Source organism: Triticum aestivum, chromosome 6B, assembly GCF_018294505.1.
Source record: "Triticum aestivum cultivar Chinese Spring chromosome 6B, IWGSC CS RefSeq v2.1, whole genome shotgun sequence".
Taxonomy (NCBI): Eukaryota; Viridiplantae; Streptophyta; class Magnoliopsida; order Poales; family Poaceae; genus Triticum; species Triticum aestivum.
In genome coordinates this window covers 699,757,854-699,829,720 of record NC_057810.1, presented here as the reverse complement: position 1 = coordinate 699,829,720, position 71,867 = coordinate 699,757,854, and the positions used below count along the sequence as shown (strand labels likewise).

At 45.7% G+C, this 71,867-nt stretch overlaps 2 protein-coding genes and 1 long non-coding RNA gene across 4 annotated transcripts; 1 reads left to right on the top strand and 2 right to left on the bottom strand.

Annotated features, from left to right (window-relative positions):
* The first annotated feature begins 30,779 nt into the window (after positions 1-30,779).
* Positions 30,780-32,405, top strand: LOC123139513 (uncharacterized). Its single transcript, XR_006469594.1, has 2 exons — positions 30,780-30,970; positions 32,119-32,405. It is a non-coding gene; the product is annotated as an uncharacterized lncRNA (long non-coding RNA).
* On the bottom strand, positions 32,262-36,881 carry LOC123134964 (phosphate transporter PHO1-2-like). 2 transcript variants are annotated; one of them, XM_044554105.1, is made up of 15 exons: positions 36,503-36,877; positions 36,338-36,391; positions 35,999-36,245; positions 35,469-35,829; positions 35,305-35,353; positions 34,815-34,889; positions 34,589-34,718; positions 34,361-34,481; positions 33,978-34,221; positions 33,778-33,882; positions 33,652-33,696; positions 33,402-33,554; positions 33,035-33,313; positions 32,811-32,947; positions 32,262-32,727 (listed from the first exon to the last, which is right to left on the bottom strand). In XM_044554105.1, exons 1-15 carry the CDS (start codon positions 36,749-36,751, stop codon positions 32,640-32,642), a joined length of 2,337 nt encoding a protein of 778 aa, XP_044410040.1. In that variant the 5' UTR covers positions 36,752-36,877; the 3' UTR covers positions 32,262-32,639. The 2 variants fall into 2 exon arrangements, with proteins under 2 accessions (XP_044410040.1, XP_044410039.1); XM_044554104.1 differs by having other exon boundaries at positions 32,811-33,313; positions 36,503-36,881.
* Positions 36,882-40,598: 3,717 nt separating this feature from the next.
* LOC123134963 (phosphate transporter PHO1-2-like) lies at positions 40,599-46,697 on the bottom strand. The gene is made up of 15 exons (XM_044554103.1): positions 46,440-46,697; positions 46,284-46,328; positions 45,935-46,199; positions 45,444-45,795; positions 44,137-44,185; positions 43,257-43,331; positions 43,028-43,157; positions 42,620-42,740; positions 42,227-42,470; positions 42,022-42,126; positions 41,895-41,939; positions 41,651-41,803; positions 41,285-41,563; positions 41,061-41,197; positions 40,599-40,975 (listed from the first exon to the last, which is right to left on the bottom strand). Exons 1-15 carry the CDS (start codon positions 46,695-46,697, stop codon positions 40,888-40,890), a joined length of 2,346 nt encoding a protein of 781 aa, XP_044410038.1. The 3' UTR covers positions 40,599-40,887.
* Positions 46,698-71,867: the final 25,170 nt, after the last annotated feature.

Below are 71,867 nucleotides of genomic sequence, written 5' to 3'. Positions count from 1 at the left end.
CTTGTGAAAGTGTTCGGACTTTACCACACCATAATGCAGGGAACATAAGCCCCTGGTGTATTTGGCCGTACCAAAATGTACGGATGCAACATGTCGTAAATGAACATATATATATAAGGTAATGCAATTATGGGCAAAAAGTGCTGCATTTTATTCGAGAAGATATGCTATGAGTGCGGAATGATACAAATAGTGCGGAAAGCAAGGGATTGGACGAATTAGAGGCGTCTTCCTCCAGGGGTAGGCCGTGGAATGGTGTATTTAACAAATTTAATGCTCGTAATGGAGACCACCTGAGTGTTCGTCGCAGCCTTTGTCCCTCCCTGGCTGTTGCATCATGAGTTCGGCAGGTTCGCCGCCGGACAGAGTTCTGTATATATAAAAAAAGAGAAATAAAAGATAAAAAGAGCGACACACTTGGGAGCCCCTGGTGTGGTCGAACCGCACTCTGGGTCTATTGTGGTTGTGCCTCTCCCCCTATGCCCATGGTATCTCCAGGGCGTAATTATGTACGCGGAGAGTTTGTCTTACAATTGTGCGAGGGCTGGGGTTGAGGCTGCATTGCTACGCGTGCTCGGAACATGCCAGGTGGTCTTGGTGGATGTTGCTCCGGGCGCGTTTGGCCGTGTCCGGTCGATTAACGTCCGAACTCGAAAATTGCCTTAAAAGGCTGCTCTGTACTTCTGCCGCGAGCGCCGCTGTATGTTCCTCCGTTCAGAGGGAGCGTTCCGTGTTTCCATTGACCGTGATGACTCCACGAGGGCCTGGCATCTTGAGCTTAAGGTATGCATAATGTGGCACCGCGTTGAATTTTGCGAACGCGGTTCATCCGAGCAGAGCGTGATAGCCACTGCGGAATGGGACTATGTCGAAGATTAACTCCTCTCTTCGGAAATTATCCGGGGATCCGAAGACCACTTCCAGTGTAACTGAGCTTGTACAACTGGCCTCGACACCTGGTATGACGCCTTTGAAGGTTGTCTTTGTAGGTTTAATCCTTGAAGGGTCTATGCCCATCTTGCGCACCGTATCCTGATAAAGCGGGTTCAGGCTACTGCCGCCGTCCATCAGGACTCTCGTGAGGTGAAATCCATCGACGATTGGGTCTAAAACCAATGCGGCGAATCCGCCATGGCGGATACTGGTCGGATGGTCTCTTCGATCGAAAGTGATCGGGCAAGAGGACCATGGGTTGAATTTTGGGGCGACTGGCTCCATCGCGTATACATCCCTTAGTGCACGCTTCCGCTCCCTCTTGGGAATATGTGTTGCGTATATCATGTTTACCGTCCGAACTTGAGGGGGGAATCCCTTTTGTCCTCTGTTGTTCGGCGGCCGGGTCTCTTCCTCGTCATCGCTGTGTAGCCCCTTGTCATTATTTTCGGCGATTAATTTGCCTGCCTGCTTGAATACCCAACAATCTCTGTTGGTGTGGTTAGCTGACTTTTCGGGGGTTCCATGTATTTGACAAGAGCGGTCGAGTATTCGGTCCAAATGGGACGGGCCCGGAGTGGTTCTTTTAAATGGCTTCTTCCGTTGACCGGGCTTGGAGCCTCGGAATCCGGCATTGACTGTCGTATCCTCATTGTTGTCGCCGTTAATGCGGCGTTTGTTTTTGTTTTGACGCGACCTACCATTGCGGTCCTTGGTATCCGGACTGCCAGCGTTTCTGCTGAGGTTGTTGCTGCGAGCTAGCCAGCTATCCTCTCCCGCACAAAAGCGGGTCATGAGTGATGTGAGGGCTGCCATGGATTTCGGCTTTTCCTGTCCTAGGTGTCGGGCCAGCCACTCGTCGCGGATGTTATGTTTGAAGGCAGCGAGGGCCTCTGCATCCGGACAGTCGACGATTTGATTTTTCTTTGTTAAGAACCGTGTCCAGAATTGCCTGGCCGATTCGTCTGGCTGTTGGATTATGTGGCTTAGGTCATCTGCGTCCGGTGGTCACACATACGTGCCCTGGAAGTTGTCGAGGAATGCAGCTTCCAGGTCTTCCCAGCATCCAATTGACTCTGGGGCAGGTTGTTAAGCCAATGCCGAGCTGGTCCTTTAAGCTTGAGCGGGAGATATTTGATGGCGTGGAGATCATCGCCGCGGGCCATATGTATATGGAGGAGATAATCCTCAATCCAAACCGCGGGGTCTGTTGTGCCATCGTAGGATTCGATATTAACGGGTTTAAACCCTTCAGGGATTTGATAATCCATTACTTCGTCAGTGAAGCATAGTGGGTGTGCGGCGCCTCTGTATTGAGCAATATCGCGACGTAGCTCGAGAGAGCGTTGTCTACTGTGTTTGGCCCGGCCGGAGTAGTTGTATCCGGCGCGACGGTGTTCGTCGTGGGTCTTGGGGCGCCCACGTGATCCATAGATAGATCTGGATTGTCTTGCCTTGTCCTCCAATATATCCCGCAAGTCCGGCGCGTTCCCCCGTGGCTTCGTACTTTTTGAGCGATGCCGGGGTACGGTTTTGGTGGAGGGCTTGCACGCCTCTCTGTCGCGGCCACGAGGTGGTCGGTCTGCCGTATTGTGCGCTGGTGATGTAGGTTTGTACGCTTTCTCCTCTAGTCGGGGGAGCAACTTGCGTTTTCGGTAACTTTTGGAGGGGCGTTCGAGTTCATACTCTTCGGCCGCGAGGACCTCGGTCCATCTGTCGGCCAGTAGGTCTTGATCAGCTTGAAGCTGTTGCTGCTTTTTCTTTAGGCTGTTTGCCGTGGCCATTAGCCTGCGTCTGAAACACTCTTGTTCGATGGGATCCTCAGGCACGACGAATTCGTCGTCGTCGAGGCTTGCCTCATCTCCGGAGGGAGGTAAGTAATTATCATCCTCGACCTCTTCGTCTGCCGCCCTCTCGTGAGGGCTTGCTTCTGCCTCCTCCTGCGCTGGATTGTGCTGGAGGGGGTTGTCTTCGGCACTTTCTGGGGTGTTATTATCTCCTGTGCCGGAATCTCCATTCTTGTTGTGGCGGGATTTAGAGCGGCGCCGCTGACGTCGGCGCTTGGGTTGTTTCTTTAAGGAATCGGCCTCCGTTGCTTCTTCGCCATCCCCATCTTTTGGGGTGTCCACCATATATATGTCGTATGACGAGGTGGTCTTCCAGTGTCCTGTAGGCACTGGTTCTTGATAGTCTCCGGCATCGTCGTCCATACCGTCGATGTCTTCGGAGTCGTAGTCGAGTACGTCGGTTAGATCGTCGACGGTGGCTACGAAGTGGGTGGTGGGTGGGCTCTGAATTTCTTCGTCGTCCACGTCCCAACCATCCTGGCCGTAGTTCGGCCAGGGCTCTCCGGATAGCGAGAGATGCTTCAGCGAATTTAAGATATCGCCGAAGGGCGAGTGCTGAAAGATGTCCGCAGCGGTGAATTCCATGATCGGCGCCCAGTCGGATTCGACTGGCAAGGGCGCGGGAGGTTCGGAGTCCGGCAGAGAGTCCGGCACCTCGGAGTCATGAGCTTTATGCGGGTCAAGGTAAGTGTTCGGCTCCATCGCCGTAGAAGTTGCAGCTCCCGAGGCGGTGTCCAGCCATCTGTCCTCGATCTGAGCGATCGGCTCCGGACTATGGGTCAGAGCGGATTCGTGTGCGACCTCCAAGGTGCTGTCCGGCGGCAGAGTTAGGTCGTGCCCATCGTGACAGCGCGGCATGCTCGGCTGTGGCTCAGATCCATCGAAGATCAAGTCCCCGAAGATATCGGCCGTGAAGTTTAGGCTTCCAAACCTGACCTGACGGCCAGGGGCGTAGCTTTCGATCTGCTCCAGATGGCCAAGTGAGTTGGCCCGCAGTGCGAAGCCGCCGAATACGAAGATCTGTCCTGGGAGAAAAGTCTCACCCAGGACTGCGTCGTTGTAGATTGAAGAGGCCATCAAGCCTATCGGTGACGACACAGAGGAACTCTCAATGAAAGCACCAATGTCGGTGTCAAAACCGGCGGATCTCGGGTAGGGGGTCCCGAACTGTGCGTCTAGGCGGATGGTAACAGGAGTCAAGGGACACGATGTTTTACCCAGGTTCGGGCCCTCTTGATGGAGGTAAAACCCTACGTCCTGCTTGATTGATATTGATATTGTGGATGTTTACAAGAGTGGATCTACCACGAGATCAAGGAGGCTAAACCCTAGAAGCTAGCCTATGGTATGATTGTAATGGTTGTTGTCGTTGTTGTTCTACGGACTAGAGCCATCCGGTTTATATAGACACCGGAGAGGGCTAGGGTTACATAGAGTCGGTTACAATGGTAGGAGATCTACATATCCGTATCGCCAAGCTTGCCTTCCACGCCAAGGGAAGTCCCATCCGGACACGGGACGAAGTCTTCAATCTTGTATCTTCATAGTCTTGGAGTCCGGTCGATGATGATAGTCCGGCCGATGATAGTTCGGCTGATGATGGTAGTCCGGCTATCCGGACACCCCCTAATCCAGGACTCCCTCAGTGCCCCTACTGGTCTGGTTCCGAACACGGCCCAGGATGAAGATATGCCCAGCCGGTAGCACGACTCTCAAGCTCATCAGAGCCGGGTCTTGAACACGGAGGGCCAGTTGACCCAGCCCTGCCAGGTCTTGAACGCCTACAGCAGCAAAGGTGAATAATCCTCTCTGTTACTAAAAAATATGTGTTGAGGATTTGGGCAATAGTGTCATTCCTGCAGTAGAAAAGAAATCTCCAGCATATCTGCCACTACTTTTTCCTGAAGATGCCACTACCTATTGTGAAGTTTAATATCAATGGACCAATACTCATTTCAAACTAAGAAAATAGAATGCTGACAGAGACCAATCATATTCAACTATCTAACAATCTCATGAGTTAAAAAGAGGAAGGTAAGACTATGGAAACATCTGGGTGATTTGAGTACAGTTCAAACAAAACCTACATGGGTATACATAGGTTGCCATATGGAGCTGTAAACCAAGACAGAGGCTACCCAAGGCAGAACATGAAACAATGACAAATGAACATCAAAGCATTATATAGAACACTTGGCAATACATAGAGCAGAGAGCCTAATGCTTGAACTTTGATGAAGTTATCAATTTAAGCTTTAAACACTATTGTGAAGGAGCTTTACCTAGGCTGTAGCACCAGAGTACATGAATCCAAAAAAACTAACCATTAGAATTAAGTCCCATGAGCCTAGTATTTAGAAACCTATAACTCTGGGTGAACATAAGATCATTCAGAGCACAGTGTAGGAGAATCAAACACTATATGTAGTCCATCAAAATTCAATCTTGTTTGAAACAGGGAATATCATCTGTAGCTAACAAGATCAACCATCAATGAGTCTACAAACATTCAAGAACTCAAAATCAGATTGTCAAAGAACCTATGCAATCAAGAGGAAATAACTGGGAGGAAGATGGCACAAAAGTACAACTGCAGAAATTCTACAAATAGATGGCTAGGCAATAACTTGATAAACTATTCCTGCCTGCGATTGAAGCAGCAAGCAAGAGGCGGTGGAAGAGGACGAAGAACGCTTACCTGGCGGCCGGCAGATTCAGTGCTCGGCGAGGGCGGACATGGGAAAGGTGAGGCCGGGGCGGAGGGGCCGGGGCGCCAGAGGTCAGCGTATCTGTCCCGGAGGTCAGCGGTAGATACAGCACCAACCCATGAGCAAATCCAGCGCCGCCGCCGTCGCCAAGAAGCTCGCCTCCGACCTCGCAGGGAAGGAGATACTGGGAGTAAGTGCGGTTTATGATTCTATATGTGCCTATGTGTGTATTAATTTCTAGCAAGACACACAATGATCATAGTAACTAAATGATATGTGTTGTGTAGCTATTTCTAAATAGAATAGCACCTGAACTTGATTTGCTTGTACTATTTGTCAAACATCAAGAAAATAGGGGATCAACAGGTGTGTGTATTTATTAGGCAGTATGCATAGTGTCAGCAGAAAACAAATTTCGCTCTCTGCAGCCAGCAAAAAAGAAATTCTTAAAATAGAGAAGGGGGAAATACAGCGGACACATTACATGTATAATATACCATTATTCAACATTTCATGTCTATGATCGAACAATGAGCACTAATTCGGTAGTTAGAAGGTCATGTCACGCACAACAGATACAAGCAATGACAGTCCGTAAACAGTCAGAACTCTTGAGCAAAATTGAACACGACAAAGCATTTAAGGTGCCAGGTTTGAGAGATGCAATAGCGTCACCTCAGAAGAATGTGGGCCTTGACGTCCAGGATGGTGCAGTACATGAAGTGCTCTAGGTTGGACGTCTGCCACCCGCCCTCAACCCTCTGCGAGTGAAGTTTGGAGCAGGGCTAGAACGGCCCATGTTATTTTTTGTCCTCATCCAACAAATACCGGTAGGAACTCATCGCGTTCAGTGGATGAATCATTTTATCCTATTTCAAAATACTAATCAAAAGCCGATTCTTCTTACAATGACATGCCACATTTAAGTTATGCTTCAGTTAATCCTACCGCAATAAAACTAACCCAGTAGTATATATTCAAAAAATTCAGGTTTCAACACATGGACAATGGCAATCTGTGGTAAAACAGGAAAGAATGCTCATAACTATGTATATGCATCAAATGAAGTCTCTTTCCCTGCAGTATGATATTCCTATCTGCGAACCAAAGGAGGCCTAAACAATAACTCAATTTTGAGGCATCACTGCAGAGCGCCGGCGGCCAGAGATGGTGCCGTCTCTGCTGGCTAAATAAGCGTCCAATGCAAAAATGAGCTGATCACAAACACAGATAGTTTCAATACCCAAATATGTATGGCCATAACTCTAGTTCTCCAAACTGAGGAACCAACAAAGCCTATCTTTCATTTTAGGAATACTTCAAGGTGAATATGAAACTCCAAGGCTTACATTTGCAGTAAATTTCACAACTATATTCTTTCTGCTAAGATGTCATCTATAATCATAAAGGAAAACTGCATGAAAAGGTAAAAACAATGATAAGTTTACACGAGTTAGATAATGTGCCTCGTTGATTTGCATTCCTTAAATCCATTGCCATGGAATTAGCTGATGCACTCAACCTGTTTTTCAGGATGATCCATCACCTAAAGAAAAGTGAGACACATTAATAAATTGAAGGTGTTAAGCTACATCTGTGTAATAAAGTGTAGACTTAAACCAATGTTTTTCTTGGAAAGGGTACCAGGGATACGCCCCAAAGCTAATTATCCACAATACATTTATTCTGTAAAAACTAACAAATAAAGACCAGTGTATCAGCAAACAATATATCTTTGGTTAGGACCGTAATATAGAATGGTGCAGTTTACTGTCCGGACCTGATTCAGAAATCAAAGCATATGTGTGCGTGGAAAGGGTAACAGGGATATGCCCCAAAGCTAATTATCCGCAATACATTTATTCTGTAAAAACTAACAAATAAATACCAGTGTATCAGCAAACAATATATCTTTGGTTAGGACCATAATATAGAATGGTGCAGTTTACTATCCGGCCCTGATTCAGAAATCGAAGCATATGTGTGCGTGAAAAACAATAGCATGTTGATCTTGCAAGATGTGTGGGAATCCCACAAGAATCAAATGCCTAAAGGATCTCCTCCCACTAGATCCAATGCCAGCAAGCCCCTGAGATGATGAACACAGTGAAAACAAAATCGAGCACCATAAAAAAATTAGGAATAAAGCAACAGGGAAAAAGGCTAGACCGGAGCACTGGACCTAGGCGATGACTACGAACCTGACGGTTGTGCTGGATGACGAGGACCTCCTCCTCCTACTTGATGTGGTGATGTAGGACAAGGGCCACCCCTTCTCCTCCACAAGCACCAGAAGACCAGGCCACCCTGCTCTCCCGCGGCGGCGACCTGCGCCGATCCGGAACCACGACACACCTCTCCCACGGCGACGACCTGCGCCGATCCGGAACCATGCCCCACGGCGGTTGCAGCGGGCCGTACGCTCCTCTCGTCGATGCGGCCATGCCGCTCATCACCGTGGAGTGCCCTCTCCTCGCTCACCTCATGCCTCACGACCAGCGCGCTGGCGCTGACGGGGAGAGGAGAGGAGCCAACGGGGAGAGGAGAGGAGACGACAGCCGTGGCCTCCTCCTCCTCACGCGTCTGTCCTCTCCCTCTTCTCGCTCTCCACACGCCGCGACCCACGCACTCGCACCGACGGGGAGAGGAGAGGACCCAGCGGCGGCAAGAGGGGATGAGGGTAGCAGGAGGAAGAAGAGGCCAGGAGATAGGGTCCGGCACGGGGCAGAGGAGAGCGGTGGCGGCGGCGGCACGGGGCAGAGGGGAGAGGTGGCAGCGGCAATGGGGGCTCGGGGGGACGCGGGGGCGGGCGGCGGCTAGGTTTCTCCATTGCAGCGGACACAGTTTTATACACCTGTACTTGCATGTAGGTGAAATTACGAAAATGCCCTTAGCGGGGCACGAAAATTACAGGCGGTGGCATAGCGTTTATAGAGCGACGTGGAGGCAACGGTTCTGCCTAGGAGTCTAGCAGGGTTTATATGTTCAATAAGCTTAACAGATAGAAGAATGTCTGCAATGGTATCGTTTGTGAGGGAAGATTCTTGCAGGAATTCTCTGTGCTCCAATGTAGATGTAAGTACCTATTGTATATCACTATATTTTTACATCAGCATGTATTTTGTTAATCGGCGTGAATCCAACCTTTATCTGATCTAAATTTAGTTGTAGCAAAATGTATGATTAAAGGCCACAATGTCGTTTTTTGTAAGGAAAACTGCCTGGTAGTTTTGCATCCTGAGCTGCATGAGTGTACTATCTCATATCGGTGGGTTTGAATACTTTGGTTCTGCAGTGGGTTTTTTAGTGTTTTTTTACTGTGTTGTCCTGTCATATCCCTAGCTCTTACATCATACTCCCTCCGTCCGGATTAAATGTCGCAAAAATGGATAAAACTGGATGTATCTAGAACTGAAATACACCTAGACCCGTCCATTTATTTCCGGATGGAGGGAATACATGTCAATATGTCATGCCTTTCTATTCTTCAGTACCTATTCCATCTCTGTTGTAGCATGTTTTATAACTGAATCACCATTCTTCTATATAAGGCATGCAAGGGGAAGACGGCTCTGTTAGAATCTGAAGGGTTACAAACCAGGTCTTTGCAAAAGATCCAAACGCCATGAGATAATAAACCAACTCCATTTTTCATAGATACTGCTCCAGCACAGAGAAACCCAACTCCCACTGATAATAAGCAGATTCCAGTGGCCAAAGAACTAGTCCGCTCCAGTCCAGCAAAAGAATGTCAACTCCATTCTAAGAAGCGTGTGCGTATCCTCGCATCATGAAATTTATAGCGTTCTGATCATATTTTCTACATGTTTCTTACCCATCTCTCTTTTAGAAAATAAGGTTAAACGATAGAAGACTTCCTCCATTGGGATCGTATTCGAGGAAAATATCTTGCGGGAATTCTCTGTGCTCCAATGCTGATGTAAGTACCTGTTGTATATTACTATATTTTTACATCAACATGTATTTTTGTTAATTGGCGTGAATCTAACCTTTATCTGATCTAAAATTAGTTGTAGCAAAATGTTAAAGGCGCCAATGTTGATTTTTCTAAGGAAAACTGCCTGGTAGTTTTGCATACTGAGCTGCATGAATGTACTATCTCATATCACGCACATTACTGAATTGTAGTGCTTCTCTGGTTGCCCATTCATTCATTGTGTCAATGTTGCTTTCGTACTACCTTACCTGGCTGATGATAGATGTGCCATATGTGTTAATTTGGTGTAGGCTACTTGCCCAAACGTTCGTTGTGTCAATGTTGCTTTCCCATTATCTGACTTGGCCAATGATAGCAATGCTAGTGTGTTAACTTTGTGCGGGCTGCTGAAGATAAGAAGACAAACTCTGAAAACAGCAAGGCAACCCCATTGTTTCTTTCCAGTAAATCTAGGCCAGGTAATATGGCAATAACTCATGATTAATCTGTTTGGTTCCCGTCCTAATTTATGTTATGATGCAGTGGTCGAGACACTCTCCACTAGCAATAATACAAGCCTGCCAAAATCGCCATCTGAATCTGTTCAGTATCCTCTGTCTCGAATGCAACGGAATAAATGTATGTTTGTGAACCAATTAATGGCTGAAGCAATGATGGAAATGGTGGATGAATCAGAGGTGCAGAGTCGTGCGAGACAACAACTGATCAATGTTTTCAGAGACAGTGTAGCAAAGCAGAAAGAACTTGCCCACATGCTTATGGGCGTCACCTGTGCTGAGGTTGCAGATTGTGACGTTGTAGATGGTTAGGTTCTGCTCATTTATTTGCACTGGCATCAATCTTTGATTGCCCAATGGATGTAATTTCCTGTAATATATGTTGGATGTGCAACGTTATTCCCAGTATGCCGTACCTTTGCGTGATCGGTTTTGGTCCTGTGCATAATTGCTCATCGTAATGGGCTCAAATTATCTAATTTGGCCTAAAGACATGTATGAACTTTAGTGGGCCCATTAAGTTAATGGGCCGTTACTAGGCCGAAAGTTAATGGTCGGCCCTCTTACCTCCCAGGTCGTTAACAGGCCGACATCGAAGCGGGAAACAGGTGGCCCCAGTTTATTTCACGGGCCGTTGACAGGCCATTACTAAGTTTGGGCTACATATGGCCCAACTATACTGTAGGCCTTTAGCAGGCCGAAAGAGACAGCGGGCTTGTACTGGACCATGAAGACCATGGGCTGCTAAGAGGCCGAAAGTCAGGTCGTATTGTAAATGGCCCAACTGTGTTGTGGGCCTTTAGCAGGCCGAAAGAGAAATTGGGCTGGTATTGGACCATGAAGGGCATGGGCCGTTAAAGGGCCAAAACTAAGGTCCGACTACAAATGGCCCAACTCATTTATGGTCCGTTAACAGGCCGAAAGTCACACAGGGCCGGGAATTGGCCCAACACTTAAATGGGTCGCTAAAAGGCCAAAACTCGGGTCCGACTAAAAATGGCCCAACTGATTTATGGGCCGTCAATAGGCTGAAAGTGACACCGGGCCAGAAAATTGGCCCAACACTTAAAAGGGCCGCTAAAAGGCTGAAACTCAGGTCCGACAACAAATGGCCCATTAGATTTATGGGCCGTCAACAGGCTGAAAGACACACCGGGCCGGAAACTAGCCCAACATTTAAATGGGTCGCTAAAAGGCCGAAAGATGTACATCCTAAAAATTGGCCCATCCGTTAAATGGGTCGTTAACAGGCCGAAATCTCATCGGGCCCATATTGAGCCCAGATATATAGCGGGCTGTTAGTGGTCTCGAACTAACGATGGGCTGCAATGGTGTCAAATCTTTAACGGGCCGTTGACGGGCCGAATTGGCTCATCTCGTATGGGTCGTGGGCTTAAATGGACCTGCCACAAGTAGGCCTTATATGGGCTGGCCTGCTAATTTTTACTAGGCCGGCCTTTTCACAGGAATGGGCTTCTGTTGGGCCGTGCCACATGTCAACGTACCATAGGCGTCTTCCGTCCAATGAGTGGATGACATCTGTCCCAACGGTGAGCCGACACGTGTTTCCTCCAGCCAATGATGACTTTACACGTGGAAAATCCCCATTGGTCGGTGCTGTTAACAGGTTATCGGATCCAAAACCCGACCCGATAGCTTAACGGCGTTCCGTTATAGTGGATGTCACGTGTTAGTCATCCTTAACGAAAGCACTTCTGTGACGCGCGATTTATCGTCATGGAAGTAGACACTTCCGTGATGATAATTTTGGTAATGTCATGGAACATTTCTACGACAGCACAGGTATGACTATCTTGATTATGTCATAAATTTGTCATGGATGTACATGCATGACAAAAAACGCGACCTACTGTGACAAACACGTATCATCACGGAAGTGTATTTTTTTGTAGTGTAGAGGGATAAACTCATGCAATATGATATAAACCCCATCTTGTTATCCTCGATGGCAACAATACAATATGTGTCTTGCAACCCTTTCTATCACTAGGTAAGAACACCACAAGATTGAACCCAAAGCTAAGCACTTCTCACATGGCAAGAAAGATCAATCTAGTAGGCCAAACCAAACCGATAATTCGAAGAGACTTGCAAAGATAACTCAATCAAAATAAAAGAATTCAGAGATGATTCAATTAATAACCATAGATAAATCTAAACATAAACTCACAATTCATCGGATCTTGACAAACACACCGCAAAAAGAGATTACATCGAATAGATCTCCACAAGAGAGGGGGAGAACATTGTATTGAGATCCAAAAAGAGAGAAGAAGCCATCTAGCTAATAACTATGGACCCGTAGGTCTATGGTAAACTACTCACAACTCATAGGAGGGGCAAGGATGTTGATGTAGAGGCCCTCCGTGGTCGATTCCCCCTCCGGTAGAGTGCCGACAAAGGCTCCAAGATGGGATCTCGCGGATACAGAAGATTACGGTGGTGGAAATTGTGTTTGGTGGTGCCCCTGGATGTTTTCGGGGTCCGTAGATATATATAGGAGGAAGAAGTACGTCGGTGGACGCCCAAGGGGCCCACGAGACAGGGGGCCGCGCCCTACAGGGGGGGCGCCCTCCTATCTCGTGGGGCCCTCGGAGCTTTCTTGACTTGCACTCCAGGCTCTCCGGATCAGATTTGTTCCAAAAATAACGCTCCCGAAGGTTTCATTCCGTTTGGACTCCGTTTGATATTCCTTTTCTTCAAAATACTAAAATAGGCAAAAATAAACAACAATATGGGCTGGGCCTCCGGTTAGTAGGTTAGTCCCAAAAATTATATAAATATGTAGAATAAAGCCCATAAGCATCCAAAACAGGTAATATAATAGCATGGAACAATAAAAAATTATAGATACGTTGGAGACGTATCAAGCATCCCCAAGCTTAATTCCTGCTCATCCTCGAGTAGGTAAATGATAAAAAGAGAATTTTTGATGTGGAATGCTACCTAGCATAATTCATAATTTAATTTTCTTTCATTGTGGCATGAATGTTCAGATCCAAGTAATACAAAATAAAAGTTCATATTGATATAAGAAATAATAATACTTCAAGCATACTAAGCAAGTAATCATGTCTTCTCAAAATAGCATGGCCAAAAGAAAGTTACCCCTACAAAATCATATAGTCTGGCTAAGCTCTATCTTCATCACACAAAGTATTTAATCATGCACAACCCCGATGACGAGCCAAGCAATTGTTTCATACTTTAATAATCTCAAACTTTTTCAACTTTCATGCAATACATGAGCATGAGCCATGGACATAGCACTATATGTGGAATAGAACGGAGGTTGTGGAGAAGACAAAAAAAGGAGAAGATAGTCTCACATCAACTAGGCGTATCAACGGGCTATGGAGATGCCCGTTAATAGATATCAATGTAAGTGAGTAGGGATTGCCATGCAACGGATTCACTAGAGCTATAAATATATGAAAGCTCAACAAAAGAAAACTAGTGGGTGCATCCAACTTGCTTGCTCACGAAGACCTAGGGCATTTTGAGCAAGCCCATCATTGGAATATACAAGCCAAGTTCTATAATGAAAAATTCCCACTAGTAAATGGAAGTGATAACATATCAGACTCTCTATCATGAAGATCATGGTGCTACTTTGAAGCACAAGTGTGGTAAAAGGATAGTAGCATTGTCCCTTCTCTCTTTTTCTCTCATTTTTTTATATTGGGCCTTTTCTCTTTTTTTATGGCCTCTTATATATATATTTTTTTTTATTTTTTTATTTCGTCCGGAGTCTCATCCCGACTTATGGGGGAATCATAGTCTCCATCATTCTTTCCTCACTGGGACAATGCTCTAATAATGATGATCATCACACTTTTATTTTTTTACAACTCAACAATTACAACTCGATACTTAGAACAAAATATGACTCTATATGAATGCCTCCGACAGTGTACCGGGATATGCAATGAATCAAGAGTGACATGTATGAAAGAATTATGAATGGTGGCTTTGCCAGAAATACAATGTCAACTACATGTTCATGCAAAAAGCAATATGAAAAAAGTAATGTGTGTCATATGAACGGAACGGTGGAAAGTTGCATGGCAATATATCTCGGAATGTCTATGAAAATGCCATAATAGGTAGGTATGGTGGCTGTTTTGAGGAAGGAGTATGGTAGGTGTATGGTACCGGCGAAAGTTGCACGATACAAGAAAGGCTAGCAATAATGGAGGGGTGAAAGGAGTGCGTATAATCCATGGACTCAACATTAATCAAAAGAACTCATATACTTGTTGCAAAAATTTAGAAGTCATCAAAACCAAAGCACTACATGCATGCTCCTAGGGGGATAGATTGGTAGGAAAAGACCATCGCTCGTCCCCGACTGCCACTCATAAGGAAGACAATCAATAAATAAAATTATGCTCCAACTTCATCACAAAGCGGTTCACCATACGTGCATGCTACGGGAATCACAAACTTCAACTCAAGCATTCTTTTAAATCCATAATCAACCAACTAGCATGACTTTAATATTACTACCTCCATATCTCAAAACAATTATCAAGCATCAAATTGATCATAGCATCCAATTCACTTTCTATGATAGTTTTTATTATACCCAACTTGGATGCTCATCATTCTAGGACCAACTTTGTGACAATAGAAAATACCATGCTGTTCTAAGAGACTCTCAAAATAATATAAGTGAAGCATGAGAGACTAGCAATTTCTATAAAATTAATCCACCACCATGCTCTAAAAGATATAAGTGAAGCACTTAGAGCAAAAACTATCAAGCTCAAAAGATATAAGTGAAGCACATAGAGTATTCTAGCAAATTCTAATCAAATAGGCTTCTCCAAAAACTTGTGTTACAGCAAGGATGATTGTGGTAAACTAACAAGCAAAGACCAATATAATACACGACGCTCCAAGCAAAACACATATCATGTAGCGAATAAAAATATAGCTCCAAGTAAAGTTACCAATGAACGAAGACAAAAGAGGGGATGCCTTCCCGGGGCATCCCCAAGCTTAGGATTTTGGCTATTCTTGAATATCTTGGGGTGCCATAATCATCCCCAAGCTTAGTCTCTTTCCACTCTTTATTCCATAGTCCATAAAAGCTTTACCCAAAACTTGAAAACTTCACAACACAAAACTCAACAGGAAATCTTATAAGCTCCGTTAGTGAAAGAAAACAAAACCACCACATAAGGTACTGCAATGAACTAATTATTTATTTATTTTGGTGTTAAACCTACTGTATTCCAACTTCCTTATGTTTTATAAACTAATTTATTAGCCATAGATGCATTGAAATAAGCAAACAGCACACGAAAAACAGAATCTTTCAAAAACAGAACAGTCTGTAGAAATCTGTAACTAACGCAAACTTCTGGAACCCTAAAAATCCTACCAAAATAGGACGCACTGTACAATTTGTTTATTGATCAGCAGCAAAAAGAATCAACGCAAAATCTCTTTTCTGTGATTTATTGAATCTTTTCTCGTTAGCGCAAAGTTTCTGTTTTTCAGCAGAATCAAATCAACCATCATCATAGTTTATCCTATAGGTTCTACTTGGCACAAACACTAAACAAAGGATAAAAACACATCTAAACAGAAAGTAGAAACAAAATTTAACACAAAACAGGAACAAAAACAAAGAACATAAAGAAAATTGGGTTGCCTCCCAACTAGCGTTATCGTTTAACGCCCCTAGCTAGGCATAAAAGCAAGGATAGATCTAACGAGTGCCATCTTTGGCACTTGATTCATAAGTAGCATGCATGATAGATTCATAAGGTAATTTGACTTTCTTTCTTAGAAAGTGCTCCATGCCTTTCTTTAAAGGAAATTGGAATCTAATGTTCCCTTCCTTCATATCAATAATCGCACCAATCGTTCTAAGGAAAGGTCTACCAAGAATAATAGGGCAAGAAAGATTGCAATCTATATCAAGAACGATAAAATCTACGGGCACCAAATTTCTATTAGCAACAATAAGAACATCATTGATCCTTCCCATAGGCTTTTTAATGGTGGAATCCGCAGGGTGCAAATTTAAATAGCAATCATCAAGATCATGGAAGTCTAGAATATCACATAAAGTTTTTGGAATTGTGGAAACACTAGCACCCAAATCACACCAAGCAAAACACTCAAAATCTTTAATTCTAATCTTTATAGTAGGTTCCCACTCATCATTAAGTTTTCTAGGTATAGAAACTTCCAAATTAAGTTTTTCATCATAAGATTGCATCAAGGCATCAACAATATGTTTGGTAAAAACTTTGTTTTGACTATAAGCATGAGGAGAATTATCAACGGATTGCAACAAGGAAATACAACTTTTTAAAGAGCAATTATCATAATCAAATTCCTTGAAATCTGAGATAGTAGGTTCAATATTATTAGAAGTTGAGTATTCTCCAATCTCTCTTTTACCAAATTTAGCATTAAATCTAAAGACTCCGAATTTTTGGGACGCCTTCTAGGCAAAGTTGATTCATCATCAGTCCCATAATCATTAAAATTTATATTGCAAAACATAGATCTAATAGGAGACGCATCAATAACTTTAAGATCCTCATCATTAATTTCGTGTAATTTTTCTGGTTTAGCGGCCATCTTATTAACTAAGGTGGCTTGCTTGTCAGAAATTTTGGCTATAGCATTTTCAAGCCGGGTAAGTTGAGCGTTAACACCATAGAATTCTTTATTCATATCATCAGGCTCTTTGTTCATAAATCCCAAAAAACATTTTTGTTCCTTAAGCTCTTTTCTAAAGAAATTATTATGCTCAAATTGCAAATTCATAAAGCTTCTAATATTCGATTCAATCTCATCCATCCTTCTGAGAAGGTGTTCAGGTCCCTTAGGCGCAGCCATAAGGTCAAACAAGCAAACAAGCACACAAAAGGAGGCAAGCGAAAAAGAGAGGAGGAGATTGGGAAAGAGAGGGCGAATAAAACGGCAAGGGTGAAGTGGGGGAGAGGAAAACGAGAGGCAAATGACAAATAATGTAAATGCGAGTGAGATGAGTTTGTGATGGGTACTTGGTATGTCTTGACTTGAGTGAAGACCTCCCTGGCAACGGCGCCAGAAATCCTTCTTGCTACGTCTTGAGCTAGCGTTAGTTTTCCCCGAAGAGGAGAGGGTGATGCAGCAAGTGTAGCGTAAGTATTTCCCTTAGTTTTTGAGAACAAAGGTATCAATCCAGTAGGAGGCTCCTCAAAAGTCCCACGCACCTACAAAAACAAACTGAGAACTCGCAACCAACGCAATAAAGGGGTTGTCAATCCCTTCACGGCCACTTGTGAAAGTGAGATCTAATAGAGATAGTATGATAAGATAAATATATTTTTGGTATTTTATGATATAGATGCAAGAAAGTAAAGATGCAAATAAAAGTAGATTGAAAGCAAATATGATAAGAGATAGACCCGGGGGCCATAGCTTTCACTAGAGGCTTCTCTTGAGAGCATAAGTATTACGGTGGGTGAACAAATTACTGTCAAGCAATGATAGAAAAGCGAATAATTATGACGTTATCTAGGCATGATCATGTATATAGGCATCACATCCAAAACAAGTAGACCGACTCCTGCCTGCATCTACTACTATTACTCCACACATCGACCGCTATCCAGCATGCATCTAGAGTATTAAGTTCATAAGAACGGAGTAACACATTAAGCAAGATGATATGATGTAGAGGGATAAACTCATGCAATATAATATAAACTCCATCTTGTTATCCTCGATGGCAACAATACAATACGTGTCTTGCAACCCTTTCTGTCACTGGGTAAGAACACCGCAAGATTGAACCCAAAGCTAAGCACTTCTCCCACGGCAAGAAAGATCAATCTAGTAGGCCAAACCAAACCGATAGTTCGAAGAGACTTGCAAAGATAACTCAATCAACATAAAAGAATTCAGAGATGATTCAATTAATAACCATAGATAAATCTGAACATAAACTCACAATTCATCGGATCTTGACAAACACACTGCAAAAAGAGATTACATCAAATAGATCTCCACAAGAGAGGGGGAGAACATTGTATTGAGATCCAAAAAGAGAGAAGAAGCCATCTAGCTAATAACTATGGACCCGTAGGTCTGTGGTAAACTACTCACAACTCATAGGAGGGGCAAGGATGTTGATGTAGAGGCCCTCCGTGGTTGATTCCCCCTCCAGCAGAGTGCCGGTGAAGGCTCCAAGATGGGATCTCGTGGATACAGAAGATTACGGTGGTGGAAATTGTGTTTCGTGGTGCCCCTGGATGTTTTCGGGGTCCGTAGGTATATATAGGAGGAAGAAGTACGTCGGTGGATGCTTGAGGGGCCCACGAGACAGGGGGCACGCCCTACAGGGGAGGGGGGCGACCTCCTGTCTCGTGGGGCCCTCAGAGCTTTCTTGACTTGCACTCTAGGCTCTCCGGATCAGATTTGTTCCAAAAATAATGCTCCCGAAGGTTTCATTCCGTTTGGACTCCGTTTGATATTCCTTTTCTTCGAAATACTGAAATAGGCAAAAACAACAATATGGGCTGGGCCTCCGGTTAGTAGGTTAGTCCCAAAAATGATATAAATATGTAGAATAAAGCCCATAAGCATCCAAAATAGGTAATATAATAGCATGGAACAATCAAAAATTATAGATACGTTGGAGATGTATCAATCTATGAGGTTCAGTAGTAGCTTGATCTAAAGGTTCATGATCATCATCATTAGCTTCCTCTCTAGTTGGTGTAGGCATCACGGGAACGGATTTCTCGGATGAGCTACTTTCCAAATTGAGAGAAGGCACAATTACCTCATCAAGTTCTACTTTCCTCCCACTCACTTCTTTCGAGAGAAACTCCTTCTCTAGAAAGGTTCCATTCTTGGCAACAAAGATCTTGCCTTCGGATCTGTGGTAGAAGATGTAACCAATTGTTTCCTTAGGATATCCTATGAAGACGCACTTCTTAGGAATAATATTCTGTTATGCGAAACAGAATAGCCCATATATATATATATATATATATATATATATATATATATATATATATAATACTAAAATTTTATACTTACCATACTACAGTGTTAAGGATTATAATTTTTCATTACTTAGATGAAATAATTAACAACATAACAAAATTAAGTATTAGTTATATTATTTATTTATTATATATTTGTAATGTATGTCATTAAGAAATACTCACACATTGTGCTGAATTCAATTTGTATTTTCTAAGTAACATTATTTTTAAATTATTTTTTAATATTTGTGTAAATTATATAATTTATACATATGAACATATCTACGTTAGACATCTCTCAGACACATAGTTTAAAAAATATCGAAATAGTGGTTTTATTATATGAGTACAAATTTAACCATATGTGAGGGATTGCGAGAGTACATATGTTGTTTGTCCGTCGCATGGTTGGTCGTCATGCCCGTGCTAATCTGCTCACCAGTGAGCGACGCCATTCGGTGCTGAGGTGAAGCGGGGTCGGATGTCCGGGCATTCGGCGATGATGTTTTCCATAATCCTAGCGAGGCGGGGTAGTACAATGGCAGAGCCAACATTTGAAATTCTGATTTACATGAATTACATATATTCAATTTCAGTTTTCCCGTCATCAATTTAAGTCTTGCCTCCCGCTCCTCTTGATATATACATATTTTATACTAAAAATTTTTACTTACCGTATTACCATTGAGAAATATAATTTTTCATTACTTATTTGACATACTTAACAACGTAAATTTTTTAAATATTGGTTATATTTTTTATTATTATATATTTTAATGTATATCATTAAAAAATACTCATGTGTTGCGTTGGAGTCAATTTTTACTTTATAACAAAACATATCTTTTAATTAGTTTTTGATACTTGAATAAATTATACAATTTATACATATCTAAAACATATGTTTGACAAATATCGTAACAATGGTTGTACTATATGACTAGAAAAGTATATATATCTATAGAAAAATTCTAGAGTATAAATTTAACCACATGTGAGGGATTGTTTTAGATATACTCATTTTTGGAGAACTGATGCACAAATTTAATGGTTTAATTGGTGTAGCTATTATATAGTTTATATATATCTAAAACTATGATTTAACAAATATCATAACAATGGTTGTACTGTATGACTAGGAAAGCGTAAGTCTGTAGAAAATTCTAGAGTGCAATTTTAACCACATGTGAGGATTTGTTTTAAATATACTCATTTTTGGAGGACCCGTGTACAAATTTCATGGTTTAACTGGTGTACCTATATAAGTTTTTTAAACAAAAATAATGGACTTATATATGTGCACTCATTTACTCGTCTAGCTTCCTCCATGTCGGGGTCGGAGGGGGAATCGAGTGGTGGCACAAGGTGAGAATTCTCGTTTTTTACGGATTTACTAAATGTCAGATCTAAATTTTGAACCACGCGATCCATGGACTTTAAAATTCATGCAAACGTTTGTTTACCGCGTCGCTGGGGCTAAGGGAAACTCCAACGCGCCGATGTAAATGGTACGCGCGCGTCTTGTGTCGGAACGTGTTTTAAGGGTCGGATGTGGTGGATAATCTCTTTTACCGCTTGGGTTTGCGGGGTTTGTTTGGGCACAAGCACTTTCGACCCTTAAAACGCTCTTTTCTCGTCCCTTATCCCGGTTATATGTTTTTTCAATTCTTACGCAATACATGAGCGCAAGCCATGGATATAGAACTATGGTTGGAATAGAGTATGGTGATGGAGGTAATATAGAGAAGACAAAAAATGAGAAAGTCTCACATCGACGAGGCTAATCAACGGGTTATGGAGATACCCATCAATTGATGTCAATGCAAGGAGTAGGGATTTCCAAGGAATGGATGCACTATGAGCTATAAGTGTATGAAATCTCAAAAAGAAAACTAAGTGGGTGTGCATCCAACTTGCTTGCTCATGAAGACCTCGGGCATTTGAGGAAGCCCATCATTAGAATATACAAGCCAAGTTCTATAATGAAAAATATTCCCACTAGTTAAATGCAAGTGAGAGCATAGGAGACTCTCTATATGAAAATTATGATACTACTTTGAAGCACAAGTATGGAAAGGATAGTAACATTGCCCCTTCTCTCTTTTTCTCTCATTATTTTGGTTGAGCTTTTTTGGCCTTCTTTTTTGTGGGCTCTTTTTGGCCTCTCTTTTTTCTCTTTCTTTATTTTATCACTGGAACAATGCACTAATAATGAATAATGATGATCAACATACTTCTATTTACTTACAACTCAAAACTAGAATGAAATATGACTCTATATGAATGCCTCTAGCAGTATACCGGATGTGCAATTATCTAGCGTAACATATATAAAAAATGATGAACGGTGGCTGAGCCACAAATACTATGTCAGATATGTGATCATGCAAAGTGAAATGACAATGATGAGGTGTGTCATAATAAAACAGAACAGTGGAAGTTGCATGGCAATATATCTTGGAATGACTATGGAAATGCCATAATAGGTAGGTATAGTGGCTGTTTTGAGAAAGATATAAGGAGGCTTATGTGTGATAGAGCGTATTATATCACGGGGTATGGATGCACTAGCGAAGTTTGCACCACGTCTCAAGGTGAGAAAAGACAATGCACGATACCGAAGAGGCTAGCAAATTGCGGAAATGTGAGAGTGCATATAATCCATGGAATCACATTAGTCATAAAGAACTCACATACTTATTGCAATAGTTTATTAGCCCTCGAGGCAAAATACTATTACGCATGACCCTAGCAGGATAGTTTGGTAGGAAAATACCATCGCTCGTCCCCGACCGTCACCCATAAGAAAAACAATAAAAAATAAATCATGCTCCAACTTCATAGCATAACAAGAGACTATACATGCATGCTTCGGGAATCATAAACCTTAACACCATTATTCTTACTAAACCACAATTACTCACTAGCACAACCCACATATTACGAACTTTATATCGCAAAACTATTGCAAGAAATCAAACTTATCATATTCAATGATCTGCATGAAAGATTTTATTATATCCCTCTTCAATACCTATCATATTATGACCAAATTCATAACCCATACTAACTGTCATTACTATTATCAACTCTCAAAAAGATATAAGTGAAGCATGAGAGTGCAACTATTTCTTTAAATAAAACCACGACCGTGCTCTAAAAAACTAATATAAGTGAAACACTAGAACAACTACTTAACTCAAAAGATTTAAGTGAAGCACATAGAGTATTCTAACAAATCACGATAAATGTGTGTCCCTATTAAATATGTGTGTCCAGCAAAGATGATTGTGACAAACTAAAAAGAAAACAAAGCAAAGACTCATAAAATACACGATGCTCCAAACAAAACACATATCATGTGATAAATAAAAATATAGCTCCAAGTAAAATTACCGATGGTTGGTAGAAAAATGTTCGCTTATTCAACACAAATATTCACGGGTTTAAAAGATATTCACAATTCCCAAAACTGTATACGAATTTGTAAAAACTGTATACGAGTTAAAAATATTCATGGTTTCCAAAAATCCTTCACAATTTGAGAAAATATGTCCATAAGTTTGAAAGATGGCCGCAAAAAAGAAAAAGAAAAGAAAGAAAGAAAAAATAAGAAAAGAAAGATAAAAGAAAATAGGAAAAAAGAAAAAGAAATAAATAAATATTAAAAGCAAGAAAAATAAGGAAAAACCAAAGAAAAAAAAGAAAAAACGATGGGGAAGGAGTTTGAAGTGGTCTGACCCAAAAGAAAATCGGTCGCTTCACGGTATGAGCTAAGTCGATAATAAGTGACATACGCGCCAAATTGAAGATGCCCTATAAAACACATAGCGCCTTTCTTGTTTAGTTTTTCTTTTGTTTTAGGCAGTATTTTCTTTGGTTTTTACTTCTCGTTCCTTTTCTTTTTATTTTTTCCTCTGTTATAAGATCATGATTTTTTTTTGTTAAATTCATGATCCTTCCAAAGTGATGAACATTTTCTTAAATTTGTGAACTTCTTTAAAAATCCCTAAATTTTTTTTGAATGCGTAAACCATTTGCAAATGCATGAATTTTTTCAATCCATGAACTCTTTTTAACTTTATCAAAATCCGTGAACTTTTTTCAAATTCATGAACTTATTTCCAAATTCTATAAACGTTTTCAAATTCTTGATCTTTATTTTTCAATATCAATAAAACATTAGTTTTTTTAAATATGTGAAGTTTTTCAAATCTGTGTACATTTGTTTCAAAATTGATGGACTTTTTTTCAATTCCTTGAATGCTTGAGCTGGCCCATTAGACGCCCGATGGGCCACGCTGTCGCCTAGTTGGGCCAAGGCCTACGCGTTTGAATGAATTCCGACATCGTTTACACGTTGCGACATGGCCCGATCATTTTATTGGTCTTTTTGCACCGTGAAAACTCCAGAAAATGCCGGAACCAAAACAACTTGACATTGTACCTTGAATTGGTCATACAAGGCCATTAAAAAAGGGGGGTCGTTTCAAGGATGTCAAGAAAGAATGTGCTCTTAGACGGAGCCTTCTGGCTTACCCGAACACTCCCCGTTCAACATCTATTTTTGGACATGCTTCAAATGACCCCGACTTTTACAAGCAGGTGGGCATGCCTATGGTAGACATCATGTCTGGTTTAACGATTTCCAACACCGTATGCAAGTTGCGACATGTCCGACCATTTGTCGGTCTTTTTGATCGAGAAATCTTCAAAAAATGCAACATTTCTCGAAAACCAAAATAACTTGACATGGTCCCTTGAATTGGTCATACAAGGCCATGGAAAAAATTGAGATCATTTCAAGGTTGTCGAAAAACAACGAGATCTCAGACGGACGCTTCTGGCCTACCTAAACACTTTGGATTGAACATAGTTTATTTGTGGACATCCTTAAAATGACCCCAACTTTTGCAAGAAGGTGCATGCCCATGTTAGGTTTGAATGATTTCCATCAACGTATGCAAGTCGCGACAAGTTCGACCATTTATCAGCCTTTTTTGATTGAGGAAACTCTTGAAAATAAAAAATTTGTCGAAAACTCAAACAACTTGTCCTGGTGCCTTGAATTGGTCATATAGGCTGATGAAAAAAAATTGGGGTCATTTCACAGATGCCAAAAAAACTCGCTCTCAAGTGGACCCTTTCTGGCCTACGTGAACACTCTTCGTTGAACATGGTCTATTTCTGGACATGCATGAAATGACAACAAATTTTGTCAGCAGGTGTGCATGCCCGTGGTAGGTATCCATGCCAGGTTTGAACAAATTCCGACACCATATGCAAGTTACGTCACGTCGGGCCATTTATCGACCATTTTTCATCGAGAAAACTCCAGAAAATACTAGAATTGTCAAAAACTCAAACAGCTTAGCACGGTGCCAAAAGAAGTTCGCATTTTCCAATGTTGGTCTGGGTTTCTTAAAATGTTCTCATGTTTTCAAATTTCGTGTTTTTGATTTCTTTCCTATTTTACTTAAAATAATTGAAATTTTCTAAATTTTTTTGCATATTTAAAAGTTTTCATGCTTACAAAAATTGTTTACATTTTTTAGAAAATCTTCGGAATCCCAAAAGTTTCTCACGCTTTCGAAAAATGTTTTGGAATTTCGAAAATTGTTCAAATTTTTGAATGAAGTTTGGTGATTCATAAATTATTTTCTATTTATGAAAAATATTCGACATGTGCAAATTGCTTGCATATTTTTCAAGAAAGTTTCGGGTTTTTCATGAATTGTTTTATAGAATTATGTGAACGCTGTTGTGTTGTCCTTATATAAGTCGTGTTGTACCGAATCACAAACTGTGAGTTGGTCATGTGGTAAGCAGGCTTCGGCAATAGTTTGAGATCCCGAGTTTGAGTCCTTTTTCCGCAATATATTTTTCTAAAAAAACTGATGGACGTGATTTAATGGGCCGGCTCAGGAGCGCGAGAAAGACGCAGAAAGCCTCGTACAGGGCTCTTTGTACAGCGTATACATACAAAAGTGGGAGCAACTAATTAACGAGCGCTCCTTCCGGAGCCTCGCAACGATCAACGATCAGCGTATACCCCGCTTTTGCTTCTCTTGTGGTCGACTAGGCCATGCCGGTCTCTTCTGTCCCAATCCAGGGACGAGAGATGCGAATGGCGATCTCCCATTCAAGGCAAGCCTGCGGGCGCCTGAGGACAGGAAGAAGGGTTTTTGGTGAGAAATCAACGAAGGAGAAACCAGAGACGCAACGCAACATGAAAGAGTCACGCTCGTCAAGTTCTAAGCAGAAGGAGGGAGTTGAGGTGACCTCTCCTGTCAAGAATCCATCTCTGAACAAAAGAAAAGGAGCGCCGCCGGTTCAGGTGTATCGGAAAGTGGCGACAGCTCCCCTCGCCATCAAGGAGAAAGGAGAAGGACACGGTCAGGAGGATGATCTTCGGGGAGTGGCTCCAGAGGGAGAGTCGGAGGACTTGGGAACTGTGTTTGTTGAGAGAGAGCCTAAGAAGAAAAAGCCGACACCACCGTCGTCGGAAACATCGGCAGCGACTGCTAGTCAGCGCTGCCCGACGCAATGAGCACTATCAGTTGGAACTGTCGAGGGCTTGGGAACCCTCAGACAGTTCGAGAGCTTCGCAAGATTGTGAAGCAAGAAGGTCCCGCCCTTCTGTTCATAATGGAAACTAAGATAAAGGGCAAACGTGTGGAAGACCTGAAATTGAGTTTAGGCTTTTCTGGTTGTTTTGCCGTCGACAGCGACGGGCTTAGTGGTGGCATCGGACTATTTTGGTCTAGAGAGGTCGATGTTAGTCTGAAAAATTTCAGTCAATCTCATATTGATGTATCTGTCAAACAGGATAATAAAACTTGGCGTTTCACTGGTTTCTATGGAGCGCCTCGAGTGGAGAATAGGCACCACAGTTGGCGTTTTCTCCGCACGCTTTTTGCTGTCCCGCATGAGGCATGGATCTGCATGGGTGATTTTAATGAAACATTGCATGGGGATGAGCACTTCAGTGTTAACGCGCGGCCGGAATACCAGATGAGGGCGTTTCGTGACGCGGTTGACGACTGTTCTTTACAAGATTTGGGATGGAGAGAGATTCCCTATACATGGGATAACAGACAGCCGGGGTTGCAAATGTGAAAGCCCGGCTGGACCGCGCTCTTGCCAATGAGGGGTTTCTGAACTTATTTCAGTCCACCTCCGTCAAGCATGTGAGTAGTGTGGAGTCAGATCATTGCTTCGTAGTGGCCGAGCTCAGAACTAACATGAACAACAGTTGGCCTCGTGCGAAAAGAAACTTCAGATACGAAGAAGTGTGGCAATCCCACAGCCAATATGACAAGCTGGTGCATGACTTGTGGCAAACTGGCGCTGGTCAGAGAGGGCTGTAAGGTGTCGTGGAGGCACTGGGGACAGTGCAGAAAGATCTTGGTGCCTAGGGTGAGCGCGAATTCGGAAATCTTCAGAAGAAAGTCCGCTGCCTTCAGAAACGCCTAGATCGTTTGAGAAGCGTCTCGATGGGCCGAGGGCCTAATGAGGAGGAGAATGTTGTAGCATCGCAACTGTGAGAAGCCATGAGGCAAGAGGAAATCTGGCTTAAGCAAAGATCGCGAGTGCTTTGGTTACGGGTGGGTGATCGTAATACCGGCTACTTCCAAGCTCAAGCCGCCCACCGTAAGCGGATTAACCGTATTACCTCTTTGGAAAGCTCACAAGGTCAAATTCTGCAAGAACCAGAGGAGGTCAAGGCGGAAATCAGTAGCTTTTATCACGCCTTGTATCAGACACAAGGCTTTCACCCCATGGATGATTTACTGAACTGTGTACAGCCCACTGTTACCGACCAAATGAATGATCATCTCAACAGGCCTTATGTGGCGGCAGAAGTGAAAAAGGCTCTGTTCGATATGGCGCCATCTAAGGCCCCGGGGGTCGACGGGTTCACAGCGGGGTTTTACCAACGGCATTGGGAGGTTCTCGGTGAGGATATCATAGTGGCCGTGCTACAATTCCTGAATGGAGGAGAACTACCTCTGGGTCTGAACAACACTTCCATCACTTTAATCCCCAAGGTACGACATCCGCAAAAAATCTCTCAATTCAGGCCGATAGCTCTTTGCCCTGTTCTTTATAAGATTGCAGTCAAAGCAATTGCAAATAGAGTTTGAGGGATTTTGGACGAAGTGATTGGCGAGGAACAAAGCGCCTTTGTCCCGGGATGGTTGATCACAGATAATATACTGGTGGCGTACGAAAGTATCCATGGTATCAAGAGGCGAAAGAAGGGTAAAAATGAATGTTGCGCGGTGAAGCTCGACATGCTCAAAGCATATGATAGAGTGGAATGGCACTATCTCGAGGCAATGCTAGTCAGGTTGGGCTTCGGTGATAATTTTGTCCGCTTGATTATGAAGTGTGTGACTTCGGTCCGGTTCACGATCAAGGTAAATGGAGATCTTCTACCTTATTTCACTCCTTCAAGGGGGCTCCGACAGGGCTACCCTATGTCACCATATTTGTTCCTTATATGTGCTCAGGGCCTTACTTCACTCCTAAACAACTTTGGAGGCGCATACGTGGACAGAGGCATCAGGGTGAGCATCCATGCACCATGGGTTAACCACCTGTTATTTGCTGACGATAGCTTGATTTTCCTCAGTGCAAAAACTCAAAGCACAGAGAGGCTCAATGAGATTCTCCGGATCTACCCGGAATGCTCCGGACAGGCAGTGAACCGGGAGAAAAGCTCGATTTATTTCAGTGCCAATACGGGACAGCCCCTTCGACAGAGTTTGAAGCAATCTCTTGGTATTTTTGTGGAAGCGTTCTCTGAACGCTACTTGGGCCTCCCGACGGCGATTGGGAAAATTACTACTGGGACTTTCGAACACATGGTGTAAAGGTGTCGTGATAAAATGCGGGGTTGGTCAGAGCGAAACATGGCCTGCGCGGCCAGGGAGGTTCTTCTCAAGACGGTTGTCCAGTCAATTCCTACTTTCAGTATGAGCTGCTTCCTCTTGACGAAGAAAATTTGCAAATCTATTACCTCCTGCATGGCTAAGTACTGGTGGGGCAGCTCCATGGACAAGCGCTCGCTACACTGGCTCTCGTGGGACAAGCTCGAGGTGCCTAAAGTAAAAGGGGGCATGGGTTTTCGCAACATGCAGTCCTTCAACCTCGCTATGCTTGGGAAACATGGTTGGCGTCTTCTCACGCGACCGGACTCATTGTGTGCTAGGGTACTAAAAGGAAAATACTACCCTCATACAGACTTTCTCAATGCAACGGTTCCGGCCAAAGCATCGGCAACCTGGAAGGCAATAGTGGCAGGAAGAGAGGCATTACAGGTTGGTCTCATTCGTCGAGTTCGTGATGGCTCAACCATCTCAATTTGGAATGACAACTGGATTCCTAATATGACCACACTGAAACCTAGGGGGCGCATTGGCTCCATGCCGCTCAATAGGGTTTCGGATCTCATTGATGAGTATTCAGGAAATTGGAATGAACAGATTGTCCGTCAAAATTTCTTGCACCCGGATGCGGTAGCCATTCTTAATATACCACTGAATCCGGCGGGTGGCGAAGATACTCTAGCCTGGTCTTTGGATAAGTCGGGCATCTACACTGTAAAATCAGCGTATCGTTCTCTTGTGACTCGCAATGAGCTTGGCTCTCGAGAGGAAGGGGCGACTACAGAATCATCATCAGCTAATAAACAGTTGTGGACTGCTCTTTGGCGACTACGAGTCGTCCCCAAAGTACGGGTATTCTGGTGGAGAGTTCTCCGAGGGATTTTACCTGACTCTACTACTTTGAGTTATCGTCATATCAAGCCGTTGGGTTTATGTGATGTTTGCAAAGCGATGGACGAAGACATGTTACATGCACTCATCTATTGTTCCCATGCAAAGGCGTTTTGGATGGCTGCGAGGGATAGATTTCAGCTCTCTCTCCCACGTTTGCACCATGATACGTGGGCGCGGGACATTTTGATCGATCCCATGTTTTTGGATGAGGACAGATGCAAGATTATCACTATCATTTATAGCATCTGGACGTCACGGAACAACTGGACTCATGATCGCGAAGGGTACAACCCTGTACAAGCGTTGAAGTGGGTTCATGAGACTTTGGCGATCCTGGAACTTCCTTCTTTGGGAAGGAAAACGAGGGCGGGTCAGTGCTGGAAACCACGGGCTGGATTACTATCAACACTGATGGCGCTATTAATACCGAGGAAATGAGGGGGGGAGCGGGAGGTGTAGCTAGATCACACATCGCGTTCCTTGGTGCCTGGTGCAAACCTCTGTTTGGCATATCGGACCCCTTCATTGCGGAGTTGCTTGCTCTCCGGGACGGCATGATCTTTGCGCAACTCTGGGGTTTTTCACATGTGATCATGGAGATTGACTGCTTGGAGCTAGATCTATGGCATTTGCGCGGCAACACCAGATCAGTTGGAGCGCCTATCTTGAGTGAACTAGAGGAAATTGGTGCTTCTTTTGCTTCGTTATCTATTACACATGTCAGCAGGGAAGCTAATGTATCGGCGCATCAGTGTGCCCGCCTAGCTAGCACACTGGATGACACTGATAGTTGGCTTGATGTAAGCCCTGTTTTTTTAGTCTCTTGCCTGCGGGCGGATTGTAACACTATGATTCTAAATTAATAAAGTTCCTGAGTTCGATGCAAAAAAAAAAAAACGATCAGCGCCACTTGGCGCGCTCACAGCCATTCGCCACGTGTCGCGTTCTGGGCGCTCCCTCCGAATTTTATTTTTTTATTTTTACGCACGCGTTTTCGGCTTTTTAAAAGGGTTTCTTTCGGGTTTTTTACGTTTGGGTTTTCTACCGGTTTTCCCTAGCTTTTCGACCAATTTTTTTTCTTCGAAAAAAATAATTTTTTTGCGCAAAAAATGCATTTTTTTCGCGAGAGGCACGGTTTTGCTTCCGCCAGAGGCACGGTTGTGCTTTCGCGAGAGGCACGGGTGTGCCTCTTCCGGAAAGGGAAAAAACACATTTTTTGTTTTTTTTTCTTCTTTCGTGAGAGGCACGGTTTTGCTTCCGCCAAAGGCACGGTTGTGATTTCGCGAGAGGCACGGGCGTGCCTCTTTCGGACTATTTTGTTTTCTTCGCGAGAGGCACGGTTTTGTTTTCGCCAGAGGCACGGGTGTGCTTTCGCGAGAGGCACGGGCGTGCCTCTTTCGGAAAGGGAAAAACACGTTTTCTATTTATTTTTCTTTCTCGAGAGGCACGGGCGTGCCTCTTTTGGAAAGGGAAAAACGCGTTTTCTGTTTTTTTTCGCGAGAGGCACGGTTGTGTTTTCGCGAGAGGCATGGGCGTGCCTTTTCCGGAAAGGAAAAAAAGCGTTTTCTATTTTTTTTCTTTCGCGAGAGGTACGGTTTTGCTTCTGCCAGAGGCACGGTTGTGTTTTCGCGAGAGGCACGGGCGTGCCTCTTTCGGAAAAGGAAAAAAACAGACGAAAAACCCGTGTTTCCGGTTCGGTTTTTTCGTCGGTTTTTTTCGTCCGGTTTTTTCCTGAAATAAAAACTTCGTCAAAATCTATCAACATGGGATTTAGTTTTGAAGATCTCGACGCGACGAATCGAATGGCGAAAGCGGTTTGAGATTTGGACGCGCGGTTCAAGAGATTAAACATTTTGAATAAACGAATCTACGAAAAAGGAAAAACTCTCAGGTTGCGACAAGTGGCGCACATGCAGCGCGCCACTTGTCGCAACCCGGAGAAGTTGCAGTGATCTTCACAAGGAGTACTCCTTAATTAATGATTTCGTACAAAAGTGGGCTAGTCGCTGTGGCATGCCCATGTGGCTACCGGCCCGGACCAGCCCAGGAGGCCCTAATCCGAGCTGGCCCAGCTCGATCTCCGCCGAAACACGCCGCCGTCGAGCGCCGCGCCTGCGCCTCCCACTCCGAGCCTCGCCGCCGCGACCGACGACGCGGCCCTCCTCGGCTTCTCGCGCTTCGAAGCCGACGAGCTCAAGAGCCTCCTCCCGCAGGTTCGGTTCAGAAAGTCCCCTCCTCTCGTCTCATATCTCCTGGATCGGATCCTGGCAGAGTTAGGTCGCGAGCTAAGTAGAGCTACTGCTTCTTCATCTCCTTTAGCAGATGCACGCTAGTGGCTGCTTCGATTGGGCCGTGGATCTGCTGCAATTGCATATTTTATATGCGTGATGTTGCAGACAAATATCATCACCACTGCATAAGTCTGAATCTAGTGCCAAACAGGCTGAAACTAGCGTTGAGGAGTGCCAAACAGCACCTTGTTTTGGCATTACATTGAAGAATATTCGGGGTTTCTGATAGAGTATGGTAGATTCAGCTTTGATTATACACAAACTTCAATCTATTACCGTTACATTGGATGGTATATCAATTGATCCCCATATTAGTGGTTTGCACCAATTGGTGTCTAACAATCTACTGTTATCAGTGTGCAATGTTTCCTGACTTCAGTGTCTAGCACCTCCTGCGGCTGGGACGCCACGGACGCTGCCCCCAAGCTCGGCGTCGCCAGCTGCACCGCGTGTGCCTGGGGTGCCAGGAGTGAGCTTGGGGGCAGCCATGCCGCCAACGGTTGCATGGAGCGACTTGGAGGATGGGGCCGGATGGGGGCGAAGCCTATCCTTTGGTATAGGGAGCACGCTCTTACCCTCTTCTCTCCGTCTTAATCATCAATCGGTTTCGAGTTCACAAAATGGCAATGGGACAGTCTTCACTGCTCTGAACTTGCCAACATTGTTCAAGTGTTCGTTCTCCAGCCTGCAATCCAGTCAAGTTCGGTACAAGTATTTGCACCGTATTTGCACAGGCAGACAAGTTCGAGCATCAGTTTCATGTATTTTACAACTTTAGGCACTAAACTGACCGTGTCGAACAAGTTGAGGCACCCCTAGTGTATTTAACTCTTTTGTTTCTGTTGGTTGCCAAACAAGTCAACCACGTTTCTTCATCTCTTTTAGCAGATGCATGCTAGTGGCTGCTTCGATCGGGCCGTGAATCTGCTGCAATTGCACATTTTATATGCGTGATGTTGCGGGCAAATATCATCACCACTGCATAAGTCTGAATCTAGTGGAACTCTGAAGAATGTTATTTATTTTGTGCCGTTGGAACTTGGAAGTGATTGTGGATTTGTTTTCTGTAGTGATGCAGGCTCTAAAATGCTGTAGCTACACATGGATTCGTCGTCCTGGACAGCGTGGATTCAGTTCATGCCGATAACATGTCCTGCACCCAGGCTTGTCAAACAGCACCTTGTTTTGGCATTACACTGAAGAATATTCGGGGTTTCTGATAGAGTATGGTAGATTCAGCTTTGATTATACACAAACTTCAATCTATTACCGTTACATTGGATGGTATATCAATTGATCCCCATATTAGTGGTTTGCACCAATTGGTGTCTAACAATCTACTGTTATCAGTGTGCAATGTTTCCTGACTTCAGTGTCTAGCACCTCCTGCGGCTGGGACGCCACGGACGCTGCCCCCAAGCTCGGCGTCGCCAGCTGCACCGCGTGTGCCTGGGGTGCCAGGAGTGAGCTTGGGGGCAGCCATGCCGCTGGCGGTTGCATGGAGCGACTTGGAGGATGGGGCCGAATGGGGGCTAAGCCGATCCTTTGGTATCGGGAGCACGTTGTTACACTCTTCTCTCCGTCTTAATCATCAATCGGTTTCGAGTTCATGAAATGGCAATGGGACAGTCTTCACTGCTCTGAACTTGCCGACATTGTTCAAGTGTTCGTTCTCCAGCCTGCAATCCAGTCAACCGTATCCTAAGTTATAACAAAAACATTAAACCGAAGATACTGGTTCCACTAAACCAATTTCAAATACCTGTAGAAATTCCAGTGTCCTCGTCGGATTATTTCCAGGGAGGCACGGGAGAAATCCAGTAGGCGAGTCTCATTCTTGGTAATAGAAATCTTCATCACACTTTTAGTCCATGATAGCCGAAGCACTAGATTTAGCATCTGCATTTGTGAAAAAATTAGTGCTCCAAAAGCCGCTCCTTTCTGTACTAATGTCATACTAAAAATCAGTTGAACAAAGTACAATACCATGGAAACGTAGTAGGTGAACTTGTTCTTAAGGATGAGATCATCTCGAAGCCATAGGTTCTTAGATTTGGGAGTGAAAAAGCCCCAATCCTTGACAAAGTCCCAGTAGAGCTGGTACACCGTGGTGCCTGTGGACGTTATGAGGACCATCCACACCCAGAATGGCGTCGGTGTTGCTTTGTACTTGAGCCTGACAGCAGCCGCAACCATCGCCGACACGTACTTCCCAGCGTTGGCGAGTTGATTTACGTCATGTTCCTCCAGGTATCTTCTTAAACACTTTTGAAAAATGGCCACAAATCTTAGTTTGAAATTGATCCTGACAAGTTGTAATCTTAATATTGTTCGTTCGTCTATTGATTTATACCTGCATAGCTCTCCAGTAGTAAGGGAGAAAAGAGATCACATAGGCCAGGTGTTTGTACTGCTGGTTCTTAGTACAAGTCTCATATGGGTAAGCCCTAAAGCTTCCTGCCATGAAGTAGCACGCTGCAAACTCCGTGTGCCTTAGCAATGGGATCTGGAACATACACAAGTTTAATTTATAAGAACTTGCATTTTAAGATTCCTTGGTTATAGTATAAATGTATAATATAATATTGCAATTAAATTAGTACCTGACTAGTTAACTGATCAGCCATGAAGAAATCGGCCATCACAACCTGGATCACAGGGAAGGTTTATCATAAAAAATATGTTCATGAGAATTTTGGTGAATCGGAAACCGTAGATATCTCCCTTACCTTGTAGAATGGCGAGAATATGATTTTGCGCATGATGCGCATGAAGCAGTAGCGCGTCGAGCGGTAGAACACGTTGAATGGACAGAATAAAAGTCCGGCCGACAACTGAAACAGGTAGATTCAGAATTTTGAGAACTAACAGTTGCAACACAGCCTGAGCTATCAATCATTGCTCCAAATATATGGTCTGTGTTACTCACGACTATGAGAGCCCCTGGCACGGCATTGGTGTAGGGCACACCGGCGTTTATGAGGAAGAGGTTGATGACCAACACGGTGACAACAGTGCACATGATGAAGGCGGACATGAGGAAGGCATCCCGGTGCGTGAGGGCAGTGTTGGGCACGAAGTCGAATATGAAGTTCTGGTTGATCCGTGTGCTCTTCCACATGAACAGGTTGCATCCATAGAGGAAGCAGTGCAGGCTGATGAGCGCGAAGATGCTGCAGGAGAACAAAGGAGAATCTACTGTCAGGTCAAGGTAAAATTTTCATCCTTAATCATCAAACCCTTGATAAAAAATCAAAAAAATATTGAGCTCATACCAATAGCAGAGCTCAGAATCTTGGTCGGAGAGGTTACCTGAAGACATGGTAGACTACTTCATGGTAGGCCGTGTCTCCGACAGAGGCGAAAATGCCGGAAGCATGTGCCAGGATGGTGTATATGATGAATAGACTCACAAATGTGCCCGTGAACAACCCTGAAAACAAACACGAGACAAAGAACCACAAAGTTAGAATTCCGAATTTCTCCACCGTAGATGGTACTAGATAGGTGAAAATCTGACTTCTGAATGTACGCGCCTACCTACGAGGAAGGTGACCATGTGCGTGCTCTTGGGCTGCTTTGGGTTGAGGTACTTCATCGCCACCATCTTGTCGTTGCCCGCAAAGTGCTTCAGGAAGAGTGACTCCACCTCGTCCGACAGCTGAAGAACCTGCTCTCAGAATTTCCATGAATATCAGTTCCTTCAGTTCATATTCTTCAGCGTTGGACAGGAAGGATGTAGATGAAAATGAACTGATGATGATACCTTGTTGGAGGTGTTGAACGATGATCCCTTCACCTTCTGCGAGAAAAGGTCTGTCGCTCGCTGCTGCCCCGACACCTGAGAGAGCATTTCGTGTCAGTTGCCGACAGTGTAAAACATAGGTTTTCATGTTTATTTATGTCAGTTCTGTCGCTAGTTCTTTTCAGAGTTAGATTAGTTGCATATTGCAGTAGTATGTCAATTCACTAGGACAACCACACAGATCACAAGCTGTGTGCTACTTGATTATAATTTACATGATGAAGTACAACATCCTCATGTTGTTTAACACTCTATCCATCCATTTTCCGAAGCACCTGCGCTACACAAAAATACTCCTCCCATTTCTAAATATAAGTCTTTGTAGAGATTTCACTATGGACTACATACGGAGGAAAAATGAGTGAATCTACACTCTAAAATGCATCTACATACATCCGTAGTATGTTGCTAGCTAGTGGGCAGAGTAAGATTATTATGACGTATTACTTACCTTGACGAATTTCTTGAGAATCTTGGTGAAGGCCTTTACATTCAGAGAACTACAGCCATCCATCATCCATGCAACAGAAAAAGCACAACAAATCCGTAAGGCCCCAAAGATGTCACCATTCTCATGGCGAAAGCAGAGTCGTGCATGGTGGCCGGGGTATGCACCTGAACTTCTTGAGCAGCTCGAGGCCGCGGTAGAGCGCCATGAAGGCGTCGCGGATGTTCTTCTCGGCGTGCTGCACCTTCTTCCGGTGGACGAAGGCGGCGGCGGGGCTGGCACCGTCCTTGCGCAGGACGTTCACCAGCTCCTCCCACACCTTGAGCGCCGCCCGCCCTGGGTTGCTCGCCGGGATGTCGATCCGCACCGTCGACGGCCTCCCGCCCCTGCCGCTGCCCTCCTTCTTGGCGTCCTTCTTCGCCGGCAGCCCCACGAAGCTGACGCCGTTGCGCTCCAGCGCAGCCATCACCTCGTCCGCCACCGCCGCGCCCTCCGTCATCTGCGCCTGCTGCAGCTCCGCGCTCCCATCTGCACGCCGCCATTACGCACCGTTTGAGTCAGCTCACGTGCCCATGCTATATTGCCAATTGCCATGCACACGCGTAAAGGATGATCGAGCGAGGCAGTGGGGTTCATGTGCTAGGAGCCTAGGACCAACGGGCGAGTGCGTGCACCGGTATGGAGTATGGACACGTACCTGACATGGACTGCTGCGTGGCCAGGCCGGAGCCGCTGAGCGCCGGCGAGGACGGTGCCACCATGGAGAGTGTGCCCCTGGCGCGACGGGTGGCGGCGTGATCGGCCAGGATGCGCTTGACGTCGGCGAGGATGCGCAGCTGGTCGATGACCGCCTCGCCGCGGCCCAGCAGCTCCGCCTCCTTCGTCGCGTAGAAGGTGTTCACCTTCTCCAGCTCCTCGTCCGCCTTCTCCAGGAACTCCCGCTCCTGCACGCATCAAACACTTCAGTTTCTTGCACAACTGAGATGGATAATCAGTCGCAGATGCATCCTTGAAATGCATGCAAGCATCAGCTTACATGCTTGTCCGTGGATGGCACGAGCTCCCCGGAATCCCCGCTCTCCTCGTCCTCCTGCATGTCAAAATGCACATCATGATCAGTACCGTGCACGCACGTAGCCAGCCAAGACGGATCACGAACAACTATATCTATTCGTATCGCCTGACGCGTGAAAGCACGCACCGAGGAGAACCGGGAGGCCAGGGCGTGGACGGGGTCGAGCACGGAGAAGCCACCGCCATAGCCGACGCTCTCGACACCGGCGGCAAGGGCGGCCTCCTCCGACGAGGAGTCTCCCGAGCTGCTGCCGTCGGCGTCGCGCTGTGCGAGCTTGATCTTTTTGATGAGCTTTTTGAGTCCCTTGTAGTCGACGAAGGCCCCTTTCCACTCCGGGATGACGCTGGCCTCGTACTCCCGCGAGAACTTCACCATGTCCTCCGCCTCGAGACGCCTATATACTACCGCCCCAGCACTCCACTATGATCAAGCCGATCGATGGTCGGGGGTTGAAGCGGGTTGCTTCTTGTCCGAGCCGATCGAGCGAGCTGCTCACATGCGGAGGACAAGAGGAGGAGGGAGGCAGGAGGGGGACAGAGACAGGCAGGAGTGATGAGAGAAGCAATCGTGCTTATATAGATGGAGGGACAGACGATCGGGGAAGCTAGCTAGCTACGATGGTTACTCTCTTCCCACTCAGGAATGAATGTGTCCCTGTCCTAAAGATATCACTCACGATCGGTCGTTAGTGCTGCTAAAAAGGGAAGGAGATACTGAAAAGTACATAAATGCTACTACCTCCGTCCTGGTTTATTGGTTCTCATTGTAATCCGTGTCAAATTTTGATCATAAATTTAACTAACAAAATGTTTATGCATGTCATAAAATTATATCATTGAAAACTATGTTCAAATATGATTTTTGTTGACATGCACTAATATTTGTGAGTTAAATCTTTGATCAAAATTTAGCACAAATTACAAAGAGGATTAATAAATCATGACGGAGGTAGTATTGTATTTGGCTAACGGTCGCCAGGAGGCTAGCTGTTGCTGGCGGATGCCCTTCCCATAGCCTGATATGGACGCACGGATGCGCAAATGGATATGGGGAATCAAACTCGCGCCCTGCTTTTTTTCTTTTTTGAGGAAAGACAACCAGGCTTTGTTAATACATATCAACAGTTACAGGTATAACAGCAGCATCGTGGGGAGACCCTAACCAAATATGTCTCCCCTGAGAAAGAGTAGTACCAAACCTAGCTATCTTATGCGCTTCATGATTTGTAGCTCGAAATTTATGCAGAAAGTTACATGAAATAAATGATGTTTCTCTTTGCTTTATCTCCCTAATGACCCCTCCGAAAGCGCCTCCAAAATTGACCCGTATCCGTTCATCACTTTTGTGCAGTCATTTGCGATATGAAGGTGTTGCAAGTTTAGATCTTCTACAAGTGATAACGCTTCCCTACACGCTATTGCTTCTAGAGTGGCTGCATCAAGCAAAGCTTGGATCGCAAGCACTGAAGAGCCATCTCTGTCTCGACAAATAGCCGCCGCGGTGCCACAGTTATGATCAGAAGATACACCTGCATCAACATTTATCTTGACAAAGCCCACCGGAGAAGGGATCCACATATTCCTTCTATCAATCGAAGATGGAGCTGGTTGCCGTGTAGATTCCCTTATCTGACCTAATTCTGCAATAAACGTCGTGATGAAAAGGTGAGTAGATAGCGTACTTTGTTGGATGCCCTGCTACAGCCATGCGCACTCACCACTTGGGCTAGAGAGGTGTTTGTGAATGCTTTGTGCTCTAACACCTTTCATCTATTTGAGTTATGTTTCTAAATTCACTTTTCATTTGGAAAAAAATCCAAAAATTCTGAAATTTTCCATTTGTGAAACAACAAAAAGCCCTATTTTTAGAGGGCATTTTTTTTGTCCTAAACTTGCCATGTGCATTTTTATTATATGTAGCATGACAATTTCTATGTCTTTTTTAACGCCCCATGGCCAAAAAATTATTAAGACCATGGCATTTTAAGAAGTTAGTAACATGTCATTTTTATTACTAAAAGGATGACAGTTTTCTTATTAGAAGCATGGCATTTTTAATTGTGAGTAACATGCCATTTTTTATTCGTCAAGAGGATATCATTTTTATGATTAAGAGCATGGCATTTTTATATTAATACCATGCCATTTCCATTATTAGGTGGATGACAGTTTTATTGTTAACAGGTGGCAGTTTTTTCATTGAGAGCATGCCATTTTTATTATCTGTCGGCATCACATTTTTATTATTATAGAAGAGGATGGCATTTTTTATATTTTTTGGATGGCAGTTTGAGGCCTTGCAGCAGCAATACGCCTAACAAAATGTCGGCGTGCTGGACGGCGGCGATACACCAGATACGGCCGCGATACGCGTATCACGATGGGATCTTCTCTCGTCTCCCATCCCTCCCCTCCTATCCGCGACCACGCGCACGATCGCTCCTGTGATCCAACCCGAAAAGGTCACGCACGCACGTTCGTTGCCGCCTTGGCGCCCTAGCTAGACCACGCACGATGGCTCGCTCCTGTGCTCCATTGTCACCTGCTGGCGGTGGTTGCAGCACGGTGGATCGCCACGCTGACCACGGCCCACGACAAACACGCCGCTGGGCAGGCTGAGCAGGGTGGCCAGCACCACGAGATACTGGTGCAACTTCCACAGCATGCATGCACGCACGTACAAGTACATGCTGCGATCCAAGACACATCATAGCATGCAGGCAGGGTTTGCATTGAAACTGAAGGTGACTCCCTCATCTTTGTTACTAGATGATTCCCAGCGTGTTGCCGCCGAAACATCTGCATGTAGTTTTTTTAGATATTTTTTTACTGTGGAGTATTGAATTGTTGAAGTTTGCAATTTACTTATCTGAAGAAAGATTTCATGAGTTAAGTTGTATGTATTTATATAAGAGATGAACTGGAATAATATCCACGGAGATAGATATTTCATTCATCAAAATGATACAATGCTGGGCGCCACGCAAAGAAGTAGTTGGTCAACAGTGGAAAAAATGCAACCAAACTCGCGTTTATATTTGATCTTTCCCGGTGAAATAGCGTTGTTCATTCATCATCAATTTTAAATCTAGATGATGCAAGACATGACACTCGTGCATTCTTGATAGATGAACATGATAGCTCAGTAATTTCTAATTTGTACAAAATCATTAAAGAGGACGTGTCATAGAAAGGAAGGAATAATGAGAGGCAAAATAATTAGTCGAACCTAGTTATAATAAAAATAATAATAAATGCCATGTTATAATTATTAAAATGCCATGCTCTTAATAATAAAAGTGACATGCTCTTAATAATAAAACTATCATCTGAGGTAAAATAATCAATTCAAAAAAATCAGGATATTTTGTTTTTTTTTTCAAATGAAAAAACAAATTTAAACAAAATACTTCACAATACATTAAGATGGTTAAAAAAACACATGTACACAAAAAAAGGCACTACAACCCAAGTTGTAGAGCATGAGCTCACTCCAGGGAGAGGTCACGAGTTTGAGACCCCACCCGACGCACCACTCTTGTGTTCTTTTTAGAAAATAAAAATAAAAAAGGATGGTTAACCGGAGAGCATTGCCTGGTGAACGATCTCTAAACGCTAACCTGGCACTCCAGCGCATGTAACGATTAGTGCACTACATCAGACGACAGAGACAAGGTTCGCCAGAGTTGGCTTCATAGGGAACGTCAGGCAAATAACATTTCTGTTTTCTTTTCAGATGTTGCACAGCCTGACCAGGTATGCCTTTATAAAGAATTTCTATATTTCTCTTTTTACAGTCTTGCTTACTATGGACATAAGTTATTATCGTTTTACACTTTCTGTTATTGTTTGTCTTTGTCGGATTCCCCTTGAAGAGATTGAAATGACGATGGAAAATCGAGTCTCTCATGCATTTATGCCTATTTTCTTCTTTAGTTTGCTGTATTTATGTGCTTTGGTTATATCCCCACTTCAATCCGTTATCATCACATTGGATGGTACTCCCGTCGGTTCTTTTTACTCTACACGCAAGATTTTTCTGAAGGCAAACTTCGTAAAGTTTGACCAAATTTATATGAAAAAATAGCAACATCTACAATACCATAGTTATACAATATAAAAATTCAAATTCACGGCACATCTAATAATATTGATTTCGTATTGTGAATGTTGACATTTTTTCCTATAAAGTTTGCCAAACTTTTTAACTTCACACAAATCGTATATGCGGAGTAAAAAAGACCGGATGAAGTATGTCAATTGATCCCGCGCCTCTTGCGTCTGGGTTGCCATGTACGCTGCCCCCAAGCTCGGCGTCCCCAGCTACGCCGAGTGTACATGGGGTGCCAAGAGCGAACTATTCGCCGAGGGGAGCAGTTGCCGGAGCTCGTCTCGGCGATGGCAGCTGTGCCATTGGTGGTTGCATGGAGCGATTTGATTTGAAGGATGGGGGCAAAGCCGATCCTATGGTATCGGGAGCATGCTGTTACACTCTTCTCTCTGTCTTAATCATCAACCCGTTTCGAGTTCCTGAAATGGCAATGGGACAGTCTTCACTGCTCCGAACTTGCCAACATTGTTCAAGTGTTCGTTCTCCAGCCTGCAGTCCAGTCAACCATATGCTGAGTTATAACAAAAACATTAAACCGAAGATACTGGTTCCACTTGAAACCAAATTCAAATACCTGTAGAAATTCCACTGTCCTCGTCGGATTATTTCCAGGGAGGCACGGAAGAAATCCAGTAGGCGAGTCTCATTCTTATTAATAGGAATCTTCATCACACTTTTAGTCCATGATAGCCGAAGCACTAGATTTAGCATCTGCATTTGTGAAATAATTAGTGCTCCAAAAGCCGCTCCTTTCTGTACTAATGTCGTACTAAAAATCAGTTGAACAGAGTACAATACCATGGAAACGTAGTAGGTGAACTTATTCTTCAGGATGAGATCATCCCGGAGCCATAGGTTCTTAGATTTGGGAGTGAAAAAGCCCCAATCCTTGACAAAGTCCCAGTAGAGCTGGTACACCGTGGTGCCCGTGGACGTTATGAGGACCATGCACATCCAGAATGGCGTCGGTGTTGCTTTGTACTTGAACCTCACAGCAGCCGCGACCATCGCCGACATGTACTTCCCGGCGTGGGCAAGCTGATCTACGTCATGTTCCTCCAGGTAACTTCTTAAACACTTTTGAAAATGGCCACAAATCTTAGTTTGAAATTGATCCTGACAAGTTGTAATCTTTGTATCGTTCATTCGTCTCTCGATTCATACCTGCATAGCTCCCCAGTAGTAAGGGAGAAAAGAGATCACATAGGCCATGTGTTTGTAATGCTGGCTGTTAGTACAAGTTTCATATGGGCTAGCCCTAAAGCTTCCTGCCATGAAGTAGCACGCTGCAAATTCCATGTGCCTTAACAATGGGACCTGAACATGCACAGGTTTAATTTGTAAGAACTTGCATTTTAGGACTCCTTGGTTATAGTATAAATGTACAATATTGTAATTAAATTATTACCTGACTAGTTAACTGATCAGCCATGAAGAAATCGGCCATCAGAACCTGGATCACAATGAAGGTTTATCATCAAACATATGTTCATGACAATTTTGGTGAATCGGAAACGATAGATGTCTCGCCTTACCTTGTAGAATGGCGAGAATATGATGTTGCGCATGATGCGCATGAAGCAGTAGCGCGTCGAGCGGTAGAACACGTTGAACGGACAGAATAAAACTCCAGCCAACAACTGAAATAGGTAGAATCAGAATTTATAGAACTCACAATTGCAACACAGCCTGAGCTATTAATTATTTTTATGTTCCAAATGCATGGTCTGTGTTCCCCACCACTATGAGTGCCCCTGGCACGGCATTGGGGTAGGACACACCGGCATTTATGAGGAAGAGGTTGATGACCAGCGCGGTGACAATGGTGCACATGATGAAGGCGGACATGAGGAAGGCGTCCCGGTGCGTGAGGGCAGTGTTGGGCACGAAGTCGAATATGAAGTTCTGGTTGATCCTGGTGGTCTTCCAAATGAACAGGTTGCATCCGTAGAGGAAACAGTGCAGGCTGATGAGCGCGAACATGCTGCAGGAGAACAAAGGAGAATCTACTGTCAGGTCAAGGTAAAATTTCATCCTTAATCATCAAACCCTTGATAGAAAATCAAAAAATATTGAGCTCATACCAATAACAGAGCTCCTATCTATGGTCATAATCTTGGTCTGAGAGGTTACCTGAAGACATGGTAGACTAGTTCCTTGTAAGCCGTGTTTCCGGCAGAGGCGAAAATGCCGGAAACATGTGCCAGGATGGCGTATATGATGAACAGACTCACAAATGTGCCCGTGAACAACCCTGAAAACAAACACGAGACAAAGAACCGCCGTCAAGTTAGAATTCTGAATTTCCCCACCGTAGATGGTACTCCTCTAGATAGGTGATTTTGACTTCTGGATGTACGCCCCTACCTCAGGGGCGGCGCTAGGGGTATTCTTGGGTCTTCATGTGAATACCCATGATTTTCACAAAACAATGTTGATTTTGGCAAAACAATGACAATTTTCAAAAAACAACAATGATTTTGACAAAATGAATACACATGAATACCCGGTTGCAAATTTCTGAAGCCGCCACTGCCCTACCTACGAGAAAGGTGATCATGTGCGTGCTCTTGTGCTGCTGCGGGTTGAGGTACTTCATGGCCACCATCCTGTCGTTGCCTGCGAAGTGCTTTAGGAAGAGTGACTCCACTTCGTCCGACAGCTGAAGCACCTGCTCAGAGTTCCATTCGTAGTATTGCTCACTCAGTTTCTTGTGTTCTTCAGGTGTTGAACAGGATGCAGATGATGATGAACTGTAAGATGATGATACCTTGTCGGATGTGCTGAACAACGATGTCTTCACCTTCTGCGAGAAAAGGTCCGTTGCTCGCTGCTGCTCCGACACCTGAGAGAGCATTTCGTGTCAGTTGCCTCCAGCGAAAACGCATCGGTTTTAATCAAGTTTATGTCAATTCTACCACTAGTTTCTTTCTTTCCTTGAAAGCTACTCCATCCGTCCCAAAATTCTTGTCTTACATTAATCTAGATACGGATGTATCTATTATCTAATACTAAAACATGATTTGATATATCCGTATTTAGACAAATCTAAAATAAAAATTTTGGGACGGAGGGAGTATATTGGTGCAGATTGCAGTAATATATCAATCAATTCAGTAAATTACTAGAACCTCAAGGATCACTAGATGTGTGTACTATTTGATTATTGTTGATAGTTTGATTCTCCCTCCGGTTCATATTAGTTGATACTGCTTTAGACTTTGGCACGGAATTACTATTTTTTTCGACAAACGTTGGATTTATTAACTCAATACGACTACATGATGAAGAGTATATTCTACCCTCAAAGTGTTAATTAGGAACTGGCTATATGTAAATCACCTGAAAATTTATTTTGAGTAAATCATTTTTTGGGGCCATTATATTAAGTTCCAACCGTCGTCTTTTTTTCTTCTTCCTCTAGCTTTCTTCCTCCTCCAACCATTCCTTCTATCACAAAATTGACTTGCCCAATTACAAATTTAGTCAACTTGCGTATAGGTATTATATGTTAATTAAGTACTACAACGACCTTAATTATGTTACTTAAAAGACTACACTGTTCTTGTCCATCCATTTTCCAAAGTACCTACGCTACACACAAATATGTTGCTAGTGGGCTGTATGTTAATTATGAAGCAGGTACGTACCTTGACGAATTTCTTGAGAATTTTAGTGAACGCCTTTACATTCAGCGGACTGCACCCATCCATCCATGCAAACAACAGAAAAAGCACAAGAAATCCGTCAGCTCCACCACCACCAAGGTGTCATCACAATTCTCATGGTGAAAGCAAAGCTAACGGGAAATGTTATCTTGCGTCCGTCAGATTTTTGACAACTCTCAGCGAATACCCTCCTCACCGTTGCACGGATCTCAGAGCAGGGCCAATGCCATGTCAGATTTTGAACTAGTTTGTTGTACGTATAAAAACCGGCAAACGTTTTACTTTTCAAATCAATCAGTGCACCACATTGGCTAGCAGCATGAGCTTGCACATGGTAAACCTGGGTTTGAATCCCAAGCCCTCTTTTTTTTTTCTTGATACATGGTATTTTTCTAGAAAATTTGTCATGACAGTTTTAATAATTTCGTGAAATATGTTACATGGCACCCAAGCCCTCCTTTTTTTGCCCGGCATTTTTCTAGAAAATTTGCCAAGTCAGTTTTAATAGTTTTGCGAAATATGTTATACATGGCAATTTTTCCCACAAGACAAGTTGCTTTTGTAGCTGGCATTTTTACTATTAAAAATGACATTTTTAACTATTAAGAGATGGCATTTTTATTATTAAGAGATGACATTTTTTTATTCTAATTAGATGGCATTTTTTGTTTATTAGAAGAGATGGCATTTTCTTCCGGTTTTCGAATTTGGTTCATGGGGAAAAAAAGAAAACAAAATGTTTTTTCACACTACCCTGGCAGTTTTATAAAGTAGCATGACATTTTTTTAATATTTTTTCATACCATGCACTCACAAAATTATGCTTGTCTCTGTTTTTAAATAAGAAAATGTGATTTTATTTTCAGGACATTTTTACAAAACACAGTAAACTGGACCTCATGCCCAACGGTGCTGCCCCTGGTGAATGAGGGCAGCTCCTGGCGACCGTTCGCCAGATATCAGAGTCCAAGGTAATTAAATGAACAGCCCTAAAAAAAGTGTAAAAACGCTTTTATACTCCCTCCGTTCTAAAATTCTTGTCTCAGTTGTCTACATACGGATGAATCTAATATTAAAACGTGACTTGATACATTCGTATTTAGATAAATGTAAGACAAGAATTTTAGGAATTCAACAAGTAACTACATACGAAGCAAAATGAGTGAATCTACACTTTAAAATATGTGTATATACATCCGTATATGCTAGTCCATTTGAAATCTCTAAAATGACACAAATTTAGGAACGTAGGAAGTAAATCGCTCGTGCATGGCGCGTGGCGTATTTACCTGAACTTCTTGAGCAGCTCGAGACCACGGTAGAGCGCCATGAAGGCGTCGCGGATGTTCTTCTCGGCGTGCTGGACCTTCTTGCGGAGTACGAAGGCGGCGGCGGGGTCGGCGCCGTCCTTGCGCAGCAGGTTCACCAGCTCCTCCCACACCTTGAGCGCCGCCCGCCCCGGGTTGCTCGCCGGGATGTCGATCCGCACCGTCGACGGCAGCTGCAACCTCCCGGCCTTGCTGTCCTTCTTCCCCGGGAGCCCCACGAAGCTGACCCCGTTGCGCTCCAGCGCGGCCATCACCTCGTCCGCCACCGCCGCGCCCTCCGTCATGTGCGCCTGCTGCAGCTCCACGCTCCCATCTGCACCATGCCATGCGTGTCAGTGCCAGAGCCTCCGATCGATCTGGTGGTCACGTGGCCATGCCATATTTGCCATGCACACGCGTAAAGGATGCATGATCGAGAGGCCGGTAGTGGGGTTCATGTGCTGGACACCTACCTGACATGGACTGTGGCGTGTCGGGGCCGGAGAGGAGGCACCGGCCAGAGCCGCTGAGCGCCGGCGAGGGCGGCGCCACCTCTGGGAGGGTGCCTCTGGCGCGGCGACTGGCGGCGTGGTCCGCCAGGATACGCTTGACATCGGCGAGGATGCGCAGCTGGTCGATGACCGCCTCACCGCGGCCGAGCAGCTCCGCCTCCTGCGCCGCGTAGAAGGTGTTCACCTTCTCCAGCTCCTCGTCCGCCTTCTCCAAGAACTCCCGCTCCTGCACATACAAACATGAATTGCTTGCACGACCAAGATGGATAATTCAGTTGCAGACGCATCTATGAAATGCATGCATGCTCACATGCTTGTCCGTGGATGGCACGAGCTCCCCGGAATCGCCACTCTCCTGCACGCCAAAATGCACGTCAGTACCTACCGTGCACGCACGTAGCCTGCCAAGCCAAGATCCACCAACTCAGCATATCTTTCGTATATTCTGGCACGCGTGCGCACGCACCGCGGGGACCTGCACCCTGGGCGCGAGCCGGGCTGTGAGGGCGCGGACGGGGTCGAGCACGGAGAAGCCACCGTCATAGCCGATGCTCTCGACGCCGGCGGCGGTCTCCGGCGAGGAGTCCCCCGCGCTGCTGCCGTCGGCGTCGCGCCGTGCGAGCTTGATCTTCTTGATGAGCTTCTTGAGGCCCTTGTAGTCGACGAAGGCCCCCTTCCACTCCGGGATGACGCTGGCCTCGTACTCCCGCGAGAACTTCACCATGTTCGAGCCGATGGAGCGAGCGAGAGGAGAGGAGGCAGGAGTGATGGGATCGAGAAGCAATCGTGCTTATATATATACCAGACCATAGAGGGACACACGATCTGAGAAGCAATCGTGCTTATGTTCCATGCGATCGATCAGGAATGAATGTGTCCCTGTCCTAAAGATACCACCCACGATCGGTCGCCAGTGCTGCTAAAATGGAATGGAAGGGAAAGAGATACTGAAAAAGTATTAGGCCTGTGAGCGTGCTGGACGGCCGCGATATGCGTATCACGATTGCTTCTTCTTCTTCTTTTTTTTTAAGAAAAAAGGGGCTTCCCCGCCCCCATTTTATTTCAAAATGAGGCACGCGTATCACGATTTTCATTGTCTAAGCTCAAGCACACACGTTGCTGCCCTAGACCACCCGCGCACGATCGCTCCTGTGCTCCATTGTCACCTGCTGGCGGTGGTTGCACCGGACCTCTCGATCGCCCTCCGTCATCATCCTTGCACCACGTTGACCGCGCCGTCCTCCGGCCGCCGGTCCGCCCGTCCGCCGCCTTCTTCCCTCAATGGCCGATCGGAGTGGCACCAGGCGAGCCACATCAATCACGACATATGACATATCCTTTGCACGGTGAGCCCTGGCGACAACAAACACGAAAGTCGAGGCAGGTTGAGCCGTGCAACGTCGCGCTCACAAGCAGCGTGGCCAGCACCACGTACGAGATAGTGGTGCAACTTCCACAGCACGTGCTGGAAGAATACTACGATCTGAAACACGCCATGGCAGGCAGGGTTTGCATGAAACTGAAGGTCACTGACTCCCTCATCTTTGTTGTACGTGCGTTGGGGGTGTAGTCGTCCAGATCTTTCTGGATGAGAATGCGCATGCTTTGTTCTTGTCATGCCCAAGTGCGCGTCCATATTCTAGAGATGCGTGCATGGCTAATGGATTTAGGTGCTACATTCATGGTGATCTTTTTTTCTTGAACACAGTACTCACCCTATGAACGCACACACGCACATCCTACCCCTATGAGCACCTCGAAAGACTGAGCCGACATGTCATCTTGAAATTATATATTTTGCTTTGTCAATTATTAATTTGGCCATGAATCCATGATGTATCAACTATTCTTTTTGTTAACCTGCTGTTTTGCTATCTCGCTACAATGTGTAAGAGTAGTGGCGAATATTTGTACTAGTAGTACTTTTATTTGTGGGTGTGGCTAGGTATCAGTCGACTGAGACTTGATGAAGTCTCAGTCAAGTGACATATACATAAGAAAGAAAAAGAAAAAACTGAAAAGGAAAAACTTGTACGAATCTCCATGCAAGATCAATGGAGTATAGCGTTGACTAAGACATAATGAATTCTCGGTCGACCGAGACTTAGCAAAACTGTTTATTTGTCATGATGTATCAACTGATTTTTCTGTAAACCTACAGGTTTGTGGTGGGGTATCTCTTAGAAAAAAACAATCAGGAAGGAGGACACCGACCAGGCCCGCGTCCCCCGCGTCACCCTCCTTGGCGGCGGCAGGGGAACCCTAGATCAAGCGCCGCCGCCCCCTCCGCACCTTGCTCCCCACCTCACCGCCATCGGAGGAACGGCCGGCGAAGCCCGCGTCGGCTCCCAGGAGGGTGGCGGCGGGGCGATTCGGCTGGATCCAGCCCCCTCCCCCTCCCCCCCCCGCATGATGTGGTGTCGGCTCCTCGACGGCGGCTCCCCGCCGGCGACATCGCTCCTCACCCGCGGTGGTGTTGCCCCGGCTGGGTCCCTTGGAGCCCCGCCCTCCCACCACCACCTCGCGCTGGAGCCCCCTTCCTCCCATGGCCCCAGATCGGATTTGGCGTCCCATGGGCTCTCCCTCCCGTCCAGCTGCTACGGCCTCCTCCTGCCGCTCTAGCGCGGCGGCGCGACATTGCATGCGGTGACCCTCCCCCGTCTGCCTCCTGTCTCCCGTGGGCGCAACTCTTGCTGCTGCTGATTGGGGCGGGCGAGGCCTTTGGGTGATGTGGCCGGGCAGGCTGGGGCTCGGTCTTGCCTCGGTGCAAGTCACCCTCCGTCCCTGACGGCGCCTCCTCCGATCTACGGCAACGACTTGCGTATGTGTGGTCACGGTGTCCTTTGGCCCAAATATCATACATGAATACACGGTCAAACACAATGTCGAAGAGATCGAGGACAACTTGCTACAATCGTTGCTTGTAAATCAAAACAAAGATAAAATACTCTTTCCTTACAACTTCCAGTGAGTGTTACTGTCTTGTGTATATTCGGTTTCCCTTACTCGAGGTTAATTATAGTAATGTAATTGATGAATTATGCATGCGTGCGCGGCTTTCACTTTATTTTGCTAGAGATTAAGCTTGAAACTGGAATAGTAACTGTCTTGGACTCTAGAAGAAAAAGTCCTGAGGAGTATGCGAACATGACTAATATGCTCCAGAAGTAAGTTCAATCGATCATTATCGCACCATATGGGCAACTTTGTTCATTTCCTGATATCAAATAATTATTCTCTTTGTCTGGCAGAGTTTGGAAACAATTCACCGCCATTGTTCCGGCACTGTCGAAGGAGCTGCGATTTACACACCTGAAAGTAAGTACTACTAGCTAGTTCCGCGCATCTCCCATTGATTCTAGCTAGTTTCATAAAAACCATTAAGCATGCCTGATTATCAATTTGGTTGAACTTTATTTCTCGTAAAGGTCTTGTGACAGGAAGCCGGGAATGATATTTGTGGATACTACGTTTGCGAGTTCATCTACAACTCGACGAAATCTAAGCGAGGCTACTCTAAAAAAGATTTTGATGTACGTAAACAATAATATTTCACAATTTTATTTTATTACCATCATTTGTATCGAGTTTCATTCATATACATGTATTGACCCACTTTTTTAAATTAGATGTGGGAGATGTGGGATGAACTCCTACCACATGATCGCATACGAGCAATTTAAAAGGAATTGGCGGGATTCTTTCTTGACCACATCACAAAAAAAGACGGAGAATACCATGTGGAAGTACAAACAGACCTTAGATGTTAGGGTTTGTAAGATCTTATGTTGTATATATGTAGCTAGTAGCGTCGGATAGATATACGGAAACTTGTTGTTCGATCAATCTCGCGGAGAAAGAGATGTCGATCACTTCTCTCTATATATGTTCATGACGATCTCGTGTACTTAATGGTTCCTTCATTTGCTTACTAGCTAGCGTGTCGAGTTATCTCTATACGTATGGTACCTAGCGTCGATCAAGCACGAAGATAAGAGAGGTCACTTCTTTCTAGCTATTAGCTAGCTAACGCAATATATGAAACCCCAAAATAACTAACCCTCCAAAACCCCCTAACCCCCTCCCCTCTCCTTCAAAAAAACAAAACCCCCAGCTCCTGAGATGCTGACGCGTGGATGCCATTTGGTCTCGGTTGATGTTACCAACCGGGATTAAAGGCCCTCCTGTCCGGCCTCGCCGCAGCGATCACGTGGAGCACCATATGTCCCTGTTCGTAAGCGAACCGGGACTAAACTCATGTTTTTTTACCGAGCGCAGAGCAATCTATTTAAACTCATGTTTCTTAGTGAATAGCACAACGACTTTCTGGTGCGAAGAGGAGCCATACTATTGGGCCTGGCACATGTGCACGGTTAGGCAATTATTCGTCGCTGTTGGCGAATAACGAGAAATTGGATCTTTTGCCCCACTTTACTTCTTCATTGGATCATTTGCCCCCCTCCCCTGAAAGGCTACCAGGTGGGGCCCGGGGCCACTGTCATTGAGACAATCAGAGAGCAAATCATCCAACCCCTTGTAAAATGGGGCAAATCATCCAATCCCCCGGCGAATAACATGACGAAACGTTTTTATTATGTCAATGTCAATTGAATCAATGTTATTAGCTGTTAATTTTAGTTTTCGTTTCTTTGGATGATATAATGGGTGAATCTTTTGCTTCATTAGATCCAACGGTGGCAGCTGCAGAATTTGCTATTGGATTGGTCTGCTTTTATCTGGGCTCGCCCTACGGGGTTAGGGAGCTCCCGCTAAATTCACTTTACAGCTGCCACGCCCTTCGGAAAGGCTTATTTGGCCAAGATACTACATGGAAATTTTGAATGAAAGTGAGTATATGTGTGCAATTACGACCGTGCAAAGGATAGTGCGGTCTCCTTAAACATGTAGTGCAATCATTTATTTTTGTGAATTTAGTACAATCTGTAAATATGTACTTCGTTTTTTACCCCGCGTATAAAATTTATGAAGGTCAAACTTCGTAAAGCCTGACCAAATATATATTTAAAACATCAACATTTACAATAGTCCCTCTGATCCATATTCATTTTGTTGCGGCTTTAGTATAAAATTGTACTAACTTTGTACTAACGCTGCGCCAATTAATATGGACCAACGAGAGTACTAAAATTATACAATATGAAAATTAATTTCATAATGCATATGATGATATCGATTTGATATTTTCCTAGATAAACATGATCAAATTTAACTATGTTTGAATTCAAACAAATCTTATATCATTATTTTTTGCATGGTAAACCAATTTTATATACGAAGTAAAAAAGAATACAGGAACGCATGTTTGTTATACTAGTATACATATACATGGCCTAAATAAGTATACAGATACATGGCCTAAGCACACACGAAGTATATATATGCACTGCGGTTGGAGGCTTGAATGGAATCGGTCACACGGCATCCAGTGGTCCGACAGTGCCTCGCTCCAGCACGCCGCCGTGCGTGAGCAGCGCCCACAGGTGCGTGATGAACTCCCCTCCTCTCGCCAGGGCCTTCAGGTGCGCCCGGGCCTTGGCTTCGTCACACGGTGCGGCGTACAACATCATCTCCGCCTAGAAATCAGAGAGCACTTTCCACCTCAGCGCCCTGTCGATGTTTGTCAGCTGCCTTGCAAGCCGAGCTCCCATGACGACAAGACGATGATCGTTGTCGTTGGTGTCGTTGAGGTTCAACAGTATGTCACACTTCGGGCATGTTTACTTGCGGTAGTCTACAGTAGTTGCATTGCATACTCTTCTTAACTTAGTCTGACTATGCAAATGCAACCTCAAATGCACCATCTGCAAATTATTTGGTTGCTTGCATGCCCTCTTGCCTGCATGGGCAGAACCACACTGTCTGGTATTTGGTTGCCTGCATGTTAGTGGACAAACCCAAGATATGATGTTTGGTTGTATGCAACTGGTGTGTAGTAACCACTTTGGCTAGTTGGTGAGGTTACCAGCACACTTTGACACAACCATGTAACACACATCATAAGCAGAGCAGAGTATAAACAAAGAATCAACTACTTAACAACATATTCCAGATAAGCAGTACCACACTTCATAACAGTTCAACGCATAAATCATAAACACTTCATTGCAGACTCTATAGTACTTAGGAAGGAGGTGCCCCGGCCCTAGTCCTTGGCGGCGAAGGCTTCGTCGTGCTTCCCGCACTTGTTGACGACCTCAATGCCATCGTCGTCGAAGATGATGACCTTGAGGGTGTCGGGAGTGAGGAGTTCGAACGTCACCATGTAGCCGATCTTGATCTGATGAACGGCCGCGTAGGTGGCCCAACCCTGATCCAGAGTCACCCTGCCGTTCATCAGTTTCACCGTCACCTTCCAGGAGCAGCCGGTGTTGTTCCTGAGCTTGAACTCCGTCGGCACCGCGACGAAGTGCTTGGTGAAGTCCAGGGGCATGGGGATGCACTCAAGCTTCGATGCAAGAATGACCTTGCAGAAGTGAGTTGGGCCATCCTCCTCATGGTAGTGGCCGTAGTCTTGTTGCTGGGGGGGGGGGGGCTCTTCCATGCGCTCGTCGTCGCCAACCTCAGGCGTCTTCAGGTCTTCGTTGGAGGTGGGCGGCAGCACAATCTCCTTGGGCATTGGATGAAGGGGCTGCTTGCCCTTGTTGTCAACGACCGGGAGCACCTCTGTGCCCATCTCATTGCTCTCCTCAATCTGCACACAGTTCATGGAGGTAGGCACAACACAGAGTTCATGGCATATTGAAGAGCATGTAGTTAAAACGGCATGACTTTCACTCTTCTCCTCCTCTCGATCGCCCCTATATTTACTCACCCTGCCCATCGCTACTTACCCACCCCATCTCTTTTCTCACTGTCAACCTTCCTCCTCTCCATTGACATGAGCTCCAGCTCCAGCTCCAACGCCAACCCCTTCCCTTGGAGTATTGGCTGGAGGGCCTTCTTTCTCGGGTGGTCGGCTGGTGACCGCACCAAGTTCGAGAACACGATGGAGGTGTGCTCGAACTTCGGCTCCATGCCTGGCATGCCGAAGGAATCTGATGCAGTGCTCACGAGGGCCACTGCACAAGAGCTGAAGACGCTGATTCCTGACCCGGCGAAGGGCGCGATGGCAGTCAACATCGTTCGCTGGGCCATGAATCAGGCCGTCTCCGATGACGCTAAACAGAGGAAGAAGTGGTCCAAGTACAAGAACTATTGGGCTCCTAATGACCGTCGTGCCGTAGTGTACTAGGAGATGGCAATGGTGCCGCCGACGGTCATCGGTGGGAGCTTAAGGAGGAGGAAGAACCGATGCAGATGGCAGCAAGGGTGCCGGAGCCAGGCCGTCGTACCTGGCGGATCGACCTCGACTCCACCGAGGACGACGATGGCGACCCGCCGCCCCGCACGGCGATGACAAGAAGATAAAGGCCAGCCACTCGACCCGCCGCTCATCATGCCCGTGACGGCCGCCGCGGTTAGCCGGTGTCCGTTGTGTACTCCCAATCCCCCTTCTACTCCATCCGCATCTACCTCTATTCCGATCTTGCATGAACTAGTATGAAGTAGTATGAACTCGTATGAACTGCCATGCTTATCTACCTCTATTCCCCATTCCCCTCTTTGCTGTGGATCGAATCTATCGCCGGATCGAATGAGAAAAAGTAGTGCATGATGAACAGAGAAGTGCTTACCGCCATTATGCGGGCCAGGTGATGATCCGCTCACCGGTGATGGAGTCTGGTGGTCTTCTTGCTCTCCTCCGATCCGCCGCCGCCGATGAGAGTTGGGAGAGTGGGGAGAGGGAGCGGCGAGGCTAATAACTGCCGGCGCTTCGGGAAGCAACGTGGCTTCTCGAGCATGGTCGCGCGCGTGCAGCCCACTGGTGGAAAAAGGGCCTTTGGTCGCAGTTCGCAACTGCCATTAGTCGCGGTTGCGCAACCGCGACCGAACGGGCGCGACTAAAGCCCCCCCCCCTTTAGTCGCGGTTGCTTAAGAACCGCGACTAAAGGCCCGTCCACGTGGGCGCCAGGTGGCCGTCGGGGCGGAGGACCTTTAGTCGCGGTTCTTCTGGCCAACCGCGACTAAAGGCCGCCGCAGGTTTAGGGTTTTAGCCCCCCCCCCCTTAAACCTGTTTTCTGTTTAATTTGTATTGTTTTATTTCTTTTGTGCTTTATTTTAATTTTGAAGGAGTTTCATATATTCTACGGTACTACATACATGCATATGAATGTACAATTTCAAATAAATTTGAAATTAGAACCAAAAAGAATTCAAGAGGAATATACAATATATATTCAATATCATCGGATGACCATATACAATTTTGAACAAGTTTCCATACATGATTTAATGCATATAAAGTTCTACGTCCTCGTAATAGTGTTCTCCTTTAGGATGGAGGACTTCCCTGCTGAACCATCCAGCTAGTTCCTCTTGAAGTGGTCGGAAGCGAGCTTCTGGACTAAGCATCCACCGGAGGTTATTCCTCTGAGCATTGGTATCACTCGGAACCCGCTCAGAGGTGTATCTCCGGATCATCTCACAGACATAGTATCCACATAGATTGGTCTCCGGTGGCTGAATATCCCCAGCATTCTTAGCCTTTAACATTTTGAATTCTAGCTCTTTTTTGAATTCACCGACCTTTGTATCTACGAACCGTCTCCAAACCCTACGAGGCAAAGAAAATTAAATGAACAAGAGAGTTATTAATTAGTTACTTGATATTAGGAAATGAACGAAATAGGCCGATCGATATAGAGCGCAAATGAATGAAAATAATTACTTCTGCAGCATTCTTCTCATGCCGCCCCAAAGCTTTGGATCCATATTCACAGAGTCGTGGACGAGACATTCTGAGGTGTTAACTTTAATTACTAGCAGAATCCAGTGGAACCTGCGGACACGATACATGCACAGTACGTCATGCATAACTCATCGATTAGCCGGCCACATACCATGCATGGAGTAAACAAAAGAGAATGTGCTCAAGACAGAAACACTCACTCAAAATGGTAAGGAAATAGAATATCACTTTTGAGTTCCTGCTTTGTAAGAAACTGCCACAGGTCTGCCTCCACGTCGGCGGGGTAACGCTCCAACACATGTCCATTAACGATGTGTGGGTCAATGAACCCAACATCATGGATGTTCCTTACTCTGCATTCCTTAATCTTCATTCTGCATGTATAATAGCGGACACAACAATATAGTTAGGACATATATATAGTGCAGGCAATATGAACGAGATGGGGTAGAAATTAATAAATCACTTACAGAACGTAGCAACTGATGATAGATTTATCGAGCTCGCGCAGATTGAAAAGCTGGAACAATTCACTCAGTTCAATTTGTACATAGTAATGTTTGAAGTGATGCTCATGTCTAACTTCCGCATAAATATATTCTTTGGCGTTTTTATTTTTTATGTAACCCTTGTACCATTTCAGCAGACCTTTCATTTGTGGAGGTAGATCCTTTTCCTGCGCAGGCTCGACGAGAGGCCCATTCTTGACATATGTAATTACTACCTCCTTCACTGGCGCCTCATCAAGGCCTAACAGTTCACGAAGAGTAATACCTAAGTTGGCCGCTTGTTCTCTGGCACTCGTTACAGTCAATCCCTGTGCTGCCGCAGCTTGTATGATCTCGGGGGCATCCGGACAGAAGGCTTCCACTATAAGCGGGGCAATCGATTGTTTACTTTGTTCCCCGAGCTGGGCAACTTGTTTCCCGCTTTTTTTACTTTCGGCCTTCTCCCGCTCTTTGTTCTCCTTGAACATGAGTGCCTGCCTGCGAAGTTCACGTGCATAGTCGTTAGGCAGATTCTTCGCGGCTTGGGACGGTGTGCTCAAAAATGACTTAGCCCACTTCTTTTGCTCATCAGAAAATACTGGCTTGGGCTCGGGCTCTCTTTTCTTCTTGCAGTCCGCCTTCCATTTCTCCAAATCAGCAGCCGCGGCCGCGTCGACTTCCTCGGCACTACGTTCCCAAGGCCTTGTGGGGAGAGGCTTCAGTGATGGCTCCGGTACCTTTGTGGTCTTAGGTACATAAGGGTCCGGGTTAATAATCCAGGACTGCTTCTGCTTCTTTGCCGGAGGTGGATTGGGGGGCGGCGTCTGATCACCCGCCGGACGAGGACTGGGGGGCGGCGGCTGATCACCCGCCGGACGTTGTGGACTGGGGGGCGGCGTCGGCTGACGTGACGGAGGTGTAGGTGAACCGCCACCACCACCACCACCACCACCACCGCCACCGCCACCACCACCACCGTAGGGGGGTGGACTTGTTGTCCTTGGCGCCTCGCCTGGAAACTTGATAAACTTCTTTTGCCATAGAATGAAATGGCGCTTGACATCTCCAAGTCTTTTCTCCCCTTCAGGTGTAGCAATGTCAATCTCCAGGTCCTCAAACCCTTGGACTATGTCCTCCACCGTGACACGAGCATAGCCATCTTGAATGGGGTTGTTGTGGTGGAGTGCTCCAGGTAAACATGGTAAAGCACTGCCGATGGCTACCTTCATGGACATGTTCCCGATAGGATAATACAGATGACATTCTTTCATCTCCTTTATATCGTCCACGGGGTAGCGAGGAGGCTCCGGTGAAGTAATTTCGACCACCAGAGGCTCCGGTGCAGTAATTTCGACCACCAGAGGCTCCGGTGCAGTAATTTCGATCGTCGGTGCATCTGCACCAGCCGGTGGGGCCTCCGTGGAAGCCACGCTGCTTCTCCGCTGCTGGCTTCCGAGATCCGCTGGATGATCTTCATGCTGCACCCGAGCTGCATCTCTTTCGGCTACTAGTACACTCATGGTTTTCTTCATCACATCCATTTCCGATGCCAACCGCGCCACAACATCTGCTTCCCGATCCATCTTTCTCTTACGGCTTCTGTAACCGTACGGGTCATCGTTCTGGGGGAACCCTATTTTCCACGGAATGTGCCCCATGCCTCGTACACGTCCTCCGTGTTCAGGATTCCCGAGGGCTTTTGTCAGCGCGTCGTTCTCTCTGTTGAACTTGATCTTCCCCTGTTGAGCATCCCTCATTGCGTTAATAAGGGCTTGGGTGGGTTTAATTAATTTGCCCCGGTAAACACACTCCCCTGTCTCCGGGTTCAGCGTTCCCCCATGCCCGTACCACCAGCTTTTGGCCCTTGGGTCCCATCCCTCCGTACCTGGACGGATTCCTCGCGCCCTCAGCTCGTTCTCCATCTTCTCCAACCTAGGCACCCAAATGCGATACCCTCCTGGCCCCATAACATGATTGTACTCCTTCTTAGCCGCATTTTCCTTATTTTTTTCGATATTTGAATGAACTGCTCCGATTTCTTTTGCTTCACAAATTCTGGCCAATCATGTTTCAGTTTCTCATATTGTCCTTTGAAATCCGGAGTCTTGTTCTGCTTGACAAAGTCATGGGCTAGATTTTGCTTGAATTTCCGGAATGCGTCGGCCATCTTATGAAGAGCGAACTGTTTGACTAGCCTCCTCCTCTCCTTGTTTTCCTCAATCTTGTTACCCTCCTCATCGAATTTGTTGTATTCCGGAGGTAGAACGAAATGTTCCATAAGCTTCTTGAAGCAATCTTTTTTTGTTCTCTTATCGACAAAAGTGAAACCATCAATTCGTGCCTTCTTTGGCTCATTCCACTCCTGGACGGTGATCGAGACGTTGTCTCTAACAATGGCTCCGCATTGGCTGACAAACTTGGTGGCGTTCTTGCGGGGCTCCAGCGGCCTGCCGGTTGCACTGTCGACAACCTCGATGGTGCATGTTTCTCCTTGTTTCATCGTCTTGGTTGCGCCACGCTTTGACGACGTACTCGATTGTTTCGACGATCCGGCCGAGGGCTAAAATAAGAAAGAGAGTCGCGCGCGTTAGTACACACATATTTATTCAAATCAGTTAGTTTGTATCACCAGAGGCTCAATGTATATATATACCTCGGCGCCGGAGGTGGTTGCTACTTCCATTTGAAGATCGTCGTTTATCGACGTTTGTTCGGCATCATCTTGCTGACGGCGCCCTTCATCTTCACCGTCAAGGTTCAGATAAGAAGAGATATCATCTTCTTCTTCTCCGGTCGGCACATATAGAATATCGCCGTTTATGATGCCGAACATATGTGCTTCACCGTCCGGATCATAGTTGTCCATAATCGGGTCAGCTCTATCGTCCGCCATTATGTCAGTCCTGAAAACATGTAGTAAAAACAAATTAATTAAGTGAAGAAGGGGGGCGGTGGCGGTGGCGGTGGCGAAAGGGCGGTGGCAAAAGGAGGGGGCGAGGAAGGGGTGGGAGAGGGTGTCGCGGTAGAGCGCGAGACGGGGCGGCAGACGACGGCGTCACGGAGAGGGAGGAAATTCCAATTTGTCATGTCGCGAACCCAAAATGGGCCGGCCCAGGTGAGCTACGTCCTGTGAGACGCGTCGACTTTTTGATGCAAAGAGCGTCACACAGGGCTGGATATGGCCGAGCCTGGGTCTTAGCCGGGCTGCAGTTGCAGCCTCCGCGGCTGTACTGCTGCTAATGCACCGGCCCGTTGTAGCCGACGCCGAAACAGTGATTAGGATACGTTGGAATTTCCTATATGACGCTGTCTGCGTCAAACTGTCGAGCGAACGCACCTACGAGGGTTCCCAACCCTTTTTTTATTTTCATTTCTTTTCCTTTCTTTTTCTGTTTCGTTTTTCTTTTCTTTTTTTGTTTATTGTTCTTTTTCTTTTTCTTTTTAAAAAATGTTCTCCTTTTAAAAAATGTTCTATTTTTCAAAAATGTTCATATTTTCAAAAAATGTTCGATTTTCACAAATTTGTTCGTGTTTTCAAATTTTGTTCCGGAGTTTCAGAAAATTGTTTGTGTTTTCAATTTTTTTTGCCGGCTGTAGCCAACTATCCATTCGTCCTGCAAGGAAGGGGAACAGGGGACGAGGTGGGAGAAGCTCACGGCGAGGAGGGACTCCTTGGCGGAGAGGCGCTCCGTCTCGCGGGCGTAGCTGGCAGCGGGCTCCCACGCCTGCGCGTACACGTCGTCCCGCCGGGGACGGACGGGCGGCGGCCTGGATGAGCAGCGGGACAGACGGGCGGCGGCCCGGATGAGCAGCGCGGCGGCCGGGGTCGGACAGGCGGCGGCCTGGATGAGCAGCACGGCGGCCGGGACGGACGGTCGGCGGCCCGGATGAGCAGCGCGGTGGGCGAGGGCGACGGCGGGCGGCGTCGAGGGCGAGGGCGACGGCGGGCGGCGTCGAGGGCGCGGCAGAGACGAACAGGCGGGAATCGGAGAAGACGAGAATCGGACCTCGTATTTATAGCCCCCCCCTTTAGTCGCGGGTTGCCTGCCCAACCGCGACTAAAGGGTTTTTGGCGGGTTTTTTGCGTTCCCGCGCCCCCACCTTTAGTCGCGGTTGGTCTGGCCAACCGCGACTAAAGGGTACCCTTTAGTCGCGGGTCTCGTCGCCAACCGCGACTAAAGGCCGCCGCAGGTTTAGGGTTTCAGCCCCCCCCCCCAAACCTGTTTTCTGTTTAATTTGTATTGTTTTCTTTTTAATTTGTATTGTTTTCTGTTTAATTTGTATTGTTTTCTTTTTAATTTGTATTGTTTTCTGTTTAATTTCATGTATCATCAGTGGTATCTCGAATCATTCGAAAATGGACACCAAACACATCACGGGTAATATAATTCACATGATCCATTCAACAAAGTTTGGTACAATAAATTATTACACATCATTTCTTCCCTTGTGTCCCTGCTTGCTTACGATTGTGCCGTATCCATGGAGCATCCTCATCATTTAACTTAATGCTTGGGTCGGTGTTCACTTTGAAGGGCGGAATTTCAGCAAACATATTATAATCTTCTGACATGTCTGTCTTGTCCTCCACTCCCACGATGTTTCTTTTCCCTGAAAGAACAATGTGGCGCTTTGGATCATCGCATGATGTACTGATCGTTTTCTTATCTTTCCGTTTCCTCGGTTTGCTACTCATGTCCTTCACATAGAAAACCTGAGCGACATCTTTCGCTAGGACGAATGGTTCGTCAAGGTAACCAAGATTGTTGAAATCCACCATTGTCATTCCGTATTGCTGGTCCACCTTTACCCCACCTCCTGTTAGCTTGAACCATTTGCACCGGAACAAAGGGACCTTAAAGGAGGGTCCATAGTCAAGTTCCCATATCTCCTCTATGTAACCATAATATGTGACCTTTTGCCCATTCTCGGTTGCTGCATCAAAGCGGACACCACTGTTTTGGTTGGTGCTCTTTTTATCTTGGGCGATCGTGTAAAATGTATTCCCATTTATCTCGTACCCTTGGAAAGTCGTTATAGTCGAAGATGGTGTCTTGGCCAACATGTACAGCTGATCTACAACATCATTGTCATTCATTAAATGTTTTCTCAACCAACTGCCGAAAGTCTCCATGTGGGCCTTCCTAATCCAGGATTCAGGCTTCCCCGGGTTGTCCGAGCGTAAAATATTCTTGTGTTTCTCAAAGTACGGAGCCACCAAGCTGGAATTGGTCAGTACAGTGTGGTGTGCTTCAGTCAGAGAATGGCCGTCCATACATATCGTTGATTTCCTTCCGATCGTGCCTTTTCCACTTAGTCTCCCCTCGTGCCGCGATCGAGGAAGACCAATCGGCTTAAGGTCAGGAACAAAGTCAACACAAAACTCAATTACCTCCTCATTTCCATAGCCCTTGGCGATGCTTCCTTCTGGCCTAGCACGGTTACGAACATATTTCTTTAATACTCCCATGAACCTCTCGAAGGGGAACATATTGTGTAGAAATACAGGACCGAGAACGAAAATCTCTTCGACTAGGTGAACCAGGAGGTGCGTCATAATATTGAAGAAGGATGGCGGGAACACCAACTCGAAACTGACAAGACATTGGATCACATCGTTCTGTAACCGTGGTAGAACTTCTGGATTGATTACCTTCTGAGAGATTGCATTGAGGAATGCACATAGCTTCACAATGGCTACTCGAACATTTTCCGGCAGGAGCCCCCTCAAAGCAATCGGAAGCAATTGCGTCATAATCACGTGGCAGTCGTGAGACTTCAGGTTTTGGAACTTTTTCTCCGCCATGTTTATTATTCCCTTTATATTGGACGAGAATCCAGACGGGACCTTCATACTGCTCAGGCATTCAAAAAAGATGACCTTCTCTTCTTTGGTCAGAGCGTAGCTGGCACGACCTTGAAACCATTCCGGATGCCGGTCATCAGGGTCTTTCAAACGTTGCTGGTCCTGCCGTGCTTCCTTTGTATCATTTGTCTTCCCATACACGCCCAAGAAGCTTAGGAGGTTCACGCAAATATTCTTCGTAACGTGCATCACGTCGATTGCAGAGCGGACATCTAGGACTTTCCAATATTCTAGCTCCCAGAATATAGATTTCTTCTTCCACATGGCTGCGTGCCCGTCAGCTCCCTTCGGAACTGATTGTCCGCCAGGACCCTTTCCAAAGATGACTTTCAAATCCTTGACCATATCAAATACCTCAGCACCAGTGCGTTCCGCAGGCTTCGGCCGGTGATCTGCCTTGCCGTTGTAATGCTTGCCTTTCTTTCTTACTGGATGAATTTTCGGAAGAAATCGACGATGCCCAAGGTACACGTTCTTCTTACAATTTGGCAAATGTACACTTTCAGTCTCATGTAAGCAGTGCGTGCATGCATTGTATCCCTTATTTGACAGTCCCGAAAGGTTACTAAGAGCAGGCCAATCGTTGATGGTTACGAAAAGCAACGCTCGTAGGTCAAATTCCTCTTGTTTGTGCTCATCCCACACACGGACACCACCCCACAGCTGTAAAAGTTCATCAACTAATGGCCTTAGGTACACATCGATGTCGTTGCCGGGTTGCTTCGGACCTTGGATGAGCACTGGCATCATAATGAACTTCCGCTTCATGCACAACCAAGGAGGAAGGTTGTAGATGCATAGAGTCACGGGCCAGGTGCTATGGCTGGAGCTCTGCTCGCCAAAAGGATTCATGCCATCCGTACTTAGAGCAAATCTTATGTTCCTTGCGTCAGCTGCAAAATCTTTGAACCATCTGTCGATCTTTCTCCATTGCGTTCCATCTGCGGTGTGTCTCAACTCCCCGTCCGACTTACGGTCCTCTTTGTGCCATCGCAACAACTTGGCATGCTCTTTGTTCCTGAACAGACGTTTCAACCGTGGTATTATAGGAGCATACCACATCACCTTGGCGGGAACCCTCTTCCTGGGTTTCTGGCCCTCAACATCGTCACCAGGGTCATCGCCTCTGATCTTATAACGCAATGCAGTGCATACCGGGCATTCATTCAAATTCTCGTATTCACCGCGGTAGAGGATGCAGTCGTTGATGCATGCATGTATCTTCAGAACCTCTAAACCTAGAGGGCAGACAACCTTCTTTGCTTCGTACGTACTGGCGGGCAACTCGTTATCCTTTGGAAACATATTCTTCAACATTTTCAGCAAGTTTTCAAATGCCGAGTCAGCTACACCTGCCTCTGCCTTCCATTTCAGCAAATCCAGTGTGCAGCCCAGCTTTTTCAGACCATCATCGCATCCGGGGTACAGCGCCTTTCTGTGATCCTCTAACATGCGATCCAAATTCTCCCTCTCCTTTTCAGTTTCGCAGCGTCTCCGTGCATCAGCAATGGTCCGACCAAGATCATCAACGGGATCATCACGTGCCTCTTCTTCACCTTCCCCTTCACCTTCAGCATCCTCCATGAAAGTATCACCGAAATGAGCAAGATAGCTTTCATCGATGAAATCATCCCCTTCTTCATCTTCTTCCATTATAACCCCTCTTTCTCCATGCTTGGTCCAACAATTATAGCTTGGCATGAAACCGTGCCGAAGCAGATGCATGTGAACATCTCTTGAGGAAGAGTAACCCTTCTGATTCTTACAGATAACACATGGACAGATAACAAAACCCCCCTGCTTGTTCGCATTAGCCACTACGAGGAAATCTTTCAAACCCGTAGTGAACTCGCCGGAGAGTCGGTTACCGTACATCCATTGCCGATTCATCTGCATTATTATAATATAAAATATATAATTAACCATCATGCATTTGTTAAACTAACTAGCTACAAACAATATAAATTAAACAATGAACTGCACACATGCATATTTTATCAATGACACATCAAAGGTTCATCAAGTTGCTAACCGCGATCGAGGAGTGTGGCTCCAACACTTCATGTCATGTTTGTTTCATACTCTTGGGGCATTTCATCAAACACCTTATGTGCATAAGAGGAACCAAAAGCAAACCTACACCCACTTGTGAAGAGAATGGCTCCAAATGGCTAAGTGTTGGCTGCTGGATGGGTATATATAGGGGAGGGGCTTTAGTTGCGGTTGGCCTGGCAAACCGTGACTAAAGGTGCCCGAAGGCCTTTAGTCGCGGTTGTCCTGGCCAACCGCGACTAAAGACCCTCACGTGCGCCAGCTGGCCACCGAGCGCCCTGGGCCCAGGCCTTTGGTCGCGGTTCACCTCCAGAACCGCGACTAAAGGTCCCATTAGTCGCGGTTCCTACAGCTTCGCGACTTATGGGGCTGGACGGAAGCCTGTTTTTCCACCAGTGGCCGCTGCCGCCCTCGTGCACCTCTCGGGCCTGGCCCTGGGGAAACTGCCGATTCGGGCATTCCCAGGGAGCCAGGCCCAGGAGTGCTTTAAGTGCCATGCGGGCCGAAGAGTAAAAGCGGGCAACCAATCGGCCCGTTTGCGTCCCGCGCGAGTTAGACCGGGCCTCATGCAGGCAACCAAACACGCCCTTCATGTTCATCGTCTTGGCGTCTCGAAGCAGGTGCTGGAGACATGGTTCGTGGAAGGATTTATCGAGTATGTTTGCCGAGTCGAAGCCGGGATCGGGCAGGAGGTCCGGTACAAAAGTGATGAGGTACGCACAGTCAAGGTTTTTTTTCCCAGAAACAAAATAATTTCGAACCTCATTGAAATGTGTGAAATTTTGGAAATTTCGCATATTCCAAAAATATTTCGGATTTTGAATTTAAAATTTGACTTAATTTTAATAAATTTAAACATAATTTGAAATTATTTGAAAATCAATTTGAATCTACATGAAATTTTGGGGTTAAAAATATTTCGAAGCCCACTGAAATATGTGAAATTTCAGAAATTTCACTGAAATTTCGTTGAATGAATAAAATTGCTAGTGCGACGAGTACCATTGTAATTTTGGAGAGAGTACTGCCCAAGCTTCCTCTCCCATGGCCGGAGCGCCTTCAATCCCAAAGCAAGACCCATGATCGCCTTAGGGAAACAACCACCCCTTTGCAAGGAAGGGTTGCTGGCGTAGCTTTCGATCAACGCCACCTTGAACCAACCTGAGGCCATGTGCAGGTACAGCTGGAATGTCTCCAAGAATGTGACCATGACCATCAAAAACAGGGTGGTGTTCAGAGGGATGCCCTTAGGGTCTTCCTTGTGTTTCTTGAAGAGCTCGCAGGTGAGCCATGAGCAGAGAATGACCATGGCGATGGGGAGGCAGAGCACAAAGTATCGGACCTTGCGGTAGAGGTAAGGGTACCTGGTGTAATACAAGTCATGGATAAAACCAAGCTCCACCTCAATGACCCGGAAAGCCCACTCGTAGCGCTCGTCCCCAGCGAGCAGGCCTCGGAACACGAAATCATGGGTTTCCCCGCTTCCGCAAGCTCAAAGCCCGCAAACCTCCGGTTCAGCATCTTGGACAGGGCCATGGAGAGGCACACGTACCTGAGACTAGCCACAATGACGAGTAACATACACTAGTAACATACACATATCCCTACACTATATTACTACCTTCATAATGGCTAGTAACATAAGTGTGATAACATGCAAAACTTCATTTATTAGGTTATAGACTCATATTGCATTGGGGCATGAGATGTTACAGTACTACCTTCGTCCGGGTTTATTGGTCACCATTATATTTCGTGCCAAATTTTGACCATAGATTAAACTAACAAAATGTTCATGCATGTCATCAAACTTTATATTTTTGAAAACTATGTTCAAATACGAATCCAATGAGATAATTTTTCTTGACATGCATTAACATTTTCTTAGTTAAATCTTTAGTCAAACTTTGACTCAAACTACAAAGGTAGTAACTAGCTAAGTTACTATAACTACCTTTCTCCTCATTAACTCACTGCCACATAAGCAAATTTGCTGAGTTGGACTCGATGTTACTGCTGAAGTTACTCCCATTATGATTAGTCTGAGTCGCATGCCCCTCTTGGAGCTCAACAGGCTCCCCGTGCACTGCCATACCTGGTCCATGGAGGTGATATCCGTGCCAACTGTCTTGTTTTGAAGATATCTGAAATAGTTTTTTCGACCATATTCTCCGGCGACAACATACCCTTAGCCTTCCATGGTAACGGGGTTCAGCTGTTGATCAGAGGTCAACGTTAGATTTTTTTTTTCAGGGGAAGGTCAACAGTAGCTGGTCACTAGTAGAAAAACCCCTATTAGTCCCGGTTGGTGAGGGCCTTTTGTCCCGGTTCTTGAACCGGGACTAAAGGGTCGTTACTAAGGGTTCTAACACGAACCGGGACAGATGAGCCTCCACGTGGCCGGTGCGCCGAGCCCAGAAAGGAGGGCCTTTGGTCCCGGTTGGTGGCACCAATCAGAACTAAAAGGCATCCATGCGTCAGCATTTCAGTGACTGGGGTTTTTGTTTTTTTTGAAAGAGGGGGGGGGGGGGGTTTGGGGGTTTTGGGGGGTTAATTTAGGTGTTTCATATATTGTGTTAGCTAGCTAATTAATAGAGATAAGTGTCCGTGCTTGGTCGACGCTACGTACTGTACATAGAGAGGCCCTCGACACGCTAGCTAGTAAGAAAATGAAGGAAACCATTAAGTACAGAAGTTCGTCATGCATACCGAGAGAAGTGATCGATCGACCTCTCCTTCTCCAAGAGATTGGTCGAATAACAAGTTTTCGTATTATCTATCCGACGCTACTGGCTACATACATATACAATATGTAAGATCTCTTACAATCCCCTAGCATTTGAAATCAACTTCCACATGGTATTCTCCGGCTTTATTAATGACGTGGTCAAGAAAGAATCCCGCCAATTCCTCTTGAATTGCTTTCATGCGATCTTGTTCTAGGTGTTCATTCCGCATCTGCCACGTCTAATTTGAAGAAGGGGGTTAATACATATATGAATGAAACTCAACAGAAATGATGGTGTAATAAAATAAAATTGTGAATATTATTGCTTACGCACTTCATATTGTCTTTTAGAGTAGCCCCGCTTATCTTTTCGTCTCGAGTCTAAGACAGTTACTACTCCCCGCTCAAGCTTAATCTCCAGAAGAACATAGTGAAAGCTGCGCACGCACGCATAACTCATCAATTACATTACTATAACCTCGCTCGAGTAATAAGGGAAACCGAATATGCACACGACAATAACACTCACTTGAAGTTGTAAGGAAAGAATATTAAATCTTTGTTTTGATTTTTGATCAACGATTGTAGCAAGTTGGCCTCGGCCTCTTCGGCGTGCTTTTTAACCTGAATTTCATCTATGATATTTGTGTTAATGAACCCAATATCATACATTTCTTGTTTTCTGCACTCGACGATCTTCAATCTGCATAATATAGTGAGGATAATTAATTATAAATACATGCAATGAAAGAGCCGAGCTATATATAGAGACTTAATGACAGAAATAGTACTTACAGACAGTAGCAAAAGACCGTTAATTTATCGAGGGCCTTTTGATTGAAGAACTCGAAGAACTCCTCAAATGGAACAGGCAACAGATCAGTTCCAACGAGGTCGTGCTCCTCTTTAATTCTCAGATACAAAGTATTCGTCCCCCCAGACTCTTTGTAGGTTTTCATGTACCAATTATAGAATCTTCGCATCATCGTTGTTAGAGATTTTTCATCTTTGACGAGAGGCTTCCCGTACTCGTATCTGTGTTCGTGCACCTCCAAGAAATCAAAATGTACATCATCAGGCAGGTAATCTCCGAGATTGTTATAACCGGGCACCGTCCCCAGAGCATTAGCGACGATGTCGCTAGACACATTGAGCGGGGGCACGATTGCTTTGCTTGTTCGCCGAGCTGGGCAATTTTTTCCCAGCTGCTCGTTCTTTTAAACTTCTATCACTGACAGTACTTCCCGACCGGTTAGCTTCGAGATATGTCTTTGCAGTAATGCGCTCATAGTTGTTTTTCGGCGGAGACTTTGGTGGTTTCCTCAGGGCATCGATAGTGCGCTTTGCTTTCACCGGATCTACCTTCTCCTCCGGAGGTGGATGTCTCTTTGCTTTCAACCCTTCAAAGAAGTCATTCACTTCGGTCTGCACGATCTTCGCATTTTCCTCCTCGGTCCTCTCGTACGGTAACTTCTCTAGAGGCTTGAGAGAAGGACCGTATCTGTATTGCCTCCCGCCTCTGCTGGCTGTACTTCTAGACGCCAGAGCAGACGGAGCGGCTGCGGCATCTGTCTTCTTTTGTGCTTGCTTACGAGGCGGAGGAGAAGGACTATGACGCCCCGGAGCAGACGGGGAGGCGGCGGGTCTCTTCCACCCTTGCTGGCGAGGCGGAGAAGGAGGAGGCTGCTGGCTGCTCGGGCGCGTCGGCGCAGGCGGAGAAGGAGGCAGAGTGCCGCCACGCGCCGGAGAAGGAGGCCGAGTGCCTTGATCGTCACTCGCCGTAGGAGGAGGCGGTGGAGGAGGCGGAGTGCCCTGACTCACCGGAGGAGGAGGAGGAGGCGTCTAGTTCGGAAGCTTGATGAACTCCTTCCGCCATAGGCATGGAGTCTTCAGAGCAGAACCCAGCCGAGTCTCCCCTTCACCGGTAGGGTGGTCAAGCTCGAGGTCCTCAAATCCCTCCATTATTTCATCCACCGTCACCCTAGCATATCCTTCTGGAATCGGACGACAGTGAAAAGTTGCGCCGGGTTCAGAAGGTCGAACTTGGCCGACAACCGCCTTGACTTTTAAGTTCTGCCATTGCGTCATAAGGTGGCAATTTTGAGACTCCGTGATAAAATCCATGGGGTAGCTAGCAGGAGCCGTCAATACATGCTCCGGCTAAAGCAGCTCGGTGGAAGCCACGCTGCTTCTCTGCTGAGATGGCGGGGTAGTTTCGGGGGAAGCTTCGGCAGGTCGTTTGCTGCGATCTGCTTCTCGTTCCTCTAGCCCCTGTACCCTTGCGTGCAGCACCTGCAGTTGGCTATGCTCCGCTTTCGTCCTCCTCTCATGGCATTTGTAACCGCCTGCGCCCGGAAAACCAACCTTCCACGGAATGGAGCCTGGCGTGCCTCGTGTCCGTCCAGGGTGCTCAGGATTCCCGAGGGCCATTGTGAGCTCGTCCTTCTCCCTGTCTGGAACGAACGTCCCTTGCCGCGCTGCATCGATATAGTGTTGAAGCCGGTTGACTGGTATTTTCAATTGCTCGTCCGTCCAACGGCACTTCCCTGATACATGGTCCAAGGTTCCGCCAGCCCCGAAGAACCAAGTCCGGCAACGGTCTGGCCAGTTCATTGTCTCTGGTTCGATCCCTTTATCAAGCAGATCATTCTCAGCCTTGGACCACTTAGGCCAGGCTTTGAGGTAGCCACCTGACCCCGTGCGATGGTGAAACTTCTTCTTCGCAGCATTTTTCTTGTTTGTCGCCACATCGTCTTACTCTTTTCTGATGTCTTATGGGCCACAAATGCGGGCCAGTGATCTCTGATCTTCTCATATTTGTCGATGAATTCTGGTGTCTCTTCTTTGTCGACAAACTTTTTCAGCTCTTTCCCCCACCTTCTGAATAGGCCTGCCATCTTCTTAAGAGCACAAGACTTGATTAATTGCTCTATAACTGGCTTCTCCGGATCCTCCTCTGGCGGTAGGGTGAAATTTGCCTTCAGCTCAGTCCAAAGATCATCTTTCTGCATATCATTGACATAAGACACCTCAAGGTCTTCCTCCTTAGGCTTATACCATTGGTGGATGCTGATCAGGATCTTGTCCCTAACAAGAACCCCGCACTGAGCAGCAAATGCGTTCTTTGTCCGGATGGGTTCAATCGGTTCGCCGTCGTGCGCGATTGCTGTGATCTCAAACCTTTCATCCGAGCTCAACTTTTTCTTCGGGCCGCGTCTCCTTACTGAAGTTGTGCTCGATCTGGAGGGCTAGAAAAAAGAAGAAAGACGAGAGTTAATTAATATGTGTACATATACCAAAACAATGAATGCATCAATTAGCTAGTCAGCACAGGCTTAACTAATATATATACCTGGCCAGACTCGGTTCGGTCACCGAAGCCGTCATCACGATCTCCTTCTTGCACCGTCATTGGGTCACCGGAGCCGTCCACATGGTCTCCTTCTTGCACCGACATTGGGTCAAAGGAGCCATCATAATAGCCTGCTTCTTCACCATGTCCTTCTAGACCATCGGTGTCGTTCAGAAACGATAAGACGACATCACTTCCATGTGCGATTATCTCCCCCAACATCGCTTCTGTTGCTTCGTCTCGGGGGGTGTCCATAGTTTCTACAAATATTTACAACATGGCAATTATTATTCAAACATGACAGATATGGATATATTAGTGGCAAACATAGAACTAGCTAGCTAATCATAGTAGGAATCATATTAATTAGTGGCCTCGACGCTGCTTCTCTAGGGTTTGGGGTGGCCTCGATAACGCTTCAAGGGGGTAATATCGACAACGACGAGATATATACACGGGAAAATAATGTTATCGGGGAGGGGGTATATCGCCCCCCCACGTGTTGAAGTTATCGGGAGGGGGTATATCGACCCCCCCACATGTTGAAGTTATCGGGAGGGGTTTATATCGACAACGACGACATACGTACATGGGAAAATAATATTATCGCGGAGGGGGTATATCGACCCCCCCACGTGTTGAAGTTATCGGGAGGGGGTATATCGACCCCCCCACGTGTTGAAGTTATCGGGAGGGGTTTATATCGACAACGACGACATACGTACATGGGAAAATAATAGTAACGGGGAGGGGGTATATCGACCCCCCCACGTGTTGAAGTTATCGGGAGGGGGTATATCGACTCCCCCTCATGTTGAAGTTATCGGGAGGGGGTATATCGACCCCCCCATGTGTTGAAGTTATCGGGAGTTTATTATATCGACACGACATACGTACATGGGAAAATAATATTATCGGGGAGGGGGTATATTGACCCCTCCTCGTGTTGAAGTTATCGGGAGGGGTATATGGACGACGACAGACCCGATAAAACATAAGAAAATGAAGAAGAAATAAAAAGAGGAGAAAAAGAAAGGAATCGAGGAGAAGACCGAAGAAAAAAAAGAAAAAAAAAGAGGAGAAGAAGAAAGGAATAGAGGAGAAAAAGAAAAAATAGAATTTTTTTCTATTTTTTATTCTTATCCTCTATTCCTTTCTTCTTCTCCTCTTCCTTTTCTTCCTCTCCTCTTCTTCCCCTCTTCCTTTTCTTTCTCTCCTCTTCTTCTCCTTTTTCCTCTTCTTATTTTCCTTTTTCCTCTCCTAAATATATAAAACTTTTCTAAAAATGAAACTAACCTAAAATGTACTAAATCAGAGAACATATATAGATAATCCTTTTCTAAATATATAAATCTAACTTTTGCATATATGAACATATATACACAGAGAACATACAAACATATATACATTTTTATAAAAAAGCAAAATACAAATCATCATATATATGAAAAAAAAATCTGAAAAGAAGCAATATACACAATACATATACTCACATATATACATATATATATAATCTGAAAAAACAAGCATGTAATATAAGAAAAAAAAACAGGGGAGGGCACCGGCCGGACCAACGGAGGGGCAGGGGCGCGGGTTCGGTGGCGAGGACGGCAACGGGGCAGGGGGCGCGCGTTCGGCGGCGAGGACAGCGACAGGGCAGGGGCGACGACCGGCAAGGAAGGGGGCAGGGCAGGGCGACGGTGACGACGGGGGTGGGCCGGGGCGCGCGACGCGCGTCGTGGCAGGGCGGCGAGCGGCGACGGCGTCGGGCGAGGGCACGGGCGACGACGAGCGGGCGGTGACGGCGACTTCGGGAGGCTAGGGGAGGCGACGTTGACATTGGGGCAGGGGCCGGCGTCGAGGAGCAACGTAGCAACCTGACGATGTTGGAGAGAAGAATGGCTGGTGGGGGGAAATTTCCCAAGTGTTTGGTTATATAGGAAAGGCTTTGGTCCCGGTTCGTGGCACAAACCGGGACCAATGCCCCCCTTTAGTCCCGGTTGGTGCCACCAACCAGGACCAAAGGCCAGTTTTCGGTAGCCCAAAGGGCGGGAAGTGGCGGCCTTTGGTCCCGGTTGGTGGCACCAACCGAGACTAAAGGGGACATTGGTCCTGGTTCGTAGCACCAACCGAGACTAATGCACCCCTTTAGTCCCGGTTGGTGCCACCAACCGGGACCAATGGGCCTTGCACAACGGCGTGGTGGTGGGAGTTTAGTCCCACCTTGCTAGCTGAGAGAGAACCGCACCTATTTATAAGGTGCGATTCACCAACCCTCTCGAGCTCCTCTCTAAAGCAGGCTTTCGGGCCTAATCTGTCTCTATGTGCCTGTGGGCCTACTGGGCTTACTACGGGCCTAAATCCTGGCCCATTGTTGGGTTTCTAGTCGTATTCAGGCCGTGGGGGCCCAGTAGGAGGCACTTTTTTGTTTTTTTGTTTTCTTTACTTATTGTTGCTATTTTTATTTTTCTCTAGTTTTTTGTTTTGTTTTTTGCATTATTTATTTTCTTTTGTTTTTTGCTTTATTTTTTAATTCTTTTTGCCTTTTGTTTTAGAAAAATTATAAACTTTCTGTTAGTGCCATTAGTTTTTAAATTTG

What these genes read in the sequence shown, in the direction of transcription:
- LOC123134964 (XM_044554104.1), bottom strand. Translation starts at nt 36,751, where the DNA reads ATGGTGAAGTTCTCGCGGGAGTACGAGGCCAGCGTCATCCCGGAGTGG. An exon ending in CACGCAGCAGTCCATGTCAG is followed by an intron (nt 35,830 to 35,998) that starts GTACGTGTCCAT and finishes GGCGGCGTGCAG; the next exon opens with ATGGGAGCGCGGAGCTGCAG. An exon ending in GTAGTCTACCATGTCTTCAG is followed by an intron (nt 34,222 to 34,360) that starts GTAACCTCTCCG and finishes GTTCTCCTGCAG; the next exon opens with CATCTTCGCGCTCATCAGCC.
- LOC123134963 (XM_044554103.1), bottom strand. Translation starts at nt 46,697, where the DNA reads ATGGTGAAGTTCTCGCGGGAGTACGAGGCCAGCGTCATCCCGGAGTGG. An exon ending in CTGATCAGTTAACTAGTCAG is followed by an intron (nt 41,804 to 41,894) that starts GTAATAATTTAA and finishes GTGCATGTTCAG; the next exon opens with GTCCCATTGTTAAGGCACAT. An exon ending in GGACAGTGGAATTTCTACAG is followed by an intron (nt 40,976 to 41,060) that starts GTATTTGAATTT and finishes ACTGGACTGCAG; the next exon opens with GCTGGAGAACGAACACTTGA.